General features: G+C 34.3%; 3 protein-coding genes and 1 pseudogene across 3 annotated transcripts in view; all 4 read left to right on the top strand.

The window, feature by feature from the left end:
* LOC120162994 (exosome complex component rrp40-like) overlaps positions 1-939 on the top strand; it is a 1,480-nt gene extending 541 nt beyond the window's left edge. The window contains exons 2-5 of the mRNA XM_039173030.1: positions 94-166; positions 274-349; positions 431-521; positions 743-939. Coding sequence (XP_039028961.1) covers positions 139-166; positions 274-349; positions 431-521; positions 743-862 — 315 coding nt within the window. The 5' untranslated portion in view covers positions 94-138 and the 3' untranslated portion in view covers positions 863-939. The remainder of the gene's footprint in view (positions 1-93; positions 167-273; positions 350-430; positions 522-742) is intronic.
* Positions 940-19,663: 18,724 nt separating this feature from the next.
* LOC120163022 (sialyltransferase-like protein 1) lies at positions 19,664-25,493 on the top strand. Its single transcript, XM_039173056.1, has 11 exons — positions 19,664-19,948; positions 20,021-20,133; positions 21,638-21,724; positions 21,829-21,906; positions 21,981-22,072; positions 22,205-22,406; positions 22,769-22,859; positions 23,612-23,670; positions 23,999-24,147; positions 24,634-24,715; positions 24,809-25,493. The coding sequence occupies exons 1-11, from the start codon at positions 19,834-19,836 to the stop codon at positions 25,187-25,189; spliced, it is 1,449 nt and encodes a 482-aa protein (XP_039028987.1). The 5' UTR covers positions 19,664-19,833; the 3' UTR covers positions 25,190-25,493.
* A 30,790-nt stretch (positions 25,494-56,283) lies between these two features.
* Positions 56,284-62,365, top strand: LOC120162946 (annotated as a pseudogene).
* Positions 62,366-67,952: 5,587 nt separating this feature from the next.
* LOC120163166 (receptor-like protein 4) overlaps positions 67,953-72,089 on the top strand; it is a 7,624-nt gene continuing 3,487 nt past the window's right edge. The window contains 6 exon segments of the mRNA XM_039173165.1: positions 67,953-68,064; positions 68,147-69,187; positions 69,899-70,052; positions 70,480-70,551; positions 71,192-71,260; positions 71,693-71,761. Of these exon segments, the coding sequence (XP_039029096.1) occupies positions 67,980-68,064; positions 68,147-69,187; positions 69,899-70,052; positions 70,480-70,551; positions 71,192-71,260; positions 71,693-71,761 (1,490 nt within the window). The 5' untranslated portion in view covers positions 67,953-67,979.

Raw genomic sequence — 72,089 nt, 5'->3', positions numbered from 1 at the left:
TTATTTTCCGAATTTTGTGTGCACATGTTTGCAATTATTAATGCGGTATCTTGCTCAGTCACGCATGTTTGTTTATAATTCTTTTCTTTACAGGTTGGTACTCTTCTTTAACTTCGGGTTGTGAAGGCGAACTTTGGCATGAACCCTGAATTGTCCTGCACTGATGGTTAGTCAACATGCCCTTATATTTGCACCAAGAAATGTCTTTTTTTCTTCTTCTTGTAATTGTCTTATTTCCGTATGGATGCTACCTTTAAAATCTGTTTTGTATGGCCAGTGGAAAAGCTGCAGAATTTGGCCCCCTCAAAGATGGATACATGTTTGAAACTTCAACTGGCTTATCAAGAAAGTTAGTCCGCTCTATAGTTGAAATACTTGACTTTCTATTTTTATCATTGCCCGTCTTAGCTCTCTCTTTCTGGTTTTACAGGCTGTTAAGTCCGCCAACTTGTCCGGTTCTTGAGGCTCTTGGCAAGAAACTCTCCTTTGAAATAGCTGTTGGCTTAAACGGTCGGGTTTGGGTATGATCCTTGAGTTAGTAATTTTATTGCAGTTGGTTAAGCTGTATCTTGCCTTTTTCTTTTTAACATGCTACGGTTCCTTTCCCTCATCAATTCAAATGTAAAACGCATTCAGTCACTTTTTAAGCCACTGATTTTTCTTTTCTACAGACTAGAAATTATAACTCGAATCAAAATTTCTGCAACACTAAGACTACTTTAATGTTGGTGCTTTATTGAAGGTGAATGCTGCCTCTCCAGACACCATTGTTGTTGTTGCTAATGCAATCATGAACTCAGAGTCTCTGAGCACAGCACAACAGATAATTATGGTGGAGAATTTGCTCAAGAACATTCAGTGATGAAGTTGGTTGTGAAGTTCTATGGATAACTCGAGATCTATGGAGAATGGTCCGTCTTTCTCGAATCATTTCAGTCCGATTTTCGATTTATTTTATTGGCACCGGCATAAATCTGAGTGTTTTTTCATGTAGCTATATGATTTGATGGGCATACATACTCATTGATCGTTGCGTTGCTAACGGAACAACCAAAATGTAACGGGGAAAAGATGAGAAGGTGAAAGTCATTTGACCATGTTCAGTAACAATCATGAATGTAAAATCTTTGAAATGTTGGAATTTATTGTACTTTATTTAGTATTCTTCTACTGAACTTTGTATTATCATAAACTATGATTCAAAGAACATTTATTTTTAAACGGGGAAGTCTAACGAGAGATAATCTAATTTAAGATTCAAAACGATAATTTTGAGGTGCAACAGTTAAACTTTTGATTTTTTTTTGAAAATTTGAATTCAAGTCGGATTGGATAGAATATTTTTGAAAGACGTGGTCGAGTTGGATCGTATATAGGATAAAATTTTTGATTTGATCTGAAATAATATTGTAATTATCTCTTATATATTTAGGATAGTTATAGCTATATCCCTTTATATATTATTTTTCGATCAAGACCTTATTTTATCTAATAAAATTGATATATATTGTCGAAACGATTTTTTCTTAAAGGTGAAAAGGTGAGATTTTGAAAACCACATTAATTTATCTCGTTCAATCGATTTTTTTTAAAAAAAACAAATACGATTTTTAAAAACTCTCGTTTCGAAAATTCTGGATTTTCTTTACGATCGAAAAAATACGGTTCAAAGAGTCGCTACCAATCTTTGATTAGGGTGTGATTGGGCACCCAAAAATATTTGTTATTTTAAATAAAAATTAATTTTAATTAAAACAACAAGTTAAGGTCTGCGTTACCAAAATCCGAGTTCGGGAGTCGGTTACGTGCAGGGAAGGATTAGCACCCCCACAACGCCCTAAAACGGTACCTAGTCGATTAATTAATGTCTTTGCATTGAACTTTACAAATTCGAACTTAATTTGATTTTTGATCACATAAAGCAACGATGTAAATTTAAAAGCATTCAAAAGCACTCAAACAAATTAAATTAACATTACCGAGTCGTTTTAGAAAGATAAAGAGTGTTCGATTATTTACAAATGTCGAGACCAGATCTTAAAAGCTATAACAACATTTTCTCGATAAATTTAAATAAACGAACACTTCATTTTCTTTCGTTCCCAAATTTTAAGCGAAGAATCGATTTTTAGGTTTCACTTTCGGGATACACTTTTATTTTAAAATTATTAAAAGCGGACCTCAAATCAGTTATGACTGCCCACTTAAAATAATTTTAAATTAAAAGGGTATTACCCTTAATCCAATTATGTGATATGTCGAGTTATACAAATGAGGCTATCATGTAAATTATGCAAAAAGTGGATGTCATGCCAAAATATTTAAATACCACAAATTATAACTTATATATATATATATATGTATTAATATGTAATGTACGAAAGTGATTCAAAAAAATAATAATAGTAAAAAACATATTAACTCCAAAATACAAATTTCACGAAATAACTATATATAAGGATTAAACCATATTAAATAAAATTTTACTATTTTCAAATACAAACAAAGTAAGAATTAAAGTGTACATGCATATATTAAATGGTCAAATGTATGAATAAATAAATCAACCTTTAGGACCTAAAAGAATCATGCAAAAATATAGAACTCTAATGTCTAAACGACAAAAACAAAATAATCAACATTTGTGTCTAAAATTAAATGCACGCAACAATTAATAACTAAATTAAAAAAAACAGAAAAGATTTTATTCTAGGACTAAAATATAACACGCGTAAAAGTACAAGTCAAAAGCATAAACAAACAGAAACTAAATACATTACCAGTTAGGACTTAATCGAATGCGCTCAAAATATGGAGGTAAAAATAGAAATGCGAAAACATCAATTCAAGGACCAAAATAAATTAAAATGAAAACTTTGCGTGACCCAAATGGTGAATAACCCTTGTGCAAAGTGGAACCTTAAACACCTACACGACGATGTTTTAATAATTACATATATGTATTATTTAGGTTAAAAAAAACCTAGACCTATTTTATTCCTTCCCCAACCGTTATCTCTCTCACTCTCAACTCTCTTCTCTCTCGCGCAGTGCCGTTCTCTCAGGAAAAAGAAGAGAATCCCACCCCCTTTAATCGATGTCGCCCCTGCTCCGAATGGACTCAGATTGTGAAACCTCTTCACTAAAGGTAAACAAACTCTAACCCAATCCTATTGCTTTCTTCACCAAAACAAAAGGACGGATGTTGAAGATGTTAAAAAGAAAACCCAAATCCTTTTTTTTTTTTTTCCGAAAGAAAAACAGGAAAAAAAGAAACAAAAATTCCCTAAAATCAGATTTAGAAACTACCTTATAACTTGATTTTGATTTTGTTTATTTTATAATTTCCTTATTTTTGAGAAAGGTAGAAATTATGGGAAGAGCCTTTGTTACCTTTGTTTTCTGCTGCTGATGAACCCCTCTGTTTTCTATTGCTTTTGAATGGAATGATAGTCTTTTATCACCGGTAAAGAACCAAGGTACTCCGATGACTTCAAATTTGGCTGGAACCCGAACCAAACAAGGTGAACATCTTGATTCTCCTATACTGAAATGATTGTTGCTTGCTTTTTGGTTGTGTATTGCTCTTTACTTCTTTTTTTTATTGCTTTCTATTGTTAAAAACTGTGTTGCTAAAAAAAAACTGCTCTGAAATTTTCTGTTTTTATTGCTATTCAAGCAATGAGATTACATCCACTCTCTTTCTTTTTTGTTTACAGTGCTTGATCTTGTCCTTGAAAAATGTCGTCTTTTCTGTTTTCTCTATTTTGTTCTATATATCTTTTGAAAAAAAAAATGGTCCCCCATCTTTTAGCAATGGTGATGGTTAATAAACCCCCACTTACAAGCAGTTTACTAATGCAGTTTTCTTCCTCTCTTCCATAATCGTTGCAAATATGACTGAAGCCAATTGAGCAGTTTAGCAAGTGAGACAGCTGGCAAGTAGATGCTTCCCTGGTTTTTGGTGCAGTTCATGTTTGCTTCAATTGGTTTGAGTCAGGTTGCAACCGGGTCTCACTTGGGCTGCTTTTGGGCTCTTGCTGGGCCCAAATTTTATCGTGTATTGGATACGAAGCTTTCGGATAAAAACAAGCATCTACAACTGCCCCTCTTTGCTCATTTTTGTATAACGAGAATAGGGCAAAGATCAATAGATGATCAAGTTTGTCCGGCCATTAGAACTTCAAAAGATTAATCCGCTTCTCTACTATTTCAGGATAAGCGAGACTTGAAAAATCTTCAAATGGCAGGTCTGCTCCCTATTCTTTCAAGGAGTATAAGACTCGAATAATCTTCGGCAAACGTGTCTGCTCCTTATTCAGTCAGGGAGTATAAGACTCGAACAATATTTAATAAACGGGTCCGCTCTCTATTTCTTCAGAGAGTATAGAACTCGAACAATCTTCATAAAACGGGTCCGCTCTCTATTCTTTCAGAGAGTATAGAACTCAAACAATCTTCATAAAACGGGTACGCTCTCTATTCCTTCAGAGAGTATAGAACTCGAACAATCTTCAACAAACGGGTCTGCTCCCTATTCGTTTAGGGAGTATAAGACTCAAACAATCTTCAATAAAATTGTCTGCCCCCTATTCCTTCAGAGAGTATATGACTCAATCTTCAACAAACAAGTTTGCTTCACTACTCTTCCGTGAAGGCTTAAGATGATTTGCTTCACTACTCTTCCGTGAAGGCTTAAGTTTGAATTTCTTCACTGCTCTTTCATGAAGGCTTAAGATTGACCTGTTTTAAAGGTCCAACCTGAAAATCAAACATTATCAATCATTAATGTATGTTTGAAAAATATTATATTAAAAAATTTAGAATTTGATAAAATTTTTGAAAATTCATCTCTATCGCGAAAACTTGTCTGGAAACCATTGGATACGTGAATCTGCTTTAGCTCAGTTTTCGTATAAACATCATTCTTTTCAAAATCTCTAAACCAAATATCTTCATCTCGATGCTTCAATATCTTCAATCTTCAACTTTCCCTGTGAAACCTGTAGATATTTAAGTCATCATGCAATTATGAATGCCGTGATCCTATCTATGCCTAAAATTGTATGCAATTATGCAATTTAATGCATTTTATTTTTCGAAGGAATACCATCTCCTTTGATCTCGATGGAACTCGGTTTCATCTTGGGCATAGAACATTTGACCAGTTCACCCCAGCTAACAATCTCAATTCCATATTTCTCAGCTTAACAGGACCTTGACTTCTTTCTTTCCTGAAAATCCACTGGTACCCATAACCAACTTCTTGATTAATGACAATCTCTTTGGGTTTTCTTATCATGGCTGAGATTTCTTATGAATTCCAAGATTTTAGTTTCCCGTATCCATACAAGCTTACACGTTTAAATCATTGTCAGCTTCAGAATACCAGCATTTTCCAAAACCTTTTGCACAATAATACAAAATGATCTCATGTACTTCAAGTTAAGCTATATGTTTTAAATTTTCAAAATAAGATGCTTGCAAAAGGGAAATTAACAAGAAAAGACATCTCTTTATTTATAAAATACAGAGAATTTTAGGCAACTAAATGGCAAACTTTTAACTGGAAACAGTAAAAGAACAAAAGAGTAGGCGTCTTCAAATATCAATAATGCAAATGCTTTTGAACTGACAAGCCGTTAGAATGTCTCGAGTGTAGCTTCTGTCAAAAAGATCTCCAAAATTGTGATGCTTAAGAGTATGAAGCTACTTCTAAACTCCCAAATATCTATCATTGGATGCCCTAAACCAGTATTGAATCTCATGTGTATTCAATTTCTCTTGGTTATTTCAATCGAGACTCATTAATCTTTAGTCTCATCCCTGATCACCAACTGTCATTGTTACTATCCATATCTGGAGCTCTTTCCACTTCCAAAATTGATTCAGAACCTCCACCATGCACGAATTCTAAATTTAAACAAAACTCAAGTCGCCCTTCGCGAGTTTTCAACTTGAGACCTCTTTTGGTTTCAAGATGCTCTTTTAGGGTTTTCATCTTGAACCCTCATTTTATTTCTTTTTATTTTTCTTTTTTCTTCTTTTTTCTTTTTTCTTCTTTTTATTTTTCATTTTTTCATTTTTCATTTTTTTCATTTTTCATTTTTCATTTTTCATTTTTCATTTTTCATTTTTCATTTTTCATTTTTCATTTTTCATTTTTCTTTTCTTTTTTTTTTTTCTTTTTTTTTTCTCTTTTTTTCATTATTCTTCATTTTTCTTCAAGCGAAATATCTCTTAACAGCGTCAGAATTCACTGGATAGGGTAATTCTGATCTATCCATTTCAGTTAAGACTAGAGCTCCCCCAGAAAAGGTTTTCTTGACAACATAAGGTCCTTCCCAATTGGGCATCCATTTTCCTCTGAAATCCTTCTGAACAGGCAAAATCCTTTTAAGCACCAAATCTCCCTCATGGAATTATCGAAGGCGAACTTTCTTACCATGTGCCCATATCATACGTTTTTGGTACATCTGACCATGACAAATAGCTTTCAATCTCTTTTCTTCAATTAAATTCAATTGGTCGTATCTAGCCTGTACCCATTCTGCCTCATTGAGCTTTACCTCTGACAAAATCGAAGTGAGGGAATTTCCACCTCAATAGGTAAGACATCTTACATCCCATAAACCAAAGAAAACGGAATTGCCCCAGTTGAAGTCCGTACTGAAGTTCGATAAGAAAACAAAGCAAAGGGCAACTTCTCATGCCAATCCTTATAGGTCTCAGTCATCTTCTTTATGAGCCTTTTGATGTTCTTATTAGCCGCCTCTACTGCCCCATTCATCTTTGGGTGATAAGTGGTGGAATTATGATGCTTTATTTTGAACTGTTTACAGACCGAGTCCATCATCTTATTGTTTAAAGGCAACGCATTATCGGAGATAATCCTCTCTAGTAAACCATATCTACAAATGATCTCATTCTTTAAGAATTTGCATATTGTAGACTGGGTAACATTCGTGTAAGAAGCTGCTTCTACCCACTTAGTGAAGTAATCTATGGCTACTAGGATGAAGCGATGACCATTTGAAACTTTGGGCGAAATTTGTCCAATAACATCCATGCCCCACATTGAGAATGGCCACGGAGCTGTCCTTACATGCAAAGGATGAGGAGGAGTATGTATCTTATCTCCATAAATCTGACATTTGTGACATTTTCGGGCATAATTGATACAGTTTGTTTCCATAGTTGACCAATAATACCCAAATCTCATAATCTGCCTAGCCATAGCATGCCCATTAGCATGGGTACCACATATTCCCTCATGCACTTCTTCAAGAATCAATTTGGCTTCTTTCGCGTCCACACATCTTAACAAAACCCGATCCATACTTTTCTTATATAGAGTCTCACCATCAAGCACATACCCTGATGCCATTCTTCTAATGGTTCTTTTATCATTCTCAGTGACCTGTTCTGGATAACTCTGATACCTTATATATTGCAAGATATCATAATACCAGGGGTTTCCATCTTCTTCCTCTTCAATATTAAAACAATGGGTTGGATACTCATAAGCCTTAATTTCAATGGGCATCATATTTGAATGCTCGTTCATCTTAAACGCTGCTGCCAGTGTGGCTAAGGCATCTGCCATTTGATTCTCTTATTCTCCCCTAAGTTGGTAGATTACCAAAGTTGAATCCCCATACACCTTGAGCATTTTTACTTTGCGTTCAACAGCAGCTCTAAGACCTAGAACACAAGCTTAATACTCGACCATATTGTTAGTACAATCAAAATTAGCCGACTGGTAAAAGGATAATGCTCTCCTTCTGGTGAGACCAAAATTGCCCCGGTTCCATGTCCCAAGGCATTTGAAGCATCATCGAAGTTCAACTTCCAATATTTACTAATGGACGTAACTGCTTCTTCCACCGAAATAGTCATTAGATCCTCATCTGGGAAATCAAAGCTCAACGGCTCATATTCTTCCGAAGCCCTACTTGCAATGAATTCCGCTATAGCACTTCCTTTGATTGTCGTCTGGTTTACATATTGGATGTCAAATTCAGACAATAGGATCTGCCAACAAGCTAATCTTCCAGATAATACAGGCACACCCATTAAATATTTCAAGGGATTAAGCTTCGATATAAGCCAAGTAGTATGATACAACATATATTGCCTAAGCCTTCGGGTAGCCCATACTAAAGCGCAACATAACTTTTCAACGGGTGAGTATCTTGTCTCACATTCAGTGAACTTCTTGCTGAGATAATAGATAGCCCTTTCTTTCTTCTCAGTTTGGTCACGTTGTCCCAGCACACACCCCATTGAATTTTCATAAACCGACAAATACAGAATCAATGGTTTGCCTGAGATAGGTGGCGCCAAGATTGGAGTGCTCGACAAATATCTTTTTACTGCTTCAAAAGCTTTTTGACAATCCTCACTCCATTCCCCTGAGTTATTCTTGCGAAGAAGGCGGAATATGGGATCACACTTTTCAGTCAACTGTTAAATAAATCGAGCTATGTAATTCAATCTCCCCAAAAATCCTCTGACTTCTTTTTGTGTTCGTAAGGGTGGCAAGTCTTGAATAGCTTTTACTTTATCTGGGTCTATTTCAATTCCTTTTTGGCTTACTACGAATCCCAATAACTTCCAGATGTCACCCCAAAAGTACACTTATTTGGGTTGAGTTTTAACTGGTATCTTCTTAGTCTTTTAAAAAGCTTTCTCAAATTCCCAATATGTTCTTCCTCTGTCTTGGCTTTGACAATCATATCATCGACATAAACTTCTATTTCTTTATGCATCATATCGTGAAATAATGTCACTATGGCCCTTTGATATGTTGCCCCTGCATTCTTCAGTCCAAACGACATTACTTTATAACAAAACGTTCCCCACATAGTAACAAATGTCATTTTTTCCATATCTTCAGGGTTCATTTTAATTTGATTATAGCTAGAGAAACCATCTATAAAAGAAAACAAAGAATTTCCAGCCGTATTATCCACTAGCGTGTCTATATGTGGCAAAGGAAAATTATCTTTTGGACTAGCTCGGTTGAGATCCCTGTAGTCGACACACATTCGAACTTTCCCATCCTTCTTCGGTACTGGGACAATATTCGCCACCCATTCAGGATATTTGGCCACTTTAAGAAACCCGACATCAAATTGTTTTTTCACTTCCTCTTTAATCTTGAGCAGCATCTCAGGTCTCATTCTTCTCACTTTTTGTTGTACCGGTTTACATTCAGGCTTTATTGGCAGTTTGTGAACAACCAACTCTGTATCTAAACCCAGCATATCTTCGTATGACCAAGCAAACACATCCTTGTATTCTTGAAGCAATTCTATCAAATCATGTCGACCTCCAACTGACAGAGTGGTACCAATCTTTACTTCTCTCTTATCCTCATCTGTCCCCAAATTCAAAATCTCAGTAGACTCTTTGAGACAGAATCTGCTTATCTTCATTCTCCACCATTTTCAGCAATTCAGAAGGTAGTTCATATCCTTCATCATCATCATAATTCTCGATTTCCCCTTAACATATAGGCTTCTCGAAATCAATCTCCGGGCCAGGTCATTAGCATTCATATTATTGATATCTGAGCTCCTGAAAAAATAATGAAAGAGGAGATATATATATATATATATATATATATATGGGATGATCTTTTCCCATATAAATAAATAGAAATAAATAAATAAATACATACATACAACAAAGAATGAATGAATGAAATGCATGGGAGAATGTTTTCCATTTGGAACTAACAGAATGCATCTTTTATTGAAAGCAAGAAAAAACAAACAGCTTAACCCTTTACATAAAATCACCTATTGCCCCAGGGTATGAACAAAAGGGATAAAGTTCCAGTGCATTACTCTGTAAAATATTTGTAAACTACAGGCAGTTTTTCCGCGGTTCAATTGTTCAACACGAAGCCCGGCGGTGCAGGATAAATGCCCATAGCTCTCATTTCCTCAAACTCACCATCAGTTATAACATTAATGCCTAAATCTCCCAAGGCATTCTCAACCATCACCTCAGTGTTCCTTGAATTCCCTTGAAACATTTGTCCCCCATATATGAAAATGCTGCTCAACGGCGGGAAGATCATGGGTTCCCAGCTAAGGTCTTCACCAGCCAATCTGGCCTTTCTCATTTCCTGACCCTTCTTAATTCCCCTCAGCTTATCCCTCGGAGTTGGCTGATACCCCAAACCAAATCGATCTCTTTTAGTAACAGGGCATATTGGATTCACCGGTCCTTACAACTGTCGACCTAACCCCTTTCCAACTTTCGCTCCTCTTCCAAGAGTCAATTTGAGCCCCATCTTGGTACAGTTTAACAATCGAGGCTTTGGTATCTTCCTACCTTCGGCCACAAACGTAGCATTGACAAACTCCAACGATCTGAAAGAACACTCGACAGCTTGCTCATCAACTTCAATATACGGAGCAGTAGTAGAAACAGAAGTAATAATGTCCTCTTCAGCATGAATACATACCAACCTTCCATTGATCACAAATTTCAGTCTCTGGTGTAATGTGGACGGAACTGCACCGGCCTGATGAATCCAAGGCCTTCCCAACAAACAATTGTACGTAGGCATAATGTCCATTACGAGAAATTCCACTTCATAAGTTGTTGGACCAATAGTCAGAAGAACATCAATCTTGCCCAACACTTCTCTTTTAGTCCCATCAAAAGCTCGAACCACACTTTGACAGGTTCTCATAAGTGTACTATCTAATGGAAGCTTCTTTAGAGTCAGTAAGGGCATCACATTCAAAGCTGAACCATTATCAACCAAGACCCGGGACAACACATGCCCTTTACATTTAACTGTGATGTGCAAAGCCTTCTGACTACCAACCATCCCAGAAGGGATTTCATCCTCAGAAAAAGATAAAAAATTATCAGCTTGTATATTGGAAATTAACCGATCCAACTTTTCAATGGGCAACTCTTTCGGAACAAAATTCTGGTTCAAAACCTTTAACAAAGCATTTCTATGGGCCTCTAAACTCAAAAGTAATGATAAAACAGAAATACGGGCAGGCAACTTGTGTAACTGTTCCATAACATTGTATTCACTATGCTTCAGAAACTTCAAAAATTCTACCGCTTCACTCTCAGTTACTAGTTCATTGATAACAGGTTTATCTTCTTCTATCTGCACATCAACCTTTTTCCCCTAATCAACCGCAACCTTCTTCTCAGACTCCTTAGGTGGATTAAGAGAATAACATCTACCACTTCTGGTAAAGTGTCCCACCTCATCTACTTCCTCATTCTTTTTTGTTACATCTCCCATCTGGCAATCATATCTCCAAGGCACTTGTTTATTATCCCGATATGGGAATGGAGATGGAGGTGTAATAACCACTTTTGGAGCTACCTTTTCAGTCAATCGATCCTTGGGAGTAATAATTAGGGGACAACTAGCATTGTAAACCCCTTTAGATGATCCTTCTAAGCGCAAACTTCCGCTTCCTCTTCTTTAGTAATCTCTTTAAAGAACTCAATTTCTTTACCGTCTATCATGTCTTGTACCAAAGATAGAAGTCAGGACATTGCTGAATACTGTTTCCTTCACTGTTATGATACTGACATACCTCTCCACTGTTAAACTGTTCACCCATCAAACTGGGCTTCAATAATCCTACCTTGACCATCTGGCACCACGCCCAACTCATGGGTGATACCACCTCACTAACATTCCTTACAATTCGCTTTCCTTTCTCTTCAGTAATCGCGTTAACTCATGCCCCTGCATGGCTTGGCAACGGATTCTGAGCTATATTTGGCTGCTCACTGTCACCAAAGTTGATGACATTCCTCGTTCTCAAAGCTTAGACAACCTTCTTAAAAGTAGTACAATTCTCAATAGAATGCCCAGGGTTCCCTATATGGTACTCACACTGAGCACTGGCATCATACCATTTGGGAAAAGGAGGTTGCATTGGTGTCACGTGATATGGCGAAACCACATGCCGATCATACAAAATTTGAAACAATTCCTTATAAGTTATTGGAATGGGGTCAAATTGAGGCCTCTCTCTCCTCTGGTCCCTTGCCCCTTGTCTATTATCATTTTGTGTTGACGACTCTGCTCCTTGAGAACGAGAAACAATGATGTTATTAGAATCGTACTACCTCACATTACTGACTTTGTTTTTATTTTTCTCGTTGGTGGCCTCTTACTAGACTCTCATCCCTCGAGCTTTCCACTCTTAATCGCCATTTCAATCATTTCTCTTGCTGTAACCACATCAGCAAAACTTCGATAAGGATTACCGATAAGATGCGAGAAAAAAGGAGCCCTTAAGGTATTGACAAAAAGCATATTTGTTTCCTCCTTTTCCAATGGTGGATGGACTTGCACCGCTACATCTCTCCATCTTTGAGCATATTGTCTAAAACTCTCGTTAGACTTCTTTTCCATTCCTTGCAACATCATCCTGTTGGGCCTAACATCTTTCACATGTTTGTATTGCTCAAGAAAGGACTTAGCCAAGTCTTTCCATGATTTAATATTGGCTTTACTCAGCTGGTTATACCACCAGATTGTCGAGCCGGTTAAGCTTTCCTAAAAGCAGTGTATCAACAATTGATCGTCCCCTATGTATCCGGTCATCTTCCTACAAAACATTGTGATATGCGCAGAGGGACACCTAGTACCATCAAACTTATCAAAGTCAGGAACTTTGAACTTTGGAGGTAAAACCAAATCCGGAACTAGACTTAATTCCTTTGCGTCGAATCCATAGACACTAGTATCTTCCTTCATGGCTCTGACTTCTCTTTCTAGTTGTTTCCATTTCTCTTCCAATGGATTGTTTTGGTCCTTCTTGGTTTCTTCATCAAGGTCCGGAACTTGATGATATTGATATTCTTCCTGATATGAACTAGATCCAGGATGTACGTTAACAGAAGCACCGACTGGATTAATGTGCACCTTCCCGATATGAACAGGGGTCACTTGAACGTTCTGAGATTGTTCTGGGGTTAACCCTGGATGATGAAGTGGATCCTCAGTTACACCTTCTATCATAGGGTTTTTCCCGTGTTCTGGATTTATTCCTTCCAACATACTCGCAAACTTGGCAAACATCTCCTTTTGGGCATTCATCATATCTTCTTGCATTTTCTTGATATTATCTTGTAACTCCAACTGAGCCTTCTCAATTTGGGCAAGTTTGTCCTCCATAACTTTCTTCCTGGTTCTGTAGATATGCTTGGGATTTTCCAGTATTACTCTGTCACAGAGTCATTTTGTTATCGCTGATATTTATTAATGAATATGAAATATATGATTATGAATGAATAAAATGCGATGCAAAAATTTAAATGTATTAAAAATGCATATGCAAAATGCAGGGTGTTGATCCTAGAACGACTCCTTAGAACAACTCTTTATATTAGAACGACGTTCAATTACAAAGTTGAAACATATCACAAATAAATCTGCACTATCTCTCCTATTTGTTGTACATGTGCTAGCAACTCCACGATCTTCTGGTTTTCTTCAGCCTCGGGATCCAGTTCTTCAGTCACATCAGCAGCTTCCTCAAATAGAATGACCAAATATTGAGCTATTCTCTGTGCGTGTCCTAGTTAACAAGCAATAAGATCCTCTCTTTGCTTAACTCTCGCCTGAGCTCGTTCCCATCGAAAAAGCCACTGTATATCCCCCTCATAAGGAACTATCGATAGCTCACTTGCTTGCCTCTGAAAATTTTGAACCATGGCTTCAAGCTCACTCACTTGTTTTTTCAGACTTTCAACCTCCCCCTGGCTCGAGCTACCTTCCCTGTTTCGGTATCGTCGTAATGTAGTCTCTAAACTTGAAATCTTCCCCTTTAAATTCTCATTCGGAGCTTGACTCTCTTGTAACTGCTGCTCTAAAGAATCCTTTCCTTCGAGAAAATCTTAACTTGGTGTCTGCTTTGCTTGAGCTCTTCTTGACTTTCTCCGGCTACTCTTTTGAGGCTCTCCACCTCTTGCCTCAATTCGACAGACTTACTCGAGCTAGAACCTGCCTGAGCTTTTACCATTCGCTGATAAGTTGACCGAAGATCGTCAAAGTCTAGCCGAAGTTGCTTCTCCACTTTTTCAATTCGATCTGCTCTACTCTTCTGAATGTCGATCTCCAATCTCTTTTGATACACTTCATCTTCTAGCTTCTGCAAAGTCATTCTCCATTGTCTCCGTTCTGCTTCGAAATCGCGCTTGGCTAACTCTAATAGAGACGGCACCACTCTCAACTGTTCTTCCACCGGCTGAATATTTTCAGGATTCACCATCGGGATGTTGTCATTTACTTGACCGCTTCTCCACTGCTCGTACTCTTGAGATAACTCGAGATCATAGGTGAACAAATTCACGCGACGAGTTTGCTTCCAGACCTCAGCAACCCCTTTAACTTTACCCTTATACTGATCTCCTTTGAATGCAAAATCCGACCCTAGCAAGTCCCATGTGGCTAGAATGAAATGCCTTTACCCATACTGTCTGGAAACTAATAGCGGTGTATACCCAACAGAACCCCATATACCTAGAAAAGGAACCCAATCTCGCTCTCCACATCGGTAAAGTATATCCGAAGAGGTATTCCACAAAGCTCACCACAAAATATCACCATCTCTGATATCCTTGAAGATGACCATCCATTTTTCTTCGGTGAAGCCCCCAGGCCATTCTTTAGAAAGAAAATCCTTCAAAGGCGAAAACCCCTCTAGAAACACTCGTCCTGGTGCTCTTTCAACATGTTTGAAATGACTCAGAATCCACACTAGCAGCAAAGATGCATATCCTATAAAGCGTCATTCTCCCTCGCGCCTACAAGAACTCAAAGACCGGAACGTCTCAGCTAAAATGGCTGGAACAGGATCCACGTGCTTGTCTAATCTTTCAAACAGGTCAACGATTGATACGTCTATATATCCTAGGACATTTGGAAAAATAATGAGCCCATAAATCCCTAAAGCAAACAAGTCAAGCTTCTTTATCTTATCAGGGTGATGATCAATTACTTCTTTCAAAGCAGCCCAAGAGATACACTCGTTGTCTCCCTTCTTCTTAATGTTTCTGATTACCCAATCTTCACTCATTCCGGTCATCAATAGTAATTTCTTCTTAAACGAAGGAGTGACTGGCAGCTTGGTATATACTCTATCCATCTGGGACCTCGAACAACGGACCAAAGCTTGATACTCCTCTATTGTTGGTGTTAGATCCACTCTACCAAATGTGAAATAGTTGTAAGCCGGATTCCAGAATTGCGCCAACGCTCTAAACATATTTCAGTCAATAGGAACATCCAAAAGATAAGGAATATCGCCGAACAATTGATAAAACATCTCCTTATCGGCTACTGTCCATCTTCCCCATATCTCCTTTAGCTCACTTAGATCATTCTGACGCACATTGATGTGAGTATAACCAAATAACTCCGACACGTATCCAGGTATCACGCTGTCCCCATTGGTCAGTTGGGACTGTTTTGACCACCTCAGAACATCGGTATTGTCCTCAACCTCTTTCTGAACCATTCGTTCCATATTACTGACCTTCTATATGGACATCGATCGCAAATCAACACCATGTAATGGATAGTGCAATGCAAAACAGAAAAGAAACAAGGCAAAGACAACAAGAGATTGGTTAGTAAACATAAAGCAATTAAGTTGGGATAATAATTTGTTCAAGAATCCTACCCACATGCTGGCTACCTAATCATGCTTTATCAGATCCTACCCAACATGATATCTACCCCCATGCTTTGTTATTCACAAAAATAAATCCTAACCGCATGATATCTAATTCGCATGCTTATTCAAAAAATAAACCTAACCGCATGATATCTAGTTCGCATGCTTATTCAAAAAATAAACCTAACCGCATGATATCTAGTTCGCATGCATTTATTCGAAAAACAAAAATAAATAACTCAAAAAAGCTTTTCCTTGTGTACCCTCCTCACGGGATCCTTAAGGTTCGGGTTTGGTTCAACCTAAGTTCAGGCTCTACGTTCACTATATGCCGGGTTAGGTTCTAAAGTAATAGGTTCTCGAATTATCCTTGTCGGTACCCCCTTGGGCTGTCGAACTCTCAATCCTAGCCCATCACAGGCTTTAGGGGATTGAGTTCAATTTCGAGGGAACACACCTCCTTATATCCGTGCGGAGGTGAATACCATCACGAGGACCATAAGGCGTGAGCTCCATGAGCGATCCACTATCCCATGCGGAGGTGAAAACCACACGAGGGCATAGTCTCTCACTCCTACTTAATTAGGATGGAGCGGGGTTTTAGCTCATGTCATGAAAATGCAATTGTGCAGTGTGTGAGGAAAAGCGAAAAAAACACATAATAAAAGCACTCAAAAATCAGTTCTCAATTCACAAATAACTGAAACCATTAGCAAACAGATCAGTACAACTATTTAATTATTAATCGAATTAAATTAAAAAAACAAAATACAAACAAAACTTATTAAAAACCAAACAAGGGATCAAAAACCAAATTAAAAAGAATTTGTAATTTTCAATTGCAAAGATAATTAATTAATCGACTATCGGCCTGACTCTCTAAAAAAAATCCCCAATGGAGTCGCCAAGCTGTCGAAACGATTTTTTCTTAAAGGTGAAAAGGTGAGATTTTGAAAATCACATTAATTTATCTCGTTCAATTGATTTTTTTTTAAAAAAACAAATGCGATTTTTAAAAACTCTCGTTTCGAAAATTCTGGATTTTCTTTACGATCGAAAAAATATGGTTCAAAGAGTCGCCACCAATCTTTGATTAGGGTGTGATTGGGCACCCAAAAATATTTGTTATTTTAAATAAAAATTAATTTTAATTAAAACAACAAGTTAAGGTCTGCGTTACCAAAATCCGAGTTCGGGAGTCGGTTACGTGCAGGGAATGATTAGCACCCCCACAACGCCCTAAAACGGTACCTAGTCGATTAATTAATGTCTTTGCATTGAACTTTACAAATTCGAACTTAATTTGATTTTTGATCCCATAAAACAACAATGTAAATTTAAAAACATTCAATAGCACTCAAACAAATTAAATTAACATTACCGAGTCGTTTTAGAAAGATAAAGAGTGTTCGATTATTTACAAATGTCGAGACCATATCTTAAAAGCTATAACAACCTTTTCTCGATAAATTTAAATAAACGAACACTTCCCTTTTCTTTCGTTCCCAAATTTTAAGCGAAGAATCGATTTTTAGGTTTCACTTTCGGGATACACTTTTATTTTAAAATTATTAAAAACGGACCTCAAATCAATTATGACTGCCCACTTAAAACAATTTTAAATTAAAAGGGTATTACCCTTAATCCAATTATGTGATATGTCGAGTTATGCAAATGAGGCTATCATATAAATTATGCAAAAAGTGGATGTTATGCCAAAATATTTAAATACCACAAATTATAACTTTTATATATATATGTATTAATATGTAATGTACGAAAGTGATTCAAAAAAATAATAATAGTAAAAAACATATTAACTCCAAAATACAAATTTCACGAAATAACTATATATAAGGATTAAACCATATTAAACAAAATTTTACTATTTTCAAATACAAACAAAGTAAGAATTAAAGTGTACATGCATATATTAAATGGTCAAATGTATGAATAAATAAATCAACCTTTAGGACCTAAAAGAATCATGCAAAATTATAGAACTCTAATGTCTAAACGACAAAAACAAAATAATCAACATTTGTGACTAAAATTAAATGCACGCAACAATTAATAACTAAATTAAAAAAACAGAAAAGATTTTATTCTAGGACTAAAATATAACACGCGTAAAAGTACAAGTCAAAAGCATAAACAAACAGAAACTAAATACATTACCAGTTAGGACTTAATGGAATGCGCTCAAAATATGGAGGTATAAATAGAAATGCGAAAACATCAATTCAAGGACCAAAATGAATTAAAATGAAAACTTTGCGTGACCCAAATGGTGAATAACCCCTGTGCAAACAGGAACCTTAAACACCTACACGATGCTGTTTTAATAATTACATATATGTATTATTTAGGTTAAAAAAAACCTAGACCTATTTTATTCCTTCCCCAACCGTTATCTCTCTCACTCTCAACTCTCTTCTCTCTCGCGCAGTGTCGTTCTCTCAGAAAAAAGAAGAGAATCCCACCCCCTTTAATCGATGTCGCCCCTGCTCGAATGGACTCAAATTGTGAAACCTCTTCATTAAAGGTAAACAAACTCTAACCCAATCCTATTGCTTTCTTCACCAAAACAAAAGGACGGCTGTTGAAGATGTTAAAAAGAAAACCCAAATATTTTTTTATTATTATTTTTTCCGAATGAAAAACAGAAAAAAAAAGAAACAAAAATTCCCTAAAATCAGATTTAGAAACTACCTTATAACTTGATTTTGATTTTGTTTATTTTATAATTTCCTTATTTTTGAGAAAGGTAGAAATTATGGGAAGAGCCTTTGTTACCTTTGTTTTCTGCTGCTGATGAACCCCTCTGTTTTCTATTGCTTTTGAATGGAAGGATAGTCTTTTATCACCGGTAACGAACCAAGGTACTCCGATGACTTCAAATTTGGCTGGAACCCGAACCAAGCAAGGTGAACATCTTGATTTTCCTATACTGAAATGATTGTTGCTTGCTTTTTGGTTGTGTACTGCTCTTTCCTTCTTCTTTTTTTTACTGCTTTCTATTGTTAAAAACTGTGTTGCTAAAAAAAACTGCTCTGAAATTTTCTGTTTTTATTGCTATTCAAGCAATGAGATTACATCCACTCTCTTTCTTTTTTGTTTACAGTGCTTGATCTTGTCCTCGAAAAATGCCGTCTTTTCTGTTTTCTCTATTTTGTTCTATATATATTTTGAAAAAAAAAATGGTCCCCCCTCTTTTAGCAATGGTGATGGTTAATAAACCCCCACTTACAAGCGGTTTACTAATGCAGTTTTCTTCCTCTCTTCCATAACCGTTGCAAATATGACTGAAGCCAGTTGAGCAGTTTAGCAAGCGAGACAGCTGGCAAGTAGATGCTTCCCCGGTTTTTGGTGCATTTCATGTTTGCTTCAATTGGTTTGAGTCAGGTTGCAACCGGGTCTCACTTGGGCTGCTTTTGGGCTCCTGCTGGGCCCAAATTTATATCGTGTATTGGATACGAAGCTTCCAGACAAAAACGAGCATCTACATATATGTGTCGGATCGAATCGAGTGTAGATTTTATCATAGAAAAATGAGTCGAGTTTCAAATCGGGTGGAACTCTTTTAAACTTGGGTTGGATTGAATGCAAGTAAAGAAATTTGATTTTTATCGAATTCAAATAACTAAAAATTTGATTTCACTCAACCTATAATTATCCCATAAGGAAATCACAAACACAAGGATTTAATGGAAAAAATCAAGTAACACCAGTTTAGGACAATTCATTTTCATTAAAATTAACAATTTCATCAATCATTTTCATTAAAAGCTCCTTTTTTTTCCAATTCTCTTGGAAGGGATTGGGCTTCGGCATTGGTTCTCTAAAGTTGATAACTTGGGCTGGATTTAGATTCGGAAAATGTGGAACCGTCGGTGTCAATCTTACCATGCAATACAAAATACTCTTCTTCCTTCTTTCATTGATGTTGGCCTCGTTTTAACATCAATCCAGAATTTAACTCCTAACATTTCTGCTTGTTTGAACACGATTACACGACCTCTGAACTCAGAGAACAGGAATAGGTTAAGGGTAATTTAATACCAACCAATTACTTTCAGTGAGAAATAAATCCAATCGTCTACTCTGAAAACAGAGTAGTAGCAGGATTGAAAGTGGAAAAACAATGAGATCTCGGTCTCAGTTTCCGTCTCACAAGAAATCCGCCATTCTCCCTCTTGTTTGTGCAGCTGCATTATTTTCTATTCTTATTTTCGGAATCCAATCTTCTTTCTTCTCAGGTATTTCTTCTCTCCTTTTTCCCCTTTTATTGCTTATTTCCGTATATTGCTTAATTTATTCTTGGTTTTCAGGTCCTATTAACAAAAACACAGATCTTAGTAAAGAACAAGTGCGGGTATCGGATCTCAATCCCCAGGAAGTCAGGATTCTACCCGAGTTCCAAACCAGCGTTCAACAATGCGTGGTTAGTTCTTTCTCTATAATAGTTTGAAGCTTTTATTTATTTTTCATTAGATTTTGTTTGCCAGAAATTAAAATATATATCACCAAATTCAAGACAAAATATTTAAGTCCGGCACACCAATCCTCCCCTTCCAACCATTTAATTGTCTACAACCATTCTTTATTTTGTTTATCTTGCTTTCAAGTATTTACCTTGTTCTTTGTATCGTTTATGTCAACTTAAAAGCAAATATCTTCTTTTATAACGGTGTTTTACCTAGGCTTACTACACATCTAGCTTTACCATCGAGTGTGATCAAATGCTATTCATTGAATTTAAACCCCCTAGCTTATGGAGTTCGTCTTCCCAACCATAATTCAGTCTTCTTTGATCTTATGCCAGAATCATACACCTTAATATTTAATCTTGAATGCCTTTTATTATCTCATCTATTACTATGACAAAGAGCAAAAAGAACTCAACCGCAGTTCTTGCTACACATTTACTGTAATAAAAACTCAACCGTCAATCCACTCCAAGTTTCTACATTTTAACTACATTTCACATATACCGTATTATATAAACTTGCTCCAAATCATAAAAATCATGTATAAATCTTGTTCTAACACTAAATTTCTCAATAAGTACACACAAGAGATGAACCGCTTCTATGGTGGATCATCTTGGTATGAATGAAATTGATTTTCCACAATTTGAGTTTATTGTCATAAATAGTGTAATAGCTCACAAATATCTTTATACTCTCATTTTAACCCTCCCCCCCTGTACTATTTTTTTGCCTCTTTATTTGCTAACTTATATTTCTCAGAGCTCTCTGTATCCATGCTATTTCCTAAGTTTTTACAGCAAATTTGTTTGTTCTTAATAGTTGTAAATATTCATTCCACCATGATGCATCCTTACATGGCTGCATTATACCCTTTGATTCAGCATGTTACTCCTTAGGCACCCTTTTAACCCAATCAACCATTTTATTCCATGTTATGCTAGGTTTGAAATTTTCTTCTCAATTGGCCTCTTGAGTTATTCTATCCAGTAAAAATGCTGGTGTGTGTTTGTTTTATCCTCCCCATTTGATCCAAGGATCTAGGATAGGTCTTGCTTTCTTATTTCTTAATAAAATGAACACCTAAAACTAGATGCTAATGTTGTGTAGCAACACTTGCCCCTGGTCACCTTATAGTCTATGCAACAAATCCTCCCTGCTTATCAGAAAGAATTTATTTGGCTGGCATTCCCTCCACTCTTACAGGTGATTAGATGGAAGTCACTTTTCCTAAACCAAGTGCTTGCTAAAATCAAGTCATAAGATAAAAACAAAAGCTAGGATGATGTTACCATCTTGTTTCTATTCCATGTTGCATAACATAATGATAAAAAAACTTGGATTAGTTTTGTTGAATCTAAATGTTGATTTTGTCCAGAATCATATGTGTTTGTGTGCTGATAATAATTGTATATTTTTTGTGAAAGTCTGAATTTAATGAACTTGAATTTGATGTAGGCAAATAGAGGACTTGGGCTCACTGCACATATTATTGATCATTGCAAATTGATTCTTAAGTTTCCTGAAGGCACAAACAGCACCTGGGTCCGTTTCTCTTTCCTTTCAATAATGCATCCCCCTCCATCTTTTTGCTCTTCATTTGGGTTAAATGCCTTCGTCTGCTGATTGTTATGCCTCTATGATTGCAGTATAATGAGCAGTTTAAGATTTATGAACCACTGGAGTATAGTTATGATATTTGTGATGCCATTCTCTTGTGGGAACAGGTTAATGTCCATGCCTTTTCCTTGGTTATTTTTCCACCGAGTTTTTTGTCCTAATGATGCCTTTATAAATGCAGTACCGTAACATGACAACAGTCTTGACTAGAGAATATCTGGATGTCCGGCCAGACGGATGGTTGGACTATGCAGCAAAAAGGATTGCACAATTGTATGATTTTCTAGACACATATATGATGACTTATATTTTCCAATTCTCAGATTTGGTTTTAAGCAAAATTTCTGTAATAATTTTCTTTTGGAATTATGTAAGCTTGTGAACTGTGTTTGTTGTGGCTTGTAGGGGAGCTGCAAAATGCTACAATCGAACTCTTTGTGAAGAAAATCTTAATATGCTTCTACCAGCAAAACCCCCTTTCCATTCACGACAGTTTCGCACATGTGCAGTTGTTGGGAACTCAGGTGATCTCTTAAAGACAACATTTGGGGAAGAAATTGATAGTCATGATGCTGTTATACGAGACAATGAAGCTCCTGTCAATGAGGTAAACTGGAAATATAACACCCAAGCCGAGTTATCGAACTCTGATAACTTTCAATAATTTTTCTTTGCATTGATATAGTTTTCCTTTACATTGCCTCAAGAATGTGATAGGTTACTAATAAGTAATGATTTATCCTAGAAGCAATTAATTCTGCATGTATATATGCGTGTGTGCATGTTCTTCTAGGATTTTAGATTCCCTTTTACTTTTCTTAAACTTAACTGAATTAGTTGTAAATTTCACTCTTTTTTTTCTTCCTTAGCTTTGTCATGAGGCTGCATGGCCTTTGGTTCATTGTTCTTCTGGCATATGTTGATATTAGTCCATGTGAATGCTTATCTCTCTTATCACTCACTAAACAGAAATATGCCAAATATGTTGGCCTTAAGAGGGATTTCCGCCTTGTGGTACGGGGTGCCGCTCGTAACATGGTTAAGATTCTCAAGGGATCAGGTGAGTGCCTTCAATGTTAATTTGCTAATAAAGTCCTGGAATGCTTATTTTGCATGCTCTTATGGTGGGTTTGGATCAAGTATTTGAAGGAGAATTTCATTTCAATCAAGGATGTCAAAAATTAAAAAATGAATGTACTTGTGTGGAAAGTATTGGAGAATTTCAAATTTTATGAGGATTTTCAACAGGAGATTTGAGCATTTCAAATTCCCTATTGAAATTCCACCTAAAAGGGTCCCCCCCCCCCAAAAATATCCTTTAATTTAACTCACATGGCTCACCATAAAATATAAACCTAAAAAAGTTAAATATCATTTAAGTTGATTCTATGAATATATTTTTGTTTCTTATCTTTATTTATTAGTAATATGTACACATTTTAACAAATCTAATGATACTTATATTGCATATTGTCTAATAGACATTTTTTATTGTTAATATCCCTATTCTTCTTTAATATTTCTTTCATCTCATTGAAATTCAATAACCCAAATTTCATTTGGAAAAAAAATTACCCAAACAAATAATTGCAAATGCTAGCCTTTTTGGAAATGCATTGGTTTTTAATATTTTAAGATTCCCCTTCCAATTTCACTCTTGTTTCATTCGCTACCTACATTTGCAGGGAAGAGAAAGCTGCCTCTCTATCTGTTTTATGTACATATATTCTACTTCTTGCCAGAAAATGTGTCCTTTCGACTTCTTAATATAATGTTAAAACCTAGTGACATAATTGTTTTTTTTCCATGCAGATGATGAGATACTTATAATCAAGAGTGTCACCCATAGGGACTTTAATGATATGATAAAGGTGAGAGTCATATCTCAGGAAATAAAAATGTTTATTTTTCAGTGGCTGGTTGTGTGATTAAGGAACAGAATTTAAAGTTGTCTGCTATGATGACTTATTTGATTTTGGAGTGCTAGATATCAGTTATCTGATCAAAACTGCAGCAACCTTTAGATTGCTGCTGTAGTGTTATTATTTATTCTTGTTTGCTATTGGTACTCGTTCTTGCTATAGATATCTTCCAGGAATTCTGTTTTTTTTTTTCTTGTGATGATGGCAATAACTTAACTTGATTTGTATGTTACTTTTGCTGTGTCAAGTTAAAATATTTTGTTGTTTTCTATCACAGATGATTCCAAATCCTGTTTATCTCTTTCAAGGAATTGTTCTACGTAGGGGTGCCAAAGGAACTGGAATGAAATCTATAGAGCTTGCACTTTCTATGTGTGACATTGTTGATATATATGGTTTCACCGTCGATCCTGGCTATACTGAATGGTCAGTTAATTCGTCTATTATTCTTTACTCATTTCTGTGGATATTCTCTCTTATGACTCTATTGCCCCTCATCAAAGTTTCATATAAAATTCTTTTCTTTTATATTGGTTTCTCTACAATTGGTTTCAGGTTTGAGGCTTAAATCTATTAAAGATAGTATCATATACCGACTTTTGTTAGTTCAAGTGAAGAAGAATGCCTTTAATATCTAATTTGCATTTTGAAGAATGGAAGTCAAGTGATTTAGCCTTGGTTTGAATAAGTTTTTTATTACTGGTTGATTGTTGAAGACAAAACTTGACTTTTAAATATTACAATTTACAAGTATGTGATAGAAAACAGTTGATATATTCTCCTACACTTTCTTAACTGAATCCTTACGATCATGGTGAACTGGAGACCTTTTTTTCTTGTGCGTATGGTAATGGTATGCCTTTTGCTTTCCTCCCAATTTCTTGCTTATATTTCACAATGTTTTTTTTATAGGACAAGGTACTTCTCGACACCAAGGAAAGGGCATAATCCGCTTCAAGGAAGAGCATACTATCAACTGCTAGAGTGCCTTGGTGTATGATACTTGCACCCTGCAAAAGACCGTGGGCTTTTAATTCCAATTTTATCCTATAGATCTACATTCATGTTTTTTTTTCTTGGTTTCCAGGTTATTAGGATCCATTCTCCCATGAGAGCCAAGAGGGAGCAGGACTGGTCAGATGTACCTAGTAGAGAAATGATAAGCAGAGCTCATGCAGCTGCTTTGCACTTAAAAAGGGGTCCAACTGCCGAGGGACAGTTTGTTAGTTGCAAGGTTTGGGGTAATGTGGACCCAGACAAAAGTGGGTCAAATTCAGGATCTTCAGACATGAGTGACGTGAGGAAACACTCAAATTACAGCAAATGGGAAACCATGCCTTTTGAGAGCTTAAGAAAGGAAGCTCAAGATCATTATAAGCATATGGAAGGTGTTTCTATGTACAAAATAGACGGCAACAAATTGGAAGATCTAGTATGTGTGAGGCATTCCCCAAAGGCTGAGGGCTAAGAAATGTTACAGGTTGCTGTCCTTGTGTATTCTTTTTGGTAGTATGATGGGAGAGACCAGTACTCATCACCAACAAATCAGCAATGAGACGATGACCAGCCCTTATGGACTAGTGATCTGTGATTTTGACTTTGGCAAAATGTTGTACGGTACACCATGCTTCCAATGTGAAAAAAGCCATAGAAGACACTTTCCTCAGCGTGGTCAGTCACGAACTACGTTTATCTGCTATACTAACTTCTCTGTTTTTTCTGTTAAATGGTGAACTCTTTGAATATATCAATAGAGGGCAGGATGGATATCTGCAATGTTTGAAATTCGAATCTAATTATTTTTATGTTTCATCATTTCTTGTGGTTTTCCCTTCATATCTACATATTTTCTTGGTTAATTCATGCATGGAAACATGCACTGAGCATATTGACCACGGACTCATTCAACAGTGATTCATCCAATGACAATTTTATCTTTTGGTATTTTCTAGAATGATCAGCACGAAGTAAAATTCCAAAGTCCTACGATTATTGGCCGTAATTTTGTATTTTGAAATAACGTTGTCATATTTGTATGAAGAAAATTACTTTTGAGTCTGTACTATAATACTACTATTCGCATATTCAGGCAAAAAAGGAGAGAGAATTACCGATGACATATGACAATAAATTACAGTTATGGTTGAGTCTGTTCGTGCGTTGCCTAGTGTTGGTAAAAGAGTATTCGACTCTTTTTTTTCATTTTGGTCGCTCTACTGAGAGGCAACATGATTATTCTAGATTTAGTAGAGGTGCTGGACGTGGTTCCCACCCTGTCCGGTTTCCTCAACCGAGTGGTCCATTGGTTTTTATTGGTGGATCTTCGAGGTCGTCGATTATGATATTTTGTCAGCATTGTGATCGTAGGCATTTTGGAGAGTGTTGGAGATTGATTGATGGATGTTTCTGATGTAATTATAGAGAACATCAACGATAGATTGTCCTTAGAGAGTGGAGTTCTCCTAGTTGCAGAGTTCTTTTGTTCCAACTCCTAGTCAAGGTTGTGGTCGTGGTGGTAGAGGCAGTAATGGCACAGGTGGTAGGCATTCAGAACAGAGGATCGTGTTTCATTCAGGAGCTACTCCAAGTGAGTCTGGTGGTTTGACTAGAGTTTATGTGTATTCCAATATGTGATCATGAGTACTTTTATATTGCAGTCTTTTTCATTGTATTCTCTCATTGATTCGAGCTCGTCACTTTCCTATATCTTGAGTAATTTAATGGTTGGTTAGGGATTTTGATTGAGCCTATTTATTTGGATATGGTAGTGACTAGTGCTTCGGGTGATATTGCTTTGGAGAGTAAGGTTCAATGGAGGTGTCAATTGATGATTAAGGGACGTATCTTTCCTGTTGGTTTGATGGAATTGTTATTATGTGGATTTTATGTTATCTTGGGTATGCATTAGTTGGTGGTCATGTTAATGTGGGGTTTGTTTCTAACCATGTTCCGATGCCTGATAAGGATGGTTTGGAACTAGTGATTGTCATTGAAAGACCCAAATTATTTTCTCATGTGATTTCTATGCTCAAGACACAGGGTTGTGGCTAGGTTGTCGGGTCCTGTGCAAATATTTTCTAGATATATTTGATTTCGGGTCCCTTATTTTTATACTTATTAATGACAACAATTAATATATATACTCGATTTCGGAGTCCCTATTTTTTGGGCCCTGCGCGGTCGCCAGCCACGCCCCTGTCAAGGCAGATAAGTTGGTGGGTAAAAGTTGTGAAGCTTATCTCGCTTATGTTCTTAATTCTGGGAGCAAGGAATCGAAGGTGCATGATATCCTGGTTTTGATTTGGTGTTTAATGCACTTTATCAGATAGCACCAAAGAAATTGAAAGAGTTTAAGGTCTTGTTAGCGGAATGATTGGATCTAGGTTTTATTCACCACAGTATTTTCTTCGTAAGGTGTGCTGATATTATTCATGCAGAAGAATGATGATAGGATGAAGTTGTGTATCAGTTACCGTAAACTAAATAAATCAATTATCAAGAATAGATACCCTTCATCTAGAATTGATGATTTATTTGACCAGTTTCAAAGAAGTTAAAGTATTTTTCAATATTGATTTGAGATCGAGTTATTATTAATGAATGAGTATGATATTCTTAAGACGACGTTCAAGATGAAGTACGAGTATTATGAGTTCCTTGTTATACCATTTGATTTGACTAATTCTCCAGTTGTATTTATGGATTTGATGAACCAAATTTTCTCTCCTTTCTTGAATCAATTTATAGTTGTATTCATCAATGATATTTTGGTATATTCTCATTCAGAGGGGATCATGGTGTTGTTACCATTAGTGCCCTAAGTATATTGTATGATTGTGATATTTTGATTATTAGATATTTTATTATCATCATTTGCATGAGTTTGTATATTAATATCCTTGAATAATGTTGTTAATTATTCTAAATTTCTCTAATCGATTATTATTGTGGGAACAATAATAAAATAAGATTGGTATGACGTTTGATAGATATTCATGAGATGAATATGTGATTTAGATTCAATCAAATTCATATGTATTTGTTGAGAACAAATATTGGATATACTCATTTTGAGATTATTACATGGATTATAGTTATGTATTAATTTCAAACAGTTATGTTATTAAATCCTTAGACCTGAAATTACTACAGTTCTCAATATGGTGAATATTGTGTTTTGACATAATCAAATGTTATCTTTAATCAAACGATTATAAAGGTTATGCTTGAGCATGAAAGAATCATGTAGTGAGATGTGAGTGATTAAGATGAAATTTATCCCTCTAATCTTAAGAGAGATATCTCAGGGTCCCTCGATATTTGAGACTGAGAAATACATAGTTGTGTTCAAATGAGTTGATAGAGATTAATATCATTTGTTTAGTCATTTCAATTGGGCATCGAGAAACTGAAGATAAAGAAATATAAGGTTGACATTTCTCATGCCTGATTTTTTATCAATATGTCGTGAGATAAAAAGATTAAGACATGAGTTGTGTTAAGGTTGTCTCGGATCATGAGTTTTTTCATTTAACTTGGATAGTCATAATGTCTTGTTAGATGTCACTTATGACTTGTAGGATCATATGTGATTTTATCTACTGCCAACGTTAATTGAACATATATGGTCACACATTAAGAATGGATAAGAATGGTTGTGGTTATTACTCTCGATAATAATTTAAAATAACGAGATTATTTTAAATTATATTTTAAAATATTATTTATTATTCAAATTTAAGAAGTGTATTCTTTTGATAGAATATGTTATTTATTATTATTTCTTTATTTTATTCATAAATAATATTATTAGATAACATGTTAATTAAGTTTGGGTTGAAATTAAATTCCTTATCAGGTAAGGGATATGATTTAAATTGTTATTTAATTTAAAATAAGTTTTAAATTAATAACTAAATTAGTTAATTAAAAAAGATGGATTTAACCTAACCCTATGCAAGTCATATATATAGATATTATATGCATGAGGTTATGGTTAATCACTCTTCACACCCGTTTAAAACCAAAATCACAAAAACTATTTTTTAAGAAAAAACATATCAGAGCTAGAGATCAAAAGAAAACCAGAGACAACACATAAGAATTTCTGAACCAACGTTTAACGTAATCTCATCACTTTTACATCGTAATTAGTATGATATGCATGGGATCTTAGAATTTTTTTATGTTGGATATTAAAACTTGATGTTGCTTTTCTTTCATATGATGATTGAATTTTTGCTTCGAACCTAATAGATGTACATCTTCAAATTGTTCTCTAAGTTTTCTTGGAGAAGAAATAATACGCCAAATTGAGTAAGTGTGAATTTTGGTTAAACGAAATAATTTTTTAGGTCATGTTGTTTCGATAGAAGATATTCATGTGGATCCAAAGAAAATTGTACCTATTTTGGATTGAAAGCCTCCGAAGAGTATAACAAAAGTCCATAGTTTCCATGGATTAGCCGATTATTACCCTAGGTTCGTCGACAGATTTTTTTATCATTGTCGCACCTTTGACGAAGTTGTTGTGCAAGTATGTTGACTTTGAACGGTCAAAAGATAAGCAAAAGAGTTTAGATAAGCTTAAAGATATTTTGACGAGATCAATTGATGAGTTCAATATAAAAAAAAGGAAGAGAAATAGATCAATCAGAGGTCAAAAGAGGATAATTACTCCAGAAAATAAAGTTTCAACTTGTTTGGATGAAATTAGTCATATTTTAGTCTTTTCTCTATTTTCGTTTCACAACAATTAATAAAAATGGTAATTATAAGTATTTAATTTCGTTCAAGTCTCTAATTCAAGATTGGGCTTATTAGGGCTCGAGGAAAGAGCAACAATCATGCTTTTGTAAAATGATCCTTAGTCTCGTCATGCTGATAATTTCCCAAGCTTGTATTGTGACAAAATTTTAAGATATTTTTCATAAATATTTACAAAAAAAATTAAAGTAAATGAAAGCAATTAATATTTTTTATATACTATTCAATGTTTTTTCATCATTTGAGATTAAAAAATACTTATTTTTATATTATAAAAATAAAAATTAAACAAACATATAATTCAACTCAATTAAAATAATCATAATTTCAAATTTTCATTTATTCAATTTCTTTATTTAATTTTACCTATTAATTTCAAGTTAAAATAATATATTTAATGTGATTAATGCTTTACACGACCAACTTACCTCAGTAGTTAAAGGAATCATTATTGTTTCTATAGGTCATAGGTTTGAGCTCCAACGACTGCAAGAGACTAATTAGAACATATATTACTTTGTAATCACGTTTAGCTTAATTAAAAAAATGTGGTTAATGTTTTCACTCTATGTTTTTCTTTTTTAAGTAGAGAGATATTATATTCTAAGACAAACGTCCGTATTTAATCCATACAAAATAGAATAACATGAATATTCTTGATTACTCTACCAATTAATGGATATCGATGCTTTCACTATGTGTTAACACAAGGAAAAACTTTAATTTGTGTAGTTTAGAAAAATAGAAAAACTAAATAATATTTTTTTTGTTACCCTCCCGATTTCAAGGCTTTACCATGACTAATCCAGACTGACCCTCGTCACACACTTAACTTTGGTGGGCGAGTCTCCCAATAGGAATTTTCTGCATACACAAGGACTCGAACCTGAGACATTGCTTAAGCGATATCAAGCTATTTACCACTTGAACCAATCCCTGTTGACACTGAATACTGTTTTTAATTATTCTCTTTATCCCACTCAAATTATCTTTTAATAATTTTTTTGTCAATTTTTTTACTCTGACTTATTATTATTTGAAATTTATTATTAATAAAATATTAAATATATATGTATATATTTGAAAAACTTTTAATCAAATAGTTTTGAAATATATATTTTATAAAATTTAATTTTTAAAAAAAATATTTAAAGGCATCAAGGTAGTGGACAATGGACTACACTCTATTGTCTGTCTACTCTCTTTTTTTCCCATATTATGTTTAGAGGCGTCAAAAGGAAGGTTCGAGCAGTCGGATTGTTTTAAATTTGGCTTATATTATGTATGATTGTTTTGGTTTTAAATTTATTTAAATTTGAGTTAAATTCATTTTGCCAACAAAACAATGGTTTATTTTAGAGGTATAAAGCGAAAATTAGCACCTAACATTTATCAAAATGATCATTTTACCCCCTATTCTAATTTTTGGATCATTTTGGCTCCTAACGTTTCATTTTAGGGCCCCTAACATTTGACATAATAACCACTTTGTCTCTTATTCTTTTTTTTGGGCATTTTAACACTCAACGTTTCATTTTAGGTTAAAAATGATCATGTATTGGGGGCTTTTTGCCCCAAAGTGAAATGCTAGGGGGCAAAATGCTCCAAAAATATAGGCCAAAATGACCATTTTAATAAAGATGATGACTATTTTCGGCATTATGCCTATTTTAAATTGGTAAGGTTAATTATGGTATTCTAATGTCATCATTAAGAAAGTAAATAATAAATTAAATTAAGAGTTAAGGGCAAGATAAAAGAACAATATGGACAATAACACCATTATTCATTCAAGATAGTATATGTTAGAAAGACTCTCAATTATTTAACAATGAACTTCAAATACTATTGCAAATATCGTGCTTGTCGACACCGTTTTTCGCCCGGGCGGGGAAAAGACTGATACTGACTCGGGGGTTTTCTCTTTGAAAATAAATTTTCGAAATGTGAGGAGTCGCCACCAATCTTTTAAGGTGCGATTGGAACACCAAAAAAGGGGTGATTTTAATAAAACATTTTATTTTTATCAAAATACCAAGTTTTAAGGTCTGTGAAAATCCAGAAATCAGGTTCGGGAGTCAATTACGCGTGGGGAAGGATTAGCACCCCCCAAGCGCCAAAAAATTAGTACCTAGTTGATTACCCTATATTTAAAATTGAAAATTTTGAGTACGATCTTTATTTAATTTGAAAATCATTACGAATGCAAAGTTGAAAAGGGTATTCCTTTATTGAGACCAATAACATTAGCTCCCGAGCATAAATGCGGGAGATCAACTATTGTGTCAAATAACCGAATATTGCCTCGTTTTTAGAAAGTATGATGCGGTTTTGAAAAGGATGTCAACTTATTTCGGGAATTACCAGTAGTCATCCCCGGAGCAGGATTGCGGGAGATATACTTATTAATTCCTTAATAAGTGAACAGTGCCTTATAGTTAAAAATAAAATGCAATCAAACAAATTTTTATTCATCCTAATTAAGCTAAGGTCAATTAAAGATTTTTTTCTAGCTTAACGTGTCAAATTCTGAAAATTAAAGGACCTAAAGGCGCAAACCTAGAAGTGTAGGTTCTAATATTAACCTAAATTAATTTTAATCAATATTGCTTCGAATAATTAAATCAGAACCTCAAATAAAAGTGAGGACCAAATTAAGATTTCACCTAATTAAAGGACTAAATGTGAAATCAAACCTAAGATGGAGGTCTAATGTTAATCTTAATTAATTATGTCAATAATAAAGTTCTAATCGAAATTTGGGGACTAAAGGTCAAAGTTCTAAAATATCGAGTTCTAAGAGAGTGAAAAGATTAAGGACCTAAATCGATAATTTCTAAAGTTAGGGGTAATTAAAACCTAATTATTATCTAAATTATTAAACTTAAAGTTTTTTTAAATTAATTTATTAATTAATTTTAAAAGTCGAATAATCGATTCGAGTAATCGGGCATCTTATGCGAAAACTCGTCTTGAATTGCTCTCTAATTAAAACTAATGTGTCATCCTAATTTCTAAACTTAATTCGAATATTAATTTAATTTAAAACTAAATTTAAGAATTAAAACTATGAAACAAAACAATTAATAATAAACTTAACTAAAATAATTAAAACAACAAATAATAATAAAAAGTAAAAACAGTAAAAAAAACAACATAAAATAAAAATAAAAATAAATATAAAATAAGTACAAGGACCTAATTGTAATAAAATCTAATTACATTGACTAAAATGCAAGAAAATAAAAGCTAATAGTTTAATAAGAAATAAATAGTGACCAAAATGCAAAAATTAAAATAATTAGCTAAATCAAAAACTAACCGTGACTAAAATGAATAAATTGCAAATATCACATCTAAATCATAATAACATAAGAAGCAGAATCCAATCAGTGGTTAAAATGAATAAACTTAAAAATCTATGACTAAATTTAAACAAATTAGAATAATAATGGTGACTAAATTAAAATAAAATAAAATAGAATGATAAAAATGCAATAAATAAGAAACGAAAGGTTCAGTGACCAAAATGAAAAACACGTCAAAGATAGGGGTACATGGACTGATATTTGACCATAACACTAGTGACTAAAATGTAAACTTGAGCCTAAAGTACGAGGACCTAAGTGTGATTTAACATTTCTTCATATAACCAATATATTTCCTCCCCCATTTACGTAAACTGCCGAGGAGATTATCAAAGCTTCAAACACACTCATCTGTCGTTCACCGACCCTACACGCCGACCACCGGACTGGTGACCGACCTACACCCATCGGCGACCTTTACCACGACGGAAGAGGACCGGCCGAACTTTTTGAAAGGCCGAAAAACCTCCCTATTATCTTCCTCTCTCACTCTTTCTCCTCCTTTTCTCCTCCCTTTCTCCTCCCCAATGCCACCCACCACCGTTGGTGACCACCCCATGCTTCGACCAGGGACCAAGCCAACCGAGGGAGGATAAAACGAGGTCAAAGTGACCCAAACTCTTCTCTCTCTCTTTGCTTTTAACCAAGGACCCTACGCGCTCCTCTCCGGCCACCAACAGTCGACGCTTCATGGCCACGAGTTGGCCTCTCTCACACGTCGGCCACCGCTCAACGGTGGCCACTCCTATGCTACCCACGAACCCGACAACCAAAAATAAAGAAATTGATAAAGGAAAAATGAAAGCAAAAAATGGATAGAAAAACAAAGTCCAAGAAAGGTCTCTTTCATTCCATCTTTTCGAGGAAAAAGACTGAGTGATTGATACATGGGTGGTTGGGGTATTAATAACTCAAACTGCTACAATATAATATTGTTTCATTTGTTTAATAAAATAATAATAAAAAACAAATAATAATAAAAAATGGTGTTTACAGCTGCCCCTCTTTGCTCATTATTGTGGAATAGTAATAGAGCAAAGATAGTATGCACCATTTTTTTATCTAGCCTGAACTGTTAAAATCTTGAGCTCCAATTTCTTCTGATCGGATGAGTTCTTCTCATTATGAACTCTTCGCTGGGGATGTCAATCCACTTGGAAATGTTGAGCCTAGGTTGAACAAGTTCTTCTCATTATGAACTTATTCTCCCTCGTTTGATGAGTTCTTCTCATTATGAACTCTCCACTGGAAATGTTGAGCCAAGGTTGAACAAGTTCTTCTCATTATGAACTTCTTCTCCTTCGTTGGATGAGTTCTTCTCATTATGAACTCTCCACTGGAAATGTTGAGCCAAGGTTGAACAAGTTCTTCTCATTATGAACTTCTTCTCCCTCGTTGGATGAGTTCTTCTCATTATGAACTCCCCATTGGAAATATTGAGCCAAAGTTGAACAAGTTCTTCTCATTATGAACTTATTCTCCCTCGTCGGATGAGTTCTTCTCATTATGAACTCCTAACTAGAAATGTTGAAGCGAGGTTGAACAAGTTCTTCTCATTATGAACTTCTTCTCCCTCGTTGGATGAGTTCTTCTCATTATGAACTCTCTACTGGAAATATTGATCGGTTTATCTTCTCTTTGAAGATTTTTAAACCTGCAAAAAATTATCATGTGTCAGTAGTGATTTTGGTTGAAGTACCCGAAGGTATTAACCCAAAGGCCCTCAAATTTTGTTGAGATCTATTTCTTTCAATGGTGAAAATATGGATTAATCCTTTGCTGAAGTCTTCAAATGAAATATTTGTTGGCTCTTTGAATTCCTTAATATTGCAAATAGTTGAGTTTTTGTCTTTGTTGGGTCTATCCTAGAAACGACACTGCTCATTCTCATTTAAATGACCTAGAAAAGTCAAGTTTGAAGAAAGGAATTATTGAAAATGCTTCTAGGGAAAAATCTTAAGAAAGACTCATGCAACATCCCAGAAAAACGGTTCTAAGAAGAACTCAAACAATTCTCTAGAAAAAATTATCCTAAGAATGACAAAATAGTTTTTCAAAATAGACTTACCAGGCATCCTCATGAGAGGGAAATCAAAATTTATCAAATGTATAAAATGATAAAATGTATGATGCAAAGATGGAAATTCATGTATAAATGTAGGTTTTCTTGATCTGTTGGAAATGGTTGCAAGAGCAATCTTCATTATTTTCCTGGTTTGATTGTCTTCTTTATCTGTCGCACCTGAGTGTATTCTTGCGAATCTTGACTTGTGAATGGGAACATCTTGCCTAAGTATTTTTTTTGTTTTTTTGCCCTTGATAAATTTTGGTTCTTCAAAAAGATTCATTTACAGTTATCAAGAAACCCCTAAAATTAGGCTTAGCTTCTTTTGAAAATTCATTTAAAAACATCAAGAAACCCCTGAAAATCAGGCTTAACATCTTTCAAAATTCATTTGAAAACATCATATTGTTTGGGTAATGTGCCCACATCAACGTAATGATTCTTCTCGATTGGGCTCCTCGATCCTTGAGGCTTAGCCATGTTGAACAAAATCCTCTTCATTTGAGACTTGAATCTTGCTCTTTTTCTCACTCTCTTCTTTTCATTAAATAATACGTAAAAATATGTTTGATGCATGAAATGTGCATGCAATATATATGTATCTATATGTAATGCATGAGGTTCCTGAATATAGAAATATTGATCATCAGTTCTTCTTTTATATCAAAATGAAGACCTCAATATTCCTTCATTTGATCATCTTTGCATGGATTCTGCCTCAATGGCAACATGTCATCTTAAGTTTGCATCTTCTGAGAAGTAATCTGATTATCCTGTGTAATCATGTCTTTTTTTTCTTTTATCTTTGGTTTCTTCGTTGCAGTCTTACAAGAAGTGTTATCCTACAGTTAGGCATATGGTATTGGTGCCTCTTTCTTACTCTAATTCAATGGTTCTATCAGAAACAATGAGGTAAACTCTTCTTGTCCTCATTCTACCCTTGGCACTCCCAAACGACGAGGCTCATTCACCATGTCTGTTTGATTTGAATCTTGTTATCTCAGCGAGATCTGGTTTTAGTGATGCCCCAATGAGGGTACTCATGGCTCTCTTCGTACCAAGATCTTAATCTCGAATGGTGTCACTCTAGTGTCGCTAATCAGCAATGTTATCAAATAACTTGAGGGCTTCTGTTCATGATGCCAAAATCATATAGACACTTAAGAAGTGATCAATTCTTCTATCATAATTGTTTTTCATTTTCGCTATGAGTTGGGATATGTGTCACCTTCAACTGTTGGCAATCATCTGCTTCTTGATGGATTACAGACAATGTCACAAAGAAGTGTTAGAAGTTCAATCCTCCAGTCCTTATGACCTCTCGGACCACTTGTTTTCAAGAAATACTTCGTTATTCTGGCATTGTTTTTTTATAGAGGCAGAATGAGCCTTAAGGACCTTATTCACTTGATATTGTCCTGTTTGAAATTTTTATTTTATTTTATTTTAGAAATGTGAAAAATGCTGAATAAAATTCAAAAGTGTTGTCATTTTCTTCCGGCTCACAATAAAAAAAATTGTAAAACAAGAGTTCACTAAATATCAAATAAGTCAAATTTTCTTTTAATCCTTCAAAAATTATATACATTTGAAAAGTGTAAAGATTAATGTTGAAATAAGGCTTAGGTTGACTTAGGAAGATAATGTGTTTCAGGTTAATTTGGGGAGGTAATGTGTTTCAGGTTGGCTTCTTGCGTTCTTGATTCTGGTTTTTATTGATCTGATGAAGCAGTAGTCATGTTTCTCTTCTGGAAATGTTCACTGGTTCTCAATCCTTATGAGTGCCTTTAGACTGTACAATGCTTTATCAAGAGATGTATAAGATCATTTTCTGTGCAATGGTTGGCAATCTTCGTATTCGAGCCGACTTTTCAGGTTTTCAACTCAAATTCTCCTTTGGTTTCAAGACGTCATCTAAAATTTTACGTATTGAACCCTCATTTTATTATTTTTTCCTTGTTATGCATTAAAAAATTTAGAAAACTAATTTTGCAAATAAAATTAACCCTGAAGTGCGAAATGAATAATGAAGATAGTCTCTCCACTTGGAAATCCATGTATGATTAGAAGGGACTTTTCAGGTACGTAATGTAGGTCGGGGCTCACGGATATGAAAGAAAGGGATAAATGGGGCCAAACAAGTGTTTAAGGGTTAACGAACCAAGGATCAATTCGTTCTGTTGTCTTCAATCTTGTCATGCTCGACTTGAATCTTCTCGCGTATCTTTTATTCTCTTTTTATTTTCATTTGGTGTTTCATGATCTTCGAGTGAATTGATTTGAGTCATTTGAATCGCTCATCTTGAAATGTTAGATCTGTTTTCTTTCTTCTTTCTTTCGTCTCTCTTTTTCTGTCTCTTTTTTTCTTTTTCCTTTTTTCTTCATTTTTCTTATTTCTTTCATTTCTCTCTCTTTTTGTTGTGTTTTTTTGCTATATCTCTTCTTTTTCTCTCTGTGTTGTCAACTCGATTTGATCTTCGAGCGCTTCGTATTTGGTCCACCTTGTGGTATCTTGTTATTTCTTCTATGACTTACCTCTGTAGAGAAATCCATATTGATGATGTTCACTCATGCAAGCAGATGTCTTTCACCTTTGTCCCTCAGTGTGGAGGGTGTTCCTTGGTTAGGATTAAATTAGAATAAACAATACTATAGGCTCAAAAAGGGACAACAAGGGATATATATATATACATATATTTAAAAGGATAAATGAAACAAATCCGTTCATCATCTCATACATGGAAGTCTTTGTAAAAGAGGTATACCCAAGGGGACGAGTTTTTAGGATTAATAGTTTTCAAGATTAACCTTATCTATATAAAAACAATGCAATTAATGCATGATAGAATTATTTCAATGATTATCTTTATTTCTTCCTCTTCTATTCGCTCCTAGTATGCCTCAATTATTCGAATTCTCTTGTAAAAACATGATCTGCAACACTCCATCTTGTCTTTCTTACGGGAAAGGTTCTCCGTCATGCCCCCAGGATTTATTGAGGTTGGGAAATGAATGTTTGTGTAACACCCCCAACCCCTACCCGACCCGGATACGAGTCAGAGATATTACATTGACTTTTAAAACACAACTCTTAACAAATAATAGCAAAATACTTGAACTTATATTAAGAAAATACGATAAGATACATATGGTAATATGAGTTTACCAAATTATTCAGAGCATACACAACTTAACCCTTTAATTACATGCCAACTTCCATTTACATAACAAAATGACCTACTGATTAAGTTGCTTCTGATCTGATGGTTGCAGGAGTAATGTTGTCCAGCTGCTTAACCTGTCTCGTCTACTTTCTCGGATCCTACGTGTGAAACACTCACACGCTAAGTCATCAACTTAGTGAGGCAATGTAATAATAATAACAAGGAAATGTAATGGAAATGTCTTAATGATATAAAATGGGATGAAAGCGTATACTTAATCCATGTAGTTTACATCACCAATATCCTTACCTGTAAGCATATAACTTTAACATTCATGAATTTGTATTAATAAATTTATTGGCCCATTATATCATATTGAGAACCTAAGGTATGTGAGTATTGTGAGGTTGTGCACTATGTTGTCACCATAGCTCGTATAAATACACCGAAGTGCCGCGTAGAATTGTACCGTAGTGCCATATAATAATGTCCATAAGGGCCACATAGAATTCCTTAAGAATCATATACATATACCAGGGATCAAGTATGTGTCTCACAAGACTTCACACATGTTCCAAAGAATATATATATATCCCGAAGGACCGCGTAGAATTTTGTCCCGAAGGACCGCGTAGACCCTCTACCCTTGGCATGCCAACTATACCGGCTTTTACATTTCACGTAGTTTATATCGCGTAGACATGTAAATTCTTACCTTTTCACATAGCTCATATAACTTTTCCTGCACATTCATGTCACATAATGCATTTTATATGAATTCATGTCATGACTCATAATACAAAATATGATCATGTATCAAGATATAAAATCTAGACTTATCACAAGTCTAGAATTGAGTATATTTCTATAATCATACTATACATATGCACTCACCTATATTTCCTTGCTTTTTCCTCGATCGATCTTACTAGGCAATTGTTCGTGAACTTGATTAAGCTCTATATCTACATAGTAATTCGTTGATACTTATTAGTATACTAATTAATTTATTCTAAACTATCATTTCTTAGGCTAAACGAAAAGCTATTTCCATCTTTTAATGAAGGCATGCATCGATGCACTATACAGTATATCGATGCATTCCCTATCGATGCATCGATGCACTACCTGTGCATCGGTGCATAAATAATATTCGATGTTTACATTTTAAGGGGATGCATCGATGCACTCCTTATGCATCGATGCATTAATTGCATTCGATGTTTGTTTATTTGAGAGTGCATCGATGCACATTGAAGATGCATCGATGCACACAACCCAGAAATCCCATTGCAAGCACGAAATTCACTCTTTTCATCTCAACTCTTCATCTTTCACCTCCTTTAATATTTCTAACTCTTATACACCTACTTAAACTGATTAATACCCATTTAATACCTCTTAACCTTACAAATCCAATCATTAATACCGAATTCAAGAATCTTACTCAAATTTCAACATGTTCTAAATCTAGTTCTAACACTTCATATCATTTACTTCCACTCATGACAAGTCAAATTCAACTTCTAAATCCATTTATACATCCTTATTCAAGATTCACTTATTCACTTCTTATCTTTAATCCTTCATAACTCACCAATCTTTGAGTTTCTATAATATTTTTCATCTTCATAATCTTTTCTAAAGCTTCATAAATCAAACCCATACTTTAATTTGAAGGATTAACCAAAAGAAATCAAACTTACCTTAGGTATGGGTGCTTCACGTTGAAGAAGAAAATTAAGAAGAAAGAAGAATCAAGAGTTATCTGGAAACTCTTATTTCTTTTCCTTGGGTATTATAATACCCAATATCTAATATTTAATTATTACCTTTGCTCAATGACCCTTTTACCCTTTTAATTCTCATTCACTTATTAATTCATCCTACACCAACATCTTTTAATTAATTCCTTCACTTTTAGATTTATTTAATTTGATCACAGAAATTTAAAAATCTTACACTTTAATCACTAACCCGGTATTGAGGATATTACAAATCTCCCATCCTTAAGAAAATCGTCCTCAAATTTTCATTGCACGAACAGATGGGGGTATTGATAACGCATATCCTCTTCACGCTCCCACGTTGCTTCCTCTACTTTGTGATTCCTCCAGAGAACTTTGACCAATAGAACTAATTTATTCCTCAACTGTTTAACTTCATAAGCCAATATTCTTACTGGTTCTTCTTCATAGGTCAGATCTGATTGAACCTCTACTTGCTCTAGTGCAACTATATGAGAGGGATCAGACCTATACCTTCGTAACATGGACACATGAAAGACATTATGAATTTTTTCCATCTCCGCTGGAAAAGATAACTGATATGCCACTGGTCCTATCCTCTTAACAACTTCATATGGCCCGATGAATCTAGGACTTAACTTTCCTTTCCGACCAAATCGTAAGACTTTCTTCCAGGGAGATACTTTCAGAAACACTTTATCTCTAATTTGAAATTCAATCTCTTTTCTTTTAAGATCAGAATAGGAATTTTGCCGATCAGATGCCACTTTGAGGTTATGCTAAACTTCACGCACTTTCTCCTCCACATCTTGAATTAAATCTGGACCAAGTACACTTCGATCTTTGAGCTCATACCAATTTAATGGAGTACGAAATTTCCTCCCATATAACACCTCATAAGGTGCCATTTTAATACTGGATTGATAACTATTGTTGTAAGCGAACTCCGCCAGTGGTAAATATTTCTCCCACGACCCTTTAAACTCAATAACACATGCTCGCAACATATCTTCCAATATTTGAATAGTTCTCTTGATTGCCCATCTGTCTGAGGGTGAAAGGCCATACTAAAGTTAAGGCGAGTTCCCAACGCTCCATGTAGGGATTTCCAAAATCTCGAAGTAAATCGAGGGTCTCGATCAGAAACTATAGAAACAGACACTCCATGCAATCTAATAATTTCTCTAATGTACAACTCCGCATAATTTTCCATAGAGAAATTAGTTCTGACGGAAATGAAATGCGCTGATTTGGTCAAACGATCAACGATGACCCAAATTGAATCTCTTTTGTTCAGAGTCAAGGGTAACCCTGAAACAAAATCCATTGTCACATTATCCTACTTCCATTGAGGAATGGAAAGGGGTTGTAATAATCCAGACAGAACTTGGTGCTCAGCTTTAACTTGTTAACATACCAAGCACTTAGACACAAATTCAGTGATACTTCTTTTCATTCCTGACCACCAATACCTATCCTTCAAATCCATGTACATCTTGGTTCCACCCGGATGCATTGTCAATGGACTACAATGAGCCTCTGTCAATATTTCTTTCTTCAAATCCTCATTGTCCGATATAAAAAATTTTCCTTTATAAAACAAATTCCCATCCGACATAACCTCAAAATCCTTAATCTCTTTATTCTTTACTTGCACTATTCTTTTCAAACACATTTCATCTTTACTTTGTAATTCTCCAATTCGTTCCAACCATTCCGGTTTAAACTTTAGTTCCGCACATAGACCATCGTCTCCAGTTAAAGATAATCTTGCATCCATATCTCGTAAGGCTGCAAACGTTTTCCTATTCAAGATATCAGCTACCACGTTAGCCTTCCCGGGGTGATAATCAATTATCACATCATAATCTTTTAAGAATTCAACTCATCTCCTTTGCATACAGATAAGGACGCCAAATCTTAAGAGCAAACACTACAGCAGCCATTTCTAAATCATGGGTGGGGTAATTCTTCTCATGTGGTTTCAATTATCTCGATGCATACGCTACACTTTCCATTCTTGCATTAACACACACCCTAACCCATTATAGGGCGCGTCACTGAACACTATGAAATTCTTGCCAGTTTCATGTTGAACTAAAACAGGAGCTTCTGTCAAAATTTCCTTTAAAATTTCAAAACTTTCTTGACATTCAGGAGTCCAACTAAACGGTAAGTTCTTTCTCATAAGCTTTGTTAGAGGCAGCACAATCATCAAAAAATTCTTAACGAATCTTTGATAATAACCGGCAAGTCCAAGAAAACTCCGAACTTCAGACACATTCTTAGGAACTTCCCAATCCATTATAGCTTTAATATTTTTGAGGGTCCACCCTAATCCCATATGCGGAGATCACATACCCCAAGAAAATTACTTCATTTAACCAAAACTCACATTTGGACAATTTGGCATACAACTTCTTATCTCTTAAAATTTGCAAGACGATCCTCAGATGTGCGCTATGCTCTTCATGGGATTTCGAGTACACCAGTATGTCATCAATAAAGACAACAACAAACTGGTCCAGGTAGGGCTGAAAAATCCTATTCATAAGATCCATGAAAGTAACAGGTGCATTCGTTACTCCAAATGACATTACAATGAATTCATAGTGACCATATCTCATTCTAAAAGCTGTCTTCGGAATGTCTTTCTCCTGAATCTTCAATTGGTGATAACCGGAACGTAAGTCAATCTTCGAGAATACCGAAGCTCCTTTTAACTGATCAAATAAATCATCAATGCGTGGGAGAGGATACTTATTCTTGATTGTCACCTTATTGAGCTGTCGATAGTCAATGTAGAGACGCAACGTATACCATGTAATGTACAATGTATATATACTAATGTAAAAATGCAAAGATGCACATGCAAATGCAAAGATGCAAAAATAAGAGTGCAAAATGCGAGATGCAAATGCAATAAGGAATTGATCCAAAAATAATTGTTCCTTAAACATTTCTTGAAAAACCGACAATGTCTCGGTACACTAGGAAAATGAAAATCTGGTTCATCTGTAAGTTGCCTAGCTTCTGCGAGTATCTGGTTACTACACTGTCTTCAAAGATTCTACTTCATCTCCTACTTCAGTAATCTTTCGAGCTGGTTCGTGATCTTCAATTGTTGGCTTCAGCGTCGAATCTTCTTTAGTCCATCTTGTTATCCCAACAGGTAGATGTCTGACTTGTCTCCTTAGTAGGTAGATTCTCTCTTGGCGCTTCTTGATCTACGTAGAACACCTCTGAAATTCTTCTGATCCCAGCAAAAGACATTGTTGTGGCATTGTTTTTTAAGAACCTTCTAAATGATCAGTTATTTAAGGGATCAATACCTTTGAATGATATGTCGTGTTCATGCAAAAATACAACAAGGCCAGACAAGAGGAAATCAATGTTAGTAGAATAAAGAATCAAGTCAGTTGAAATGATTAGTCAAAGAAATGTAATCTTAGCAAAAATAATTAAATATAACTTAAAGTTGAGACTGAAAAAATAAAGCATACAAAGGAAATTAAGGAAATTAAGAGTCCTAACTGCATGCGTTCTAATTCTCCTAGGTTATCCACATGGCTCTAGTGGGGTAGGCTTACACAATTCTTTATATGAGACTGGGTTCTAGCAAAGGTTCCTAAGCCATCTTTACAACCTGATAAGGTTGACTCCGATTCTGACCCATTACAGACTTGTGAATCAGATTCGACTCAGGGGATCACACCACTAAAAGCGTAACTCGGATCTGATATCCGGATAGGTAACTTAGGATGCTTTCCAGAGATACTTTATCAGACCCACACAAGGAAGCCCAATGCTCCTCATGAGGTGTGACGTTTATCCCTACTTAGGTAAACCAGGTTTAGAGCTATAATATACAATAATCCTAAATATTCATAGATGTCTAAACTTTAATCAGAGAGAAAATCTTTTTTTCTTTCTTTTGAAATAAAATAATGAAATGTAAATTAAAACAAGATCGAACTCATAATTTCTAAAATAATAAATATAGGGTAACCAACTCGTGGCTCGACTCTCAATTTGTTTTAAAAACAAAAAGTCCCCAGCGGAGTCGCCAAGCTGTCGACACCATTTTTCGCTCGGGCGAGAAAAAGACAGATACCGACTCGGGGGTTTTCTATTTGAAAATAATTTTTCGAAATGTGAGAAGTTGCCACCAATCATTTAAGGTGTAATTGGAACATCATAAAAGCCAGGTGATTTTAATAAAATTTTATTTTTATCAAAATACCAAGTTTTAAGGTCTGCGAAAATCCAGAAATCGAGTTTGGGAGTTGGTTACGCGTGGGGGAAGGATTAGCACCCCCATAAGTGCCTAAAAATTGGTACCTAGTTGATTACCCTATATTTAAAATCAAAAATTTTGAGTTCGATCTTTATTTAATTTGAAAATCATTACGAATACAAAGTTAAAAAGGTATTCCTTTATTGAGACCGATAGTATTTTCTCTCGAGCGTAAATGCGGGAGATAAGCTATTGTTCCTAATAACCGAATATTGCCTCGTTTTTAGAAATCATGATACGTTTTGAAAAGGATGTCGACTTATTCGAGAATTACCAGTAGTCATCCCCGGAGCAGGATTGCGGGAGATATACTTAATAATTCCTTAATAAGTGAACAGTGCCTTAGAGTTAAAAATAAAATGCAATCAAACAAATATTTATTCATCCTAATTAAGCTAAGGTAAATTAAAGACTTTTTCTAGCTTAAGGTGTCAAATTATGAAAATTAAAGGACCTAAAGGTGCAAACCTAGAAGTGTAGGTTCTAATATTAACCTAAATTAATTTTAATAAATATTGTTTCGAATAATTAAATTGAAACCTCGAGTAAAAATGAGGACCAAATTAAGAATTCACCTAATTAAAGAACTAGATGTGAAATCAAGCCTAAGATGGAAGCTCTAATGTTAATCTTAATTAATTATGTCAATAATAAAGTTCTAATCGAAATTCAGGGACTAAAGGTCAAAGATCTAAAATATCGAGTTCTAAAAGACTTAAAAGATTAAGGACCTAAATCAATAATTTATAAAGTTAGGGGTAATTAAAACCTAATTATTATCTAAATTATTAAGCTTAAAGTTTTTTTAAAAAAAATTAATTATTAATTAATTTTAGAAGTCGAATAATCGATTCGAGTAATCGGACATCTTATGTGAAAACTTAACTCGAGTTGCTCCCTAATCAAAACTAATGTGTCGTCCTAATTTCGAAACTTGATTCGAATATTAATCTAATTTAAAACTAAATTTAAGAATTAAAACTATGAAACAAAACAATTAATAATAAATTTAATTAAAATAATTAAAACAACAAATAAAAAAAGTAAAAAAAACAACATAAAATAAATATAAATATAAAATAAGTACAAGGACCTAATTGCAATAAAATCTAATTACATTGACTAAAATGCAAGAAAATAAAAGCTAGTAGTTTAATAAGAATAAATAGTGACCAAAATGCAAAAATTAAAATAACCGTAGCTAAATCAAAAACTAGCAGTGACTAAAATGAATAAATTGCAAATATCACATCCAAATCATAATAACATAAGAAGCAGAATTCAATCAGTGGCTAAAATGAATAAACTTAAAAACCAATGACTAAATTCAAACAAATCAGAATAATAATAGTGACTAAATTAAAATAAAATCAAACATAATGATAAAAATGTAATAAATAAGAAACGAAAGGTCCAGTGACCAAAATGAAAAAACACGACAAAGATAGGGGTACCTGGACTAAGATTTGACCCTAAAATTAGTGACTAAAATGTAAACTTTAGCCTAAAGTACGATGACCTAAGTGTGATTTAAACTTTTTTCATATAACCAACATATTTCCTCCCCCCATTTACGTAAACTGTCAAGGAGATTATCAAAACTTCAAACGCACTCGGTCGTTGTTCACCGGCCCCCACATGACGACCATCGGGCCGGTGACTGACCTACACCCACCGGTGACCTTTACCACGACGGAGGAGGACCAATCAAACTCCTTGAACGGCAGAAAAACCTCCCCGTTATCTTCTTCTCTCACTCTTTCTCCTTCTTTTCTCCTTCCTTTCTCCTCCCAATTCGGCGACCGAGAGGGCTAAAAAACGAGCCCCAATGCCGGCCACCACCCTTGGTGACCACCCCATGCTCCGACCAGCGACCAAGCCAGTCGATGGAGGCTAAAATGAAGGTCAAAGTGACCCAAACTCTTCTCTCTCTCTTTACTTTTGACCAAGGACCCCGCGCGCTCCCCTCCGGCCACTAACAGTCGACGCTTCATGGCCACGAGTCGGCCTCTCTCACACGTCGGCCACCGCTCAACGGTGGCCACTCCTATTCTACCCACGAACCCCCGATAACCATAAAACAAAGAAAATGAGAAAGGAAAAAAGAAAGCAAAAAATGGAGAGAAAAACAAGGTCCAAGAAAGGTCTATTTCATTCCATATTTTCGGGGAAAAATGTTGAGTGATTGATATATAGGTGGTTGGGGTATTAATAACCCCAACTGCTATAATATAATATTGTTTCTTTTTTAATAAAATAATGATAAAAAATGGTGTTTACAGCGCTCAAACCTAAGACCGTTAAGTATAACAATAATTCATTTAACCATTGAAATTGTTTAGTTTATACAAAGGAGAAATAATTGAATAAATGGTTTGATAGACACAAATGGTGACTTTGTTGAGGAAGTAGATCTATGATGAAATGTAAATAAGTATTTCGGTTCTCTATTCATCAATATCATTTTTTTATTAGTCTGGGGTAAATACAAGGTAGTATATGTTCGAAAGATTCTCAATTATTTGACAATGAATGTTTAAATATCCTTGTAAAGATTGTGCTCGAACCTAAAATCACTAGAGATAAAAATTATCTTTTCAATCGCTGAATTTACATGGTTCATACATCAAGATCATAATTTTTATATTACATCAATATAATTCTCAATTATTATAGTGGTCAGTGATAGATTTTAGCCATCTCGTAAGTTAAGGCAGAGTGGTCCCTAAAAAAATACCAAAACCAACAATCTCTAGTGGAAAGATTGTTGAGAGCTAAGTATTTTTCTGAATATTTGACTACATGCAATAGCAGATCCATTCTTAGTTTATGGTGGATATGTATTTATTCTAAAATTTAAATTTTTTTGTTAATTACTTATTTTATTGATTGTGCTCATTCTGAAATTTTATTTATATCCACACCATATAAAAATTTTGTATTATTAGTATATGTGTTTATCCTCAACAATATTTTTGAATTTTCACTGTCTGTATACGATAACTCATCACTTACTTCGTAGAGCATTGGGTGCAGGAAAGGTTTATTAGAAGCAAGCTTATATAAGAGAGTTGGTTCGGGATCTTCAGGGTCAAATTGGAATAACATTTTGTTACCAAATTTATCATTGAAAAAGGTGGAATCACCAATAGTGATGGTTTAGAATTGGTGTCAGATTTATACCAAAAGAGTTAGTTCAAGTGGTAAATAGTTTGATATCGTTTAATTGCGATTTCGAGTTTGAATATTTGTGTAAAAAACACATGTGGAAATAATACCTTAACTCTTGTCTATTAACCATTTCAGTACACTACATTTATATACAATTCTAATACGTCAGTTAACATACTAACTGACTTCCAACTAACTGCTAACTAATTAACAAACTTGTTAACTAACTCTCAACTTCCCAACACTTCCCCTCAAGTTAGTAGTCCAAAGACATCTTTGACTCCCAACTTGGAAATTAAATACTCATGCTGCCAAGCTCCCAAAGCTTTGGTTAGAACATCTGCTAATTGATTTGCTGTTGGAACATAAGTTGTGTTGATCACCCCTTCTTGTATTTTTTCTCGGATTAAATGGCAATCTATTTCTATATGCTTTGTCCTCTCATGAAAGACTGGGTTTGCCGCTATTTGTAGTGCCGCCTTGCTATAACAGTAAAGTCTGGCAGGTTGGAGATCCTTTACACCCAGTTCTAATAACAAACCTCTTAGCCAAACAATTACTGCTGCCACCATTGCCATGCTTCTGTATTCTTCCTCTGCTGATAACTTTGCTATAGTATTTTGCTTTTTTGACTTCCAATAGATTAATGAATCTCCTAGTTTAACACAGAAACCAGTAACTGATCTCCTTGTCATCAAACAAGCTGCCCAGTCAGCATCACAAAAGGCTGTTAGCTGACATTGTCTTGCAGAAAAGAACAAAATTCCTTGACCATGATTCTTTTTAATATACTTCACCACTCGAAGAGCAGCTTCCAAGTGTGATATTTTTTGTTGTTGCATGAACTGACTCAAATGGTGTACCAAAAAATTAATATTTGGTATTGTATGAGTGAGATAGATCAACCTTCCTATCAATCTCTGGAAAACTTCTTTATCATCCTGTAACACTTCATCATCTAACTTTTCTTTACAATTTTCAATCAGACCAGAATCATAACCAGTAGAAGTAAGTTTTACATTCTGTTCCATAGGAGTGCAAACTGGTTTAGCACCTCCTAATCTTGTTTCTTCTATTAACTCTAGTGCATACTTCCTTTGGTTCAACAAAATTCCTTCACTAGACCTAAGTATCTCAAACCCAAGAAAATACTTAAGTTCCCCTAGATCCTTCATCCTAAAACTAGCATGCAAGATTGCTTTCAACTCTTCTATCTTGGCATCATTATTTCCTGTGATCAACAGATCATCAACATATATAAGCATGACCACTATATTTGTTCCTTCTCTCTTTGTAAAAAGTGAGCAATCAAACTTACATTGGATATATCCAGCAGCAACCAAGGCTTCATTCAACCTCATGTTCCACTACCTAGATGCTTGTTTTAGGCCATAAATAGACTTCTACAGCATGCACACCATGTTCTCCCCCTGGCTATAGAATCCTTGAGGCAGATGCATATAGACATCCTCAACAAATTGCCTTGAAGAAATGCATTATGTACATCCATTTGAAACAATGACCAACGTTGTAAAGAGGCAAGCGCTAAAATTGTTCGTACCATGACAAGTTTAGCAACGGGCGAGAAGGTTTCAACAAAATCCACATCTTCACGTTGATTGTACCCCTTCACAACCAAACGTGCCTTGTAACGCTCAATCTCACCATTGGACTGAAAGTTGACCTTATACACCCACTTGCATCCAATGGGAACCTTACCCGGTGGCAAAGGAACGACAGACCAAGTATTGATTAACTCTAATGCTTGAATCTCCTCTTGCATGGCAATGACCCATAAAGGATCTTTAATGGCATCACTATAACTAGTAGGTTCAATAATAGAAGTGGAAGAAAGAAAAGATTGAGTGAAAAATGGAAGATGAGAATAAGAAATATGATTTGAGATGTGATAATGGCTAGAAGTGGATGATTGACAAGAAACATACTCATTTAACCACAATGGAGGCTTGGACACTCTGGAAGACCTCCGAATAGCCAGATCAATAGGAACATTAGAAAACGAGAAGTGACAGATGTAGGAGACACTTGATCACCAACATTAGGACTAGATTGAGACTGCTGAGAAGATAAATTGGAAGGATTATTATGGGTTGAAGACATATCTGTCACAGATAAGTTAGTGACAAAAAACTCTGAATTAGGTATAACATGTTGAGAAGGAAATATCCTGGATGACAACTCAGGTGAATGAAAATGAAAGGAATCCTCATGAAACCTAACATCTCTACTAACAAAAAAGGTCTTAGAAACAAGACTGAACATCAAATAACCCTTTTGAGTTTCTGAATATCCCATAAAAACCGAAGGAATAACTCTAGGAAAAATTTTATCACGAGGCTTAGTTTTAGTAGCATAACCCAAGCAACCAAAGACCTTTAAATGTAACAAAGAAGGAGGATTATGATGAAACATTTCATATGGAGATTTCCAATTAAGAACAACAGAAGGAAGCCTATTAATTAAGTAACAAGCAGCTAAAACACACTCTCCCCAAAACTTAATAGGCACCCTAGACTGAAAATGAAGTGCACGAGATACTTCTAATAAATGTTTATGCTTCCTTTCAGCTACCCCATTTTGCTGAGGAGTATCAACATAAGAGGACTGATGAACAACACCAAAGGAAGAAAAAAGAGACGAACAGTCTTTGCTGAAAAATTTAGACTCATTATCATTACAATGATTTTTATAGAAGCTTCAAATTGAGTAAGGACCAAAGAAAAAAACTTCTTTAAAGAGACAATGGCATCAGACTTTAGTTTCAGTAAATAAACCCATGTCATTCTTGTACAATCATCAACAATTGTCAGAAAAAACCTATAACCATTATGAGTAGAAATTCTGTATGGACCCCACAAGTCCATATGAATCAAATGAAAAGATAGACTAGACCGAGACTGACTTATTGGGAAAGGCAACCGAGCTTGTTTGGCTAAAGGACAAATCAAGCAAGAATAAATTACAGAGGAATCCAATTTACAGTCACTCAACGGCATATGATGCAATTTGAGAAAAGAAGCATGTCCTAAGTGAGAATGTCAAATGGAAGTTTTATTATTAATAGAGGACATACGATGAGTTTTAACATTGAAAGGCACCTTAGAAGAAAAACTAATAAAAGAACCAAAAGAATGAAGAATGTACAAGCCCCATTGTTTCTTACAAATCCCCAACATCTTACCACTGAAGAGATCCTGAAAGAAAAAAAATCAGGATAAAACTGAACAACACAATTTAAGTCAACTGTCAGTTTGGAAATAGATAATAAATTGTGAGTAAATGAAGGGACATACAGTACATTTCGTAAACAATGAGAAGAATCAAACCAATAAGAACCAGTATGTGTTATAGGTAGGGTTTTACCATTCGGGAGATGAACAAATTATGAGGTACATGCAACAGGATTACTCAAGCATTCAAAACTAGACAACATATGGTCAGTAGCACCAGTGTCAAGAATCCAGGTAATCAAATTACGTTCAGAAGTAGGTAAACCACTATGAATCATACCTGCAAAGTTGGCAACAGCAACATCACCAGAATCATGAACATCCTTGTTGAAGAGCTCCAGCAAGCGGTTATATTGGTCAGTTGTAAACATCGGCACCAACGGAGCAGTCACAGGGGAAGACTCAGAACGAGTATCATTCTGTTCAGAGTTAGCCACCATGACAGAAGAAGACTTCTTTGCCTTTGTGAATTTGAACTCAGGAGGGAAGCCACTGAGCCGATAACACTGCTCATGTTTATGGCCACGAATTTTACAAAAGTCACAGACTCCATTAAATCTGCCACAACAAGGATTAGAGGAATTGAAGTACATCGTTGTCGCATCAGAAAGAGGGGAAACACCGGAAGAAAGATATCTCTATGACTCCTCCTAAACCACCATCGAATACGCCCGATTAACCGAAGGGAGCGGATCCAGAAGAAGAATCTAGCTCCCAATCGTAGAATATGTCTCATTCAGTCCCATTAAAAACTGAATAATCGTAGTTGAAGAGCATGATTCAAGGCTTGCGAAGAATCAACGCAGTTACAGGAAGATACAGGAACTAATGCACTGTATTCATCCCAAAGCAATTTCAGCCGTGAATAATAGGTGGAAATGGATGAATATCCTTGAGTAAAGAGAGTAATCTCTCGATGTAAGAAGAAGATTCGTGACCCATCAACCTTGCTGAAGCGTTCCTTCAGATCTTTCCAAACAAGTGCTGCAGTGGAAGCGAACACCAATCCCGCAGAGAGGTCAGCACTTATTCTTCGCTGGCAACGCAATACGAATCGAGCGGCTCTAGAGATTGTAATTCTCAATTCTTGTTACTTGATGCGAGACCAGTACAGTCCCAGGCGTATCTGACGGATGAAGGTAGAGAGGGTGCGTGAAATAAATCGATTCCATGGAAACAAAGAAAGAAGAGAAAGTGAATCAGTGGAAAAGAGGCAAAGAAAAAAACAGAAAAGGTCGAGCCACACGAGACCTTTCCTCTAATACCATGTAAAAAACACGTGTGGAAATAATACCTCAACTCTTATCTATTAACCATTTCAGTACATTACATTTATATACAATTCTAATACGTCAGTTAACATACTAACTGACTTCCAACTAACTGTTAACTAATTAACAAACTTGCTAACTAACTCTCTACTTCCCAAAAATTTGTGTATGTAAAAAATCCCTGCTGGGAGATTCGTCTACCAAAACTATATGTGCGATGTAGGTCAGTTCGGATTAATCAAGGCAAAACCTTAAAATCAGGAGGGTAAAAAAAAGAACGGTGATGAGTGCTTATCACATGCTTATTAATTTGGTGAATACAATATCAAATGATCGCAATGTTTAAGGTTAGTTTAGTAATTTAACTGATAAATAGTTTCAGTGATTAAAGATAATATTAGTTTTTTAAAAGTTTTGAGTTTGAGCAGCTACGTTTGTAGGGTGTGCGCATTGTCAATGATTAAAAAATATTATGAACATGTATTATATTGCAATCATCCAAGACTATTAAAAGAAAATATTGGTTTAACAATTAAATTGCCCATTAAAGATCAAAATCTTACTATGGACAAACTTAAGTATAAGGATGATCAAAGTATGATTTAATATCTCACTAACAACCAGTTGGTCTAGTGGAATGAGACACTAGACTCCTTAAACAAGATCAAGGGTTCAAACCCTGGCATTTGAGAATGGAGAAAAATAGGTTGGGAGGGTCGCCCTTGTCTATGCAGTATCTTATCTAGATTAGTCGATCAATAGATCAGATACCAGTGATTAATTAAAAAAATATGATTTAACATCTTAATATTTTTATAGGGCTTATGAATCAACTAATTAAAACATCTTCGATTATTATTGAGTTTTAAGTGGATGTCATTCCTTTCTTAGTTTGACATTGTCGAGCATTCTTCGAGCGTTGAAGGGTAATCTTTTAGTTGTTCGATCATCTCTAGAGTACAAATTTTTATATCAATTCTTAAAAAATGATGAATTTAAAATTTTAAAGAATAAGTGAAAATAAAATTTTAAAGTAAAGAGATAAGTATCGATATTAATTTTTATATTGTTTGAATCAAATATTGAAAAAATAAGAGCGGCTTTTCTAATCCAATTTACTCCATTCGTAAATGTCAAGATTTGAATCACTAACCTTTGCTTAAAAGTTCTAGTGCCTCGTCTCCACTAAAACAACTACTTACAGATAAAAAATTCCGTTTATTACTTCTAACTCCAATAACTTTGAGATGTATTTAAAACCATAAAATCAATGTTTAAAACTTTATTAAGTCGATTTTCTTAAATTAACTTGTCTTTACAAAAATAATTAGTTTTTTATATCAAAATTAAATAAATTTAAGTTTAACACGATGTTGTTTGATGAATTGAAAAGGTGTTAAAGCTTAAATACTAAAGTTTTAAATTTTAAATTTAAATTATAAATATGTATGATATTTTACTTAAAATTAAATATCATATATAATTGATGAACAACGATATTATATAAATAGATTTTTTATCAATAAAATAAAATAAAATAAGATATGTTGATTTTTTTAATAAATTATCAAATATGCCCTTAGTCTTTAATTTTTGTTTGATAAAAATTATAAATTGGAGAATATTGAACGCTCTCATGTATATTGTATCAACGTGCTGCCAATCGAACTAAACTTAATTAACAATTATATTAAATATTTAAACCCATTCGATAATGTATTTAATAAGTTTAAAAAATAAAAAGAAAAAGTAAAATAAATAAAAGTATCGAATATTTATATCCAAATCTGTTATTAATAAAATTAAAACAAATTCAGATGAAAATATTCAAAAGTTCATATCACGTCCCTTTTGAAATTACAGTAAATATTAATTAGAATATTCAAATAGAAAATAGGATAAAGTACACAGATGATTATTGATTTAAACTAAAGCAATTTATGGTCATGAAACTTCCTAAGCAATTACAAAATGATCACTAAACTTTAGCATTACGAAATAGTCGATAAACTCGTCAAACTGTTACAAAATTGTCCTTAAACTTATCAAAATTTATCATTGTTATATAACGTGCGATGACCATTTTGTAATAGCTAAAAAAACTCGTCAAACTATTATAAAATGATCCTTAAACATATCGAAATTTATCATAATTTTATAACGTGCAATAATAATTTGTAATAGTTCAATAAGTTTGAAGACTATTTTATAGTTTTCAAAATTTCAATGACCTAAAAAATTATTTCAATATGATTTAATGATCATTCATATACCTTATTTTTAAAATTATTATAGGACTATCCATTACCATTAATGATGAGCTGTGAAGTGTGTAGTGACGAATTTAAAAATATTTTTGAAGGTGAACATAAATAAATTACCAACATAAATCTTTCATATGGATGAGTGAGTACAAATTAAGTTTCAAGATAGACATCATCAATAAAATAAATAACTAATATAATTTTTTTTAATTTCAGACAATATTTTACATTCGCCGCCACTCGAAATATGTCACATAACTAGGGATGGCAAACGTGCGGGTGGGGTGCGGATACCCCCTCCCCTATCCCTATACCCACCTAATATTTTCAAATCTACCACCCGCCCACCACCCATGATGGGTAAATTTTTTCAAATCCACACTCGCTCACGCGGGTACATTCTCAAATTCATCCCCACACCCACTACCAAATTGGAGAAGTACTCGGCTAGACCCGCCTGACAATAACCTTAAGTTATACATAAGCAACAAACATAAAACAAACACGTCCGTTATGAAACATAATAAAATAAACCAAGGATTATAAGTTATATCTTATACAATATTAAGATTTATAAAGTAGTCTCTAAAAGTATACCTAAATTCATAATGGTCCAAAATTTAATGGGTATTTAGTGGGTAGGCGGATAAGGTCTCAAACCCATCACCCGCCCACTACCCACGATGAGTACCACTTTCTAAATCTACATCTGCCCACTACCCACTAAAGTTATATACATCCCACCCCAATTGGAACGGGTACGATGTAGAATCCATAAAATTGTACCCGTTTGCCATCCTTACACACAACAACACACCATGGACTATCCATTACCATCCTTGATTAGCTGTGAAGTATGCCACACGACAACACAGCATATCACAGTGGGATGAAAGCTTTGGCATAAAGGATTTATAAGAGTCCTCTCAAGGCAATGTAAACAGATGAAGCTTCCGCCATGGGACACTTCACAAACACAATTAATATCACAACAGTCTATAAGTGAAATGAATAATGAGGCAACAACATTTCGTTCTAAACTATACATGCATGTCAATGTCAGGTCAATTCAACATAAATATATTTGTAAAACCGAAAGCAATGTTTCTCTTATTTCTTTTATATTTTTCATATCTATTTTACTATATATATATATTCAAAACTTGAGATATAATATAAGGACGGATTCAAAATCTTATATTAAGGAATAAACTTTTAAAATTTTAAGGAGGGGATAAACTTATACAATTTTAGGGGTGAAGACAAATTTATTAATAAAAAATATATCTAAAATAAATGATAATTTTAAATTTTCAGGGGCGATTGCTCATACAACCTTGAATATAAGTTTGTTGTTGAGTTATAATTTTATTTTTACCTTGAAACGTCGGTTGCCTTTATTGAAGAATAAACTAAAGAGTAAGCTACAAGAATAGCACAAAACAAAAAATTCAAAACATAAAAGCTATAAAAACAGATTGGCTGTCAGTTGTATGTAACCACACTAAAACAAAACAGTTATAACACGCTAATCCAATCCGATCCAAAATCCTAAAGACCACGATGTTGTAAGAAAACATTGAAATGATTAACCATTTTTTCTAAAACAACATCATAACCATTGTTAAGATTCATCATTTGAAAGTCATAGTTTGTACAAGTAAATTAAGTTTACAAAAATGGAGAGCTCCCAATACATTATTTCAAAAAGATGATAGTAATAAGTATAGCAAAATAAAGTTACAACTTGAATATATATAAGGTTAATGAATAGTATTTATCAGTTAATATACTCAAAACGCATTATGGTACCTCGAATGATCTGAAACACGAATTGGGTGATAAATTCCTCAATAATTCTCTTAGGAATTTACGCACGATAACATTGTGCTCACAAACTCAATGTCACACAAATAATTTTATTATGATACGTACATTTATCAAATGGTCATACTAATAAGTATAATAGGCATGAACACACACAAACATTAAATACACAAATAAGAATAAATATCATAGGGTAATCAGAGGTTCACTTAACGTCTGGTATTTTGATGTTTATATAATATTCAATTTTACACTTGGAAGGAAGCGAAAATATATATTTATTACGATAGTTTGCTAAGCATGATGGCTTTCATGATTAAAATAAAATAAAGAGTTCGCCCACCGTCTTCCTCCGTCCATTAGGCATATAAAATATCAAATTCGAAGCTCAAAATCTTCATGTGGGCACCCACTGACTTGCTTGTTTCGTTCTATTTTTCTCTACTTCTTCCCCTCCCATCCTCGCTGCTGTTCATTTCTCAAGGGTAATTTTGCCCCCAACCTATTATCCCACCTTTGACCATCAAGATCAACATTAAACAACCCAATCCTCGGCCTTGCTTGCTTTGGCTTGAAACCCAAGTTGTCTTTTTTATTGGTTTTGATTCTGATTTCTTTTTCATTTCTGGGCGTCTTAAGAATTCCGTCAATTTTTTTTGTATTTTTTTTTTGGTTGTGGGTATGTTTGTAGAGAGAAGGAGAGTGATAACATGGAGAAGAGTGGGGAAGTCTCTGCTGGCTCTGGTTTCCCATGCCTTGCTCTTCTCCTTCACCCTCTTGCTCGCTCTCAAGCTTCATCATGTCCTCTCTTACTCTTGGTGGTTCGTCTCTCTCTCTCTCTTTCTCTTTTCTTTTTGCTTATGGGTTCCATTTACAATTGATTCCCTTGTTTAGCAACTGAATACTTTTATGCTTTAAGCAATCGACTTCATTATTCGTTTTGTTTCTTGCATCCACAACATTCACTATGTCACTTGCTTCCTTTTTACACTATTCTTAATCAAACAAAAGTTTGAATCGTTCTTGTACTGTTCCATTTGCAATAAATTTTGTTTTTCCTTGCGATTTGAATTTCCCTGCTCTAGTTTCCTTTCTAGTCTCATTTTACTTCATCAGTCAGTCAATTTGCTCTCAGCAAATTAATCATTGGAAAATGCTTACAATGGGAAATACACATGGTTGTAAAATGGAGGTTTGATTGTTTGTGTGCTTAATGTGTAGACTTCTAAGTTTATGTGCAAGTGGACATGTTCTATACCGTGAAACATCGACTGGTTTAGCTACCCTGTTGGGATGGCCATAAATTCAAAGATATAACAAGTGTCATAAAACCTCGTGATTATGGGCTTAACTATGCGTTTATCTCTTTATTTTCCTTTGTGATATGTTCAGTACTCGATCTGTTGTCTTGGATACTTGTGGTCATGTATAAAGTTAATGCTTTAAATTCTTTTAGCAGTCTGTCATGCATGGATGTCCTCATGAAACTGTAAGTTATACACTTAAAATTTATAGGTGAATAGTGTGGTAGAGATCATGTAAGCATTTGTTGCTAAACATGGAGACGAAAACATGTTAATCATCTTATGCTAGTAAGAAAGCATGCCGCTCTTTCTCTGCTTTTTATTTCATTGTGCAGGGTTGTGTTTTCCCCTTTATGGCTTTTTCATGCAGCTGTAGCACGTGGTAGGTTTTCTTTGCCTGCTCCATCAATGCCTCACGATCGCCATGTATGACAGATAATCTCTAAGTTTGGATGTCACCGTTAACTGTGAGAAAATTGTTTGTGTCGGTGTATTTCATAATAATCCAGATCAATAACCTGCGTTTCTCTTGCACAGTGGGCTCCATTTCATGCTGTCATGTCAACGCCATTGCTTGTTGCTTTTGAGCTACTTTTGTGTATACATCTTGACAGAAGCTATGGTACGCAGGCAACATCCTCTGTACATGATAATCTAAAATATTCTTGTTCTTATTTATAAATTCTATCCTCTAATTTAATTTATTATTATTTTGCTTTAATACTCTATCTTACTTATACTGTCCAATTTGCTGAAGGGGCATTTGTATTATTGATTCACGAATAACTTTATATGTTTAAGTTAGCATGTTAATAATTATCTAATATTCCCATTTGTTATCGTATTAATTTAAATTGTTTATAAAAATGGATGTGTTGCAGTTGTTAGTTTGAAGATTGTCTTTCTTCCCCTGCTTGCATTTGAAATAGCTATTCTGATTGATAACATCAGGTATTTCCTTCCCCCCCTTTTGCTCTGTCATATTTTGTTGCTTGAGTACTTGATGTGTACTATAAAATATTGTGTCTATTAGCTAAATTGATTTGCTAATGTTGGCTCCAGCCAACAAGAATCCGAATGAAACCGTACAAAATTTATTAACAGTAAGGGCATAAAAAATCCACCATACACTATGTGGGTTTATATTATATATATTATGGTGTGAACTTTAGCCTCATGCCAACTTCATATGTTGCTTATTCTAACAAATTCATGAAACTTTAGCCGCATTGCATTGTTTTAACTTTCAAGTCTTTCTATACGCACTTGGTGTATAGGCTGCTAGGGGCATCGGACTATTGCTATTACTATTGTTATTGGAGCACTTGTGCTCATTATTGATCGTTGGTGCTGGATACTCGTGTATCCATTAGTCGTTCCACATAAACCCACTCTCTTTAGTTTTTATTACTTTTCATTTCTTCCTAACCATTATCTTTAGTGTTTGAGCCTTGGAGAAGAAAACCCACTCTCTCCATAAACCCAATATTGAATATAGCAAGAAGCAATGATGCTATAGTATTTTCACAAAGTACCAAATTAATTGTAGGTGGGTGTGGGATTGTAGTGTTAAATGTTACTGTTATGCAGTTTAATCTTATCAACTGTATCTAGGCGCAATGACTTTTTTCTTTAATTTTTGACAGGATGTGCCGAGCTTTGATGCCTGGAGATGAGGAAAGTTTGAGCGATGCAGTGATATGGGAAACCCTTCCTGTAAGTTTGTAATCAGTAGTGAATAAAGGATTTATTTCAGGGATAGTACATAACTCATTAAAAAATTGGGCATGTCCGGTTCAGTGCCTATGGTTCCGCTGTCATAAGTTTTACAACTGAAAAATTATTCAGTTATAAAATTGGGCTGCTTTTATTCAAGCATTGTGCTTCCTTTCAGGGTTCAATTTTCAGAAGGGACAACTTAATTTTGAAAGAAAGAAAAAATCCCCTGTTCTATTGAGTCATATGAATATTAAGAAGGGGGAAAAGCTAAAAAAGTAAAAGAAACAGAAATAACGATAATGATATATGGATCTGCTTTACATTATAACAGCATGTCATGACTGCATCATGCTCGTGCTTCATGGAGCACTGTCATGGATATGGCATGATATGATATGCTTATGGTGACACTGCATATGTATGCTAATGCATATTCTTCAACCAAAGATATTAAGCATAATTTTAACTGTTATTTTAAGCTCGATTCATTTTAAAAGAGAACCATAAACTCACTCTAGTCTCTATTTTCTATGGAACTGCCATTCTCTTCTTATTCTGGTTCATGGTTACAGGGAAAGCAAATCTGGTAAGTAGTAACTATGGTCATTGTGTCTGGGCGTATCATTGCCATGGCCAAACATTTTTTTTTGGTGTCCTGGTGTGTCCCGTATGTATTATGCCATATCAGCAACGTGTTTCTGTCGGACACCAATACGACATTGATGAGGGGTTTCCCCATGTCCATGCATCATATCTTATACTTTACCGGATCATATGCTCATATGTGATGATAGTTATGATACATATGGTCTCTAAGATGATCTATTTGTCCACATCTAGTGCTAAAGTATTGTGCCTTGATAATACGATGGAGAACTGATGTTAAGTTTGGCTTGTAGCATTTTTGGGTTGCAATATCTATGGTCTTCTTTATTGCTGCCACAACTTTCACTCTTTTAAAGCTATGTGGTAAGTTGTTTGTTTCTTAGTTTTAAGGGTGGTATTTCTTTTTATCTAGTTTCTTTTTTCTTGCTTTGTTCTTTTTGGTACTATTTCATGGAACATTTATTTTTCTTTACTACAAATTTGTATAATGATTGATACGTAGTGAACATTTCCATTTTCCTAATGACTATTCTTGTTTGAAACCATTCAGCATATGCACTGCTAATACATTTATTCATCTTCAACGATGTGCAGGTGATGTTGCAGCTCTAGGCTGGTGGGAATTATTCATAAATTTTGGGTACAATACAATCATTTTTTCATTGATTATTGTATTTTCCCCCTAGTCATTCTTCTACTGTAGTAATCTTTTAAGTTGTTTTGCAGTATTGCAGAGTGCTTTTCCTTTCTTGTATGTACAAAGTGGTATAACCCAGCAATTCATCAAAATTCTCACCTTGGGGAATCCAACTCGTCGATTACCATAAGATATCTTGACTGGAATAGAGGCTTGGTAATATCTTCTGATGAAGACAGCCACCAGAACAGTAGAATATGCAACCTGCAGGATATTGGAGGACAAAATTCCATTTATTTGTTTCCAGATCATGCTTTTCATGCACTTAGAGGTATAGTCGTCGTGCATGGCCTCTGTATGATATATTCTTGAATGTTCAAGTTGTATCTGTATTACATATTAAACTGTGATGTCAGGGAACACCACCTAGTGCAAGAAATATATCAACTCCAGTCCTTTTCTCTCCCCTTCTGCTGCTACAAGGAGCTGGGATTGCTCTTTCTGCATATAGATTGATTGAGAAAATTGTTATTTTGCTACATGGTGGAGCTGGTTCTGGAAGATACATTGATATATCATCAAAAGTTTGTGAATTTTTTGGGTTCTTGCACCATGGGTCAAGGTAGCATTTGTTAAGTAAATCTCGATTAACTGTTGCTTAAATTCTTCTGTGTCTGTACCAAGTGAAGACAAAAATGAAAGCATTGTGCACACTACAAAATTGATGTTTCTTTTCTTAACAGTTTACTGGGTTGGTGGTCAATTGACGAAGGAAGTAGAGAGGAACAAGCTAGACTTTACTGTTCAGGGACATCTGGGTCGGTTTTCTATATTGCACTCTAGTTTCTTTATGCATGCATTCATCTAGTACAATGTATAAGCATCCATTCTGGTTGCTTCCTGTAAGGTTTATTAAACAAGCTTTTATGGGGTTGAATGCTTAGACTTACCGATATATCCAAAAAAATGTTTTGTTCTCTGTCACAGTATGATAGCTACAGCCTAAAATTGTGGTAAAGTTTTCATTAGCAACCAACGGTATTCATTTATAGCCGCAAAAGCAATGCAGATGACTTCTTCGTCACCTATATTCAGTAGTTACTAGCTAGTCAATTATCCAGAGTAGTAAAGTGCAATCCTTAAGTAGGATAATATGTTTTCTTAACACTGCAGATACCGTTGTAGTTTGCTTATAGTTTATAATTTATGAAATTAATTTATTAAAATGCATTAGTAAAAGAGAATTGAGTAATGAGATGCATTCATGTTAATATACTGAATTTAGCAACAAATTTGCCATTTATTCACTTATTACATGTTGTGGGGTCATGAATAGTACATAGATAACATCAGGCATTTCCCCATTGTCTCGGTGCTGATCTTTTCTTTCATCCTCAAACATTCAGATATAATACTTTCTCACCTGATATCGTGAAGAAAAGGCCAAAGTCAGATCTTGTTGAGGAGGTAGACACAGTTTTTGGTAGTCTGAAATCTCCGTCTTCTATCTAGCAATATTACACTAACATTTTCAAATATTTTAAATGCAGATTTGGAGATTACAAGCTGCACTCAGTGAGCAGACTGAAGTCACCAAGTACAGCCAGCAGGAGTTTGAAAGACTTCAATATGTATTGTTTCAGCACCAAGCTTAAGTTGTTACCAAGTTATTCTAATTGTTGCGTAAATATATACTGTATTGCTTACTTATCAATTAAATGGATCTGTCACTCAGGAAAAGATTCTGTGTAGAGTTTGCTTTGAGGAACAAATCAATGTAGTCCTCCTGCCATGTAGACATCATGTCCTCTGCAGGTATTTGCATCTGCCCTGGTAGTGGTATTTACATAAAGTCATAACTTGGGGTAGCATACCATATTTTTGACATATGGTTAAGAATGTTCTTTTTTTTTATCAGAACTTGCTGTGAGAAGTGCAAAAGGTGTCCAATCTGTCGTGTTTCTATTGAGGAGCGACTGTCGGTCTATGATGTATAGTCTCAAATTATGCATAGAAAGTTTGTGTAAAATTTGCCGAACCGTTAAAAGAATTGCATATGAGTTTTAGATGAAGCAAGCGTTTAGAAGCTGGCCATTCTGGTTTCTCAAAAAGTGATATACTTGTGTTTATGCCTTTCAAGAGTTGTAAATGACTTGGTGGGCTGTGGAATGTATAAAATTAGTGATTTTGACATGTTCAGATCCAAGTTTTATGGTTTCTCAAGGTAATATGTGATAAATCATGGGTTCTTTTTCTTTTCGTTTCCATTTTGAATATGAAATAGAAACAAAGTAAGTGAAGCTCTGCCTCTTACACACACGAACACAAACACATAAGTAGTCTTGGAATTACAGGAATGATATTTTGCTTGGGACAACCTTCCCGATCTTGTTTGTTTCACAATGTTAGGATTTGAATTATAGTTATTGTTTGAATTTTGGACTTAATGTCTTATCTCGCTGAATCAACTTATTGGTGGTGCTTTGTTCTTTTCTTCAAACATTGCAATACAAATGATAAAGTTGGATTTTTAATCGAAGTTAGAGATGATAAAATTTTAAATGTCAATATAATATTAATGTAAAAGTTTTAAATTTAAATGTCAGATGGACATGCATGGGTTCTTTTTCGTCCCAAAATCTTACCTACCATCTTGTCCTGGGTTACCTACAGTAGAATAGTATGATTAACTACGAAAAAAAAGAGTAAATTACTCATTTAGTAATTGAATTTTATTCTCTCTCCTATTTTATTCATTATACTTTAAAGCATTTTAATTTTCTCATGGAACTTAATACATTGAGTTTTTTTTTTGTCATTCAGCTGTTAAATAGTTAACGATGTTAAAATGGGTTGTTATATAGATGAAAACGACGTGGTTTTGGTAAATATTTTACTTTTTTAAAACGTCATTTTTAATGCCGTTAACTATTTAACGGTGGAGTGACCAAAATAAGAGAGAGTAAAGTTCAGTGACCAAAAAATGTATAAGTTTAGTGAGAAAATTGAAAATTTTTAAAGTTCAGTGAGCAAAATAGGAGAGAGAGTAAAGTTTAATAATGAAATTTATAATTTACCCAAAAAAACATAAAAAAAAGAAGGTTTGAGATGGATTTTTGATGTTGAAGATTCTTTTTGGAGTTTGTTGTTAGAGAAAAAACATAAATCAAATAATTTAAATTTTTAACTTTTATCAATTTTAAAATTAAAATCTCAATATTTTTTTAATTTCAACCTTGAACTTAAATTACTACTAATATGTATTTGAGAGAAGATTTTGATTTTATTTTTCTTCATATCATTTGGGTTTCTTATATGATTTAAATTTTTAAATTTAATATTTTTAAAGATTCATATACCTAACAAGTAATAGTATTTTATTTAAATTTTAATTTGAATAATAATATTCAAATTATTAATAAATGATAAATTTTTAAATATTTAAACAAATTTACATATTTAAATTCAAATGGATGAGTCTGTCACGCTCGACGAGTACAGCTGAGCACCATTAATTTAATTTATAAAAATTTAAAATTTTGAAGGACTCATTGTATGATTATAAATTAGTTAAAATTTTAAGGTAAATTATTTAAAATAAAATATTAATTACATTATTTTTTATGATTTTTAACAATAATTGGATAAAATACCAATACCTAAATTAAAATAAATCAAAATAAATATTTTATTTTAAATAATTTACCTTTAGATTTTTAATTAATTTATAATTATATGCTAAATTATTTAAAATTTTATTTTTTATAAATTAAATTAATTATTCTCAACTGTACTCATCGAACGTTATAAAATTTTCAAAATTCAAATAATATATATTTGACCCATTATCATTATTAGATATATGAAATCGACGTCTAGGATTCTTAAACACTCAACACATTAGGACAGGACAATTAGTAGACATAAGAGGGTAGTATATATATATATATATGTGTGTGTGTTATTGTGAAAGGAAAAATGGTTATGGTTGAGGTGTCAACTATCAATCATGCATGGTTTTGGTTAAAATAGGGTAAATTTATGTTTAGTATCTTAACTATCACTTTCATTTTGTTTTGGTCACTTCAACTATTTTTTGTCAAAATCATATATAATTTACGTTTTAGTTTCATTTTGGTCACCCTCTATTAAAAAACTAACATAACTATTGAATTGGTATTTTCATTTTTTTCATTGATGATGTAGCATTACTTTATGGTGTTATGTCAGCATAATCGTTAAATTTTTAACGGTGGGTAACCAAAATGAAACGTTAAGTATGATTTAAAAAAATAATTGAATGACCAAAACAAAACAAAAGTGATAGTTGAGATACTAAACATATAATTTACCCTAAATAATATCTCCACTATTCACATTTCACTTTCCGTCATCACTTATACCCCTAAATCATACTCCTAATCACATTCCTAATTGGGAATGCTTCCCTTTCTTATTGGCTACTTCCCCAACCATATTATCCACCCCCAAACCAAAAGTCCAAATAACAACAAACCTTGGGTCCTCACTCTTTTCTTTTTGGTGGTAGGGTTCACCACTAATGTTTGTGCTATTTAACTTAAGTGGTGTTTGGTTGACATGAATCTCTTGGAATTAGAGGAATTGAAATCTAATTCCACCACTTTTCTATGTTTGGTTCAAGTTTTCCAAGGGATTTAGAATCTCTCATGGCTTCAACTTTTCATCAAATGAGTTTGTTGGAGGGAATTGAAAATTGATCATACTACCCTCATCAATCTTTTGGTAACTTATTCATATATTGAATAAAAATATTTTTTTATTATTTCGGGTCGGGTTTCTAATTCATATATTCGGGTCGGGTCAAGTGAAACTTTATTTTGGTCGGGTCGGGTCGAGTCGGGTTGGGTTTTTTTAAGTGTGATATTCGGGTCGGGTCAGGTTTGGGGTGAAAAAAACCGGACCTGACCCAAAAAAAATATATAATTTTACCTTATATATTTAGGAATAATTACAATAATACCCCTATATATTTTTTTTTCAATTAAGTCACTATTTTTATTTAATAATTTTTTTATTATTATTTTGGGTAGGGTCGGATTTCTGATTCATATATTCGGGTCGGGTCAGGTTTTTTTAAGTGTGATATTCGGGTCGAGTCGGGTCAGGTTTTTTTAAGTGTGATATTCAGGTCGGGTCGGGTTCGGGTTTAGGGTGAAAAAAACCGGACCCGACCCGAAAAAAAATATAATTTTACCTTATATATTTAGGAATAATTACAATAATACCCCTCTATATATAATTTTTTTCAATTAAGTCAATGTTTTCATTAAATAAAAATAATTTTTATAATTTATTGAAATGAATAATCAATCAATAAAGTGAAAATTTAATATTTTTTAATTTTTTATAATATATTACTACATGTAAGTTGTAAAACAAACTAAAATAAAGAAAAAAAACAAGAAGGGCAATTCTGTCATTTTACATTACTGAAATCAAATTCATCTGTCTGCGAACCAAACATAATATGGAATTGGATTCCAATTCCATTTCTTGCCAACCAAACAAAATATGGAATTGGATTCCAATTCCTGATAGATTCCAATTCTTAACAGATTCCAATTCTTAACAGATTTCAATTCTTGACAGATTCCAATTCTTGACAGATTCCAATTCCTTCAGAGATTCCAATTCCCTCATAAACATTCCAACGAACCAAATGTCACCTTAGGGTAAATTCTTATTTGATCTTCCACCTATCTTTATATTTTTATTTTGGCCATCCAATTCTTTATTTTGATAAAATTATATCTGACGTTACGTTTTATTTATACTTTAGTCATCGTTCATTAAATTTATGTTAAAATTTAACGGAAATAATTATATGACCTTGTATAATAGCAATTTTAGTCTAAAAAATTGGAGTACAATTTAACACTTAGGTCATAATTCAAAATAATACACTAAAATTAATCATGATCTTAAATATTTGAGTAAAATCTCAAAATTTCAAATATCTCATCCTCTTAATTTTTTTTAATTTTATGTATAGATTCTGTTTTATGGACTTTTAAATTTTAAACTTTATTTTTTATGTGAAAATAAAATATGAAATGCATATATGTGACTCGAAAATGTAAGTACCCAAATTTCGTGAGTACCTAACTTACGGGTACTCACCGAGGTACAAGCTGATGTTTTGATATTCAAAAATTTCGGATACTCAACATTTCAGATAGTCGAAAATACGGATACTCGATTATGAGCACCCCTAGTGTTAACTAGGGGTGAGTATTCAATTGAGTCGAGTAAAAAATTTAGAGTTATTCAAGTTTACGAGTCATAATTTATAACTCAAACTTTATTTAAAAAAGTTTGAGTCGAGTTTATGAAATTAGAGTAAAGCTTGTGAAATTCGAGTCGAGTTCGAATTTCTATTTAAATTCAATTGAAAATATTTATAATGTTTATGATACTATTTGATTTCAATTTAAATGATTTTCTATAACCATATAAGATATGCATATATATTTCTTCATATTTTTTTCATATATGAATTGTGATCATGCAAAGTTGAGAGATTCAACTCGTACTTGAAAACCAACCTACTAATTACTAAAATTTTCGAGTTATTCGGGTTCTATTTTATAATTCAAATCAAATTTAAAATTTTCGAATCAAATATAGTTAATAAAATTACGAATTAAGTCAGTCAAATTAAGTTTTTAACATCAATTTAATTTTTTTTAAATCAAGTTAATTTTACTCGCCTACAATATCAACATATAAGAGTCGGCTAAAAAGCCTAAAATCACATCTCTTTGATATATATTCGCTCTTCTAATTGTTGAACTCCTCACCGAGTATTTTGAAAGTAATTAAAGAGTTTAAATATTGCTTAAGACTTAAGAGAGTCCATAACATAAAAGGAAGGACTATAAATTATTACATCATAATTTATTTTTGAGGAATGTGCCATAAAAAATATAAATAATTAAATGCACTTGTCACATGCGTTACCTTTAAACCACAAGCAATCAATTTATTTTATTATAACCCCTACTTAACAATATTTTATATGATTATTGTTATAAATATTATATTTAAAAAATAGTTTTTATGAGAAAAAAGCATTTATATTTGTAATATAAGAATTATTTTTATAAAAATTATTTTAAAAGTGAACTTTAAACTTTAGTTTTCTCCCTAAAATAGTTTTCAAACTTTCTTTTAAAATATTATTTTAGAGGACGGTCTAATCTTGTTATTTTTCCTTTTTATTTAACTTTCTGTTAATTTACATCTAAATCAACATTTTTTTCATATATATTGAAGCATTTATTTTCATCTATTTTTATAATATAATGTTTTCTATGGTTATATAACAATAGTTTGACTTTTTGTGTTACTTTTATTACGTTATATTTTTAGTCATAAAAAATGATGATTTTTCATAATTAGATCATCTTTATAAATAGTTTACCGATGCATTCAGAATCGTTTATAAAATAATCTATCATATTAATTCTTTTAATCTTCATATCCTTTGAATTTCCATGTTAGATTTTGTAATATTTGTTACACTTCACCTTTCTATTTTAACAAAAATCTATTTTTTCTTAATTTCAAAAAATAATATCATTTTATTTTCAAAAAAGTATAAAATAAATAAATAAAAGAAAAGAGTTGACGGTGGTAGGAAGAAGATGAGTGCGCTAATCACGGCCTCTTTTACTATGTAAACTTTTTCTAGTAATTACTCCAACTTTATAGTCTGAATGTCCAAGTAATCTGATTCGCATTCTCTTTCCATTCACCATGTCCTTCCCCTTCTTCTTCTTCCTGCTCTCCTCCGCTCTCCTCCTCCATTCTTCCTCCTCTCTCCCTCTTCCCTCGCCTTACAGTAAGCAGCAATTCACCCATTTTTTCTCTTTTCTCACCCATTATCTGCTATTTATTTATTTTGTCTTTTTTTTTATTTGCAGACACTAGCTTCCACATTGACTGCGGCGGCGCCTCTCCTTCCACCGACTCCTACAACATCTCGTGGTTAGCCGACGATTTCTTCACCGGAGGTTCCACGGCCATGGTCTCCGAGCCCCTTCATTTCCGTCTCCAACAAGAGAAGACCCTCCGTTACTTCCCTCTCTCCTCCGGTAAGAAGAACTGCTACAATATCCCTCTACCTCCTGGCCGTTACTACATTCGTACATTCACTGTTTACGACAACTACGACGGCAAATCCCATTCCCCTTCCTTCGACGCTTCCGTCGAGGGCACTCTCGTATTTTCCTGGAGCTCCCCTTGGCCCGAGACTCTCGCTCGCGATGGCGCCTACTCCGATCTCTTCGCCTTCGTCAAAGACGGTCAACTCGATTTCTGTTTTTACAGCATTGCCACTGACCCTCCCATCATTGCTTCTCTCAAAGTCATCCAGATCGATCCTTTGTCGTACGACTCCGCTGGTTTGGGCGATAACTATATTCTGGTCAACTACGGAAGACTCTCTCCTGGTTCATCACAATGGGGTCCTGGTTTCACATCTGACCCGGATACCTTCGGCCGCTCCTGGCAATCCGATTCCGATTATCGAGGTGCCAATTCGAGATCAGCTAGGATTATAACCACTAAAGAAAAAATAACTCGTACCGAGCAAGCGCCGAATTACTTCCCGATGAAATTGTATCAATCCGCGGTGACATTTGACGGCGGTTTGGAATACGAATTACCTGTCGATGCAAAGCTTGATTACTTGCTGTGGTTTCATTTTGCGGAGATTGATTCGACTGTTAAAAAAGCAGGGGTGAGAGTGTTCGATGTGCTGGTCAACGACAAGAATGTGAGTAGAATGGATATATTCAAGGAAGTCGGGAGCTTCGCGGCCTACGCTTTAAATTATACGGAGAAGAATTTGAGCAATTCTGTGTTGAATGTGAAGCTGTTGCCCGTGGCAGGGGCTCCTTTGATCTGTGGACTTGAAAATTACGCCATGGTTCCAGCTGATTTGGCCACGGTTCCTGAGCAAGGTAAAAATAGTGAATTTATTATTTTTAATAATATGCATGCCGAACTGAAGTTGCTTATGCGAGTTTGATTGTTCATTGAACTGATTAGTTTCTTCTACTGGAAAATTAGACTTTTTGGGTAGTTTTAGAAGAAACAATTTGACTTCTCTCTATTTTTTATGACTATAATAACTATTGTTATATTAAAGTGGGTGTGGGTTTGGGGGGGGGATTGGAGTTCTCGAAATGAAAAGTGAAGAGTTTGGTGTTTTAAGTAGATGTTAAAGCATTGCTCGTAGTTTAGTTTCAATAGTCTAACATTGTATAGCATTTTTTTGAGGCTGTGTTGATGAAAATTTCCGTAAGATATGTTATTAATATAATCACTCACGAGGGATGGTCAAGTCATCATATCCATTCATTGAGTGGGTTTGAAAGCTTATATATCACTGATAAATTTGTCAGTTCAGACAGAAAAATCAGAAAATTTGTTCGTCGTTGTTCTAATTTCTTTGGAAACTTGAATAGATCCTTGCACAGGCCTTATGTTTATGGTTGGTGTTAAGGATCAGGACTTTGAAGGATCAGATTCTTGGAAGAAACAATAATTCTCTTGGTTTTGAAAATGAATATGTAGAAAAAGTTCACATGTAAATAATGTTTGTGCTAAAAAGTGGTTAGGATACATATATATTTTTTAAATGGATGTTTACTTATGTGGCAATCTTGTAGTGGTCGCGATGAAAGCATTGAAAGATTCTCTCCGTGTTCCTGACCGAATGGGGTGGAATGGTGATCCATGTGCTCCTACTGATTGGGATGCTTGGGAAGGAGTTACATGTCATACTAACAAGAATGGAACAGGCCTTTCATAACTCAAATGTAAGTCCCGTCTTTGCTTTTATTCAATGAACAAAACTTTCATACTTGAATCAAATAAAATTTGAATAGAAGTAAAGATAAAAGTAAAATTTGATAACAATAGGAGATTAGAGATGGAGTAATTTCTTGGTCAGAGGAATTATTTTGCGAAGGAGACTCCGAATAAGAGATGTGATACAAGAGGATCAAGAAGGTAATATTTAAGAGAAATGAAAACATTGTAGAGAGAAGGAAAAGTCAAACACTTCTACATTAGATTTACTAAGATTTCTTTATGCATGACTTTTTCATTTAATAAAAAATACTTTAAATCTGCACTTCACTTGGGACAGTAATTTATTTTTAGTTGACTGAAGCGTTGTAACTGTACCAAAGCCAACATTTTATATTTTAAATGCTTATTGCATATATTGCCTTTGCACATATTTCAGAGAACTTGGAAGTCAAGGCTTGAAGGGGGTTATCAGTGAGCAGATTAGTCTTCTTTCAAACTTGATAAGCCTGTAAGTATTAGCTGCTAGCCTTCTACTCAACATCATATATACATAGTGAAGATATGAGTAGTAAATGATTTACTAAGCATGATTACCTTTCTAACTTGTTACACTTGGAGCACTCAACACATAACTTGTATAGTCCTTCATTGTGGGGGAGTCTAAAATACAACCAGTTAATATAAGGCTAAAAAAAGGCCGCAATCAGTTGTAACCGAAAAACTTATCAAGTGCGTAACTCTTTAGAGTAAACTGGGTAACATTTTAGATTGAAACCGAAAATATTACGTTCTCCATAACAAATCATGTAAATTGCATAACTGTTCTGGTTGCAACCTAAAAAGTTATCATTAAGAAGCTCATGTAACATTCTCGGTTGTAATCGAAATTATTACCAATTGTGTTACCTTTTAGAGTAGACAGGGTAACATTTTAGGTTAAACGCCGCAATGTAACGTTATCGGTTGTAACCGAAATTATTACCAATTGTGTAACTTTTTAGAGTAGACATGGTAACATTTTAGGTTAAAATCTGCTGTAAATTAGCCTTAGATTTCCTGGCCGCACAGCAGAACCACCGCTTCATTGTTGCTTCCTTTTGATTACTTGTCCTGTTGTGAAAGTTGTATATATATTTTAAATTGTTCAGGAACCTCAGCACTAATTCCCTGGACGGCACTCTACCAATTGGGCTTGGACAAAAGTCCCTTGCACGACTGTAAGTCCTAATTCTTTCATTAATTTGAAGTGCACTGCAGACTCTTATAACAGTCTTTCTTTCACTTTTCTGGCATTTAGGTGTTCTTTTTACCCTTAACTAGCAAAAATATTGTTTAATCACAGTTTGTTCTGTGTAGACTTCTGTAACAGCCTTTTTCTGTAGCCAGTTTTCTCTCCTGTTACATTGATTTTTTCTCAACTAGCAAAAAATATTGTTTAATCGTAGTTAATCTATTTTCATTTTCATTGTGCGTATGGTCTTAGTTTTTATAGGGTAGTTGGAGATTGATATTTTTAATGAACTATTACTTCTCTGTCCCCTATCTTGCTTTTTCAATGTTTCTGCAAGATGGTGTTTCGATCATCAGATCCTTGAGTCAACTTTTTTCTCGAATTTAATGTATTGCCTTTGACTTGTATATTTGTGCAGGGATTTGTCAAATAATCAATTCTCAGGTTCCATACCAGAAAGTTTAACATCTTCAAATCTGCAGCTTGTGTACGTCTTGTTCCTACTGTTTTTTTTGAGAATTTAACACATTTTCATTTTCTTGATACATAACGGTTCTGTACATGCTTCTTATGATTTCTTTTATTCATTGTCTAAAGGTTGATTAATTGCAATATCTCAATATGATTTTGATAAATATGATGTGCTAAACCTTTTCTGACAATGTGGGGCTATGATCATACTGCATGGTTGTTCAATTGTTTAAGGCCATATTTTTAGTAGGCCAAGTAAAAATGAGCTCCACTTTATTTGGATGTCCAAACCGCATTAAACATGTTTCTTTAACTTTGTTCTCAGTGGATGCAAGTTCCTCCTT

Source organism: Hibiscus syriacus, unplaced genomic scaffold (genome assembly GCF_006381635.1).
Source record: "Hibiscus syriacus cultivar Baekdansim isolate YM2019G1 unplaced genomic scaffold, ASM638163v2 tig00111427_pilon, whole genome shotgun sequence".
In the NCBI taxonomy this organism is placed as follows: domain Eukaryota; kingdom Viridiplantae; phylum Streptophyta; class Magnoliopsida; order Malvales; family Malvaceae; genus Hibiscus; species Hibiscus syriacus.
This window is presented reverse-complemented; position numbering and strand designations above follow the sequence as displayed.

Coding starts and splice junctions, on each gene's coding strand:
- LOC120163022 (XM_039173056.1), top strand. CDS start 19,834: ATGAGATCTCGGTCTCAGTTTCCGTCTCACAAGAAATCCGCCATTCTC. Junction 20,134..21,637: donor CCAGCGTTCAACAATGCGTG/GTTAGTTCTTTC, acceptor AATTTGATGTAG/GCAAATAGAGGACTTGGGCT. Junction 22,073..22,204: donor GCAAAAAGGATTGCACAATT/GTATGATTTTCT, acceptor TGTGGCTTGTAG/GGGAGCTGCAAAATGCTACA.